Raw genomic sequence first — 72,089 nt, 5'->3', positions numbered from 1 at the left:
AAGTTTTCACCATTAAAAAAGAGGCAACAAACTGTTATAAATGTCTTGTGAGGTTACATTACTATCTCTAGTACATGACAACAAAGGTTAAACAGAATCTTCCACAAACACAACATCTTGTGAAACATGGATACGTTTCGTTTGCGGATGGTATAACCTTTAACCCTTGCTTTTAGTACTGTAACTAACAAAAATGCATTTAACAACCTTATCATCCAATTTTTTGCGTTGTGTTTGTGGCACCAAAGTATAAGCCAAACAACCAAAAATGCGGATGTGATCAATAGATGGCTTCTTATCATGCCATACTTCATAAGGAGTCATAAACTGCAAAGCACTTGTAGAACAATTGTAAAGTATATTAATAGCAGACATGATAGCCTCGAGCCAAAACAAATGTGGCAAAGCTTGACTCTTGACTATACATCGTGCCATCTCCGTAAGTGACTTTTTTCCTTTTAGCAATACCGCTTTTTTGAGGTATATACGACATTGTACATGGGTGTTTTATCCCACGACTAGCCATAAATGCATTAAACTCATGAGACATATACTCCCCCCCTTGATCTGAATGGAGAATGCCCATAGTACATTTAGAGACATTTTTAGCCATAGCCAAAAATTGCTTGAAGCACATAAACACTTTGAAATTAGCTTTAAGTGGGTACACCGAGCATGCCTGGAGTAATCACATCAATAAAAGTCACAAAATATAGGTAATTGCCTAAGGACGGAGTTTGCTTAGGCCCACAAACATCACTATGCACAAGTTGCAATCTGCATGTAGCCCTAATTGAACCATCCTTTGGAAACTTTGAACACTGCATCTTACCCAAAATACAACCTTCATAAACATGCTTCTCATGCATGCCAAAGTTTTTCATCTGAAATAGCCTTTAAATTTACAACTGCATTTGTAAAACTCTGCCCACACTCATATACAAAGTGATCTTATACAGCCCATGGCACAAAATTCAAGATACAACAATTTCATCACCAAAACTAAGATAATGAACTGTACATCTTTTATCCACAAATACAAGGCCAAGTCTACCAAGTGTAGATACAAACAAAAGGTTATTTTTTATCCCAAGGAAATAAAGTGCATCACCAAGTGTGAAAGGATTGCCATTTGCAACAACAGCACAATCTTTCCAACTCTTTGGATCGGATAAGAGGCATTCTTGGCACAAGTGACTGTATTCCATAAGAAACAAACTCAAGAGAGGTGAACAAGTCATGATGTGAGGTAACGTGCTCTTTAGCACCACTATCAAAGCACCACACATGTGAATCTCTAGCAACTGACATACATGCATCATGAAAAAAGGATCATAAGTGCACTTTGCACTGAATGCCCACTCTACATCTACATCTACATCTACATCATCATCACAATCTCCTTTCACAAAAGATTCTACAATAGCTACACTTGTAGTGGAGCTAGCCTCTTTCTTCTTGGCCACTTTTGCATTCAATTTAGAAAAATGCGTAATCAAGTGATCATTAGCTTTGCAATAATGGCAATGCATCTCCTTTTTGTCCTTTTCATTAAAATTCTCAGAGTATGTGTTGCTAGCAAAAGTATTAGGAACATGTGATTTGCCACTCATTGAAGAACCATGAGAAGTGGATACATTATTGTTACCACCTTTTCTTTAAGAAATTATAAAACCATGTTTAGTTGCATGTCCTTTAACCCTTCTTTCTTGAAAGTGACGCATGCAACAGAAATGTGCATAATACATCAAACTTGACAATCAAGGTTTCCCTGGGTCATAAGTCTCAAAGTAATAGCAAAAGTCTGATAAGAATTTGGCAATGCATCAAGAATAGTCGCCACAAGTGAACTGTCAGAAATGACTTCGCTTGCAGAAATGAGTTGCTCGTTATATCCTTGACACTAGCAAGAAAAGTGTTCATGTCATCTTCCTCATGCATAATCTTTGACTCCAGCTCTTTATGTAGCAATGCAATTTTAGCCTCACTGCAACTTGCATAAAGACCATCCATAATATCTCAGTCCTGTTAGCTGATTATAACATTTATTAGAAATAGGGTTGCAGGGAAACACACATAGCTTGGAGAAGATGAAGAAGCTCAAGGCACACAATAGAGAGTATATTGCTCAGGGCACAATGAAAGATGGGTCAGCCCTAAAATGATGGGCGTATATACAGTGCACAAGGGAAAAAACCTTCTAGTGAAGGAAAAATACCCCGGCGGTTCTAAATGTGTTCACACACATCACTATCACAAATATATGGTAACAAGAAACATCATTTTGTGGAGGGTTATATGGACACTACAAGAGGTTGTGTGCTCTTGTGACGCTGTTAGCGACGGAAATACACTGGGTTTTTATAACCCCCGGCGTCGCTAAAACCGTCGCTAATAGCGTCGCTACGAGAGCGTCGCTATTTGCGTCGCTATATAAAGACGCTCATAGCGACGGTCGTAGTGACGGTTATAGCGACGTTTACACAGAAGTCTATAGCGACGCTCATAGCGACGCTACAGAGCCATAAATAGCGATGGTTATAGCGACGCCCGAGAGAAATTTTTTTTGGTGACAGGGCATTGAATGCCCTACCACCCATCAACCATATTGTACTTGATTCACTTTTAAAAAAAAGTGCAAGGGTAGATAATAGACCCAAAATAGTCACCCACAAGACGCATTGTTTGCAAAATTGACAAGCGTAAAATTGACAATTGTACACATCATAGGCAAAATGAATTGATTGGAAAATGTAATAATGACAATTGTACAACATCATAGGCATAAAGAATTGATTGGCAAAATGAACTGCGGTGACAAATGTAATAATATACATGGTTCAAAAAGACGTATAAAATCCGTCTCATGATACATAAGCTATGAGAAACCCTAAACTAATGCTATCTAGCTACGGCTAAACTGACGTCGTCTAGTCAGACGTCTCATCGCGTCCAAGCGGCGTATCTGTCGGATTCTGCAAAAAAAGACAATAAGACAGCTTTCAGTAAGTATAAACATATAACGACATTTATAAAACAATACAAAAAATAGAAAAGAGTAAACCCTAATACTAACCATGCCGCCGCGAGAACTGAGAATGTCCATCAGGGCGTTTAAGCCCTTCCTGCCTGCGTACTCGCGCTCGTACGGTGTGGGATCACGTCCTGTCATCGACCACTATCAAAACATACAAAGAATTCATTATGTTAGAATTAAAAAACTCATAAACCCTAAACTATCGAACATAAAGAGCAATGCGAAAACACTTACAAAATCGGCCTCAAATGATGCCCATCCACCGCTCCCCAAGTGGTGCGAGCTCCCTGCCTCTACTCGTGCTTTGGCTGCATCCTTTTGTTGCTTCCACTTGTTGGGATTCTCGCGCGCTGCTTTCTTCGCATTCTTCCAATCTTCTTTGGCCAGCAATCTGGCCTGTTCCACCCATGCTTGATTGCTTTTTGCACTTCGGAACGCTTGTGTTTGCAGTATTCGCGCATTCGAATCTTCATCAGGTCTTCATTGAAGCGTTGATCCCGTGTTGGAACGGGAAACTCATCATGAAGTATGCTGACGACTCTGTTTTTTAAATCACTTGGTACTTCACTCCATTTGTTTAGTATGTAGTGTCTAAATAGCTGAGAGCAAAGACCACGCATGCGCAAGATCACCTTCTTGCCGTCATCATCCATGATGATGCCGCCGCTGAAGTCGACGGAGTAAGGCAAGCCCTCTGGCCGGTGGCGCGTGAACCTGGGTGGCTTTAAGAGATCTCTCTCTCATCCTCGCATAACTCAGCATAACTTCCTATATCTATATAGATCTCTCCGTTTAAACACGTATCCTCTGTTTCATTTTGTAGCTCCTCTGCATGCACCCCATATAGAGTAGTAGCATCTTGATGCTCGTCTGGCACCACCGCAGCGGCTTCTGATTGAGCATCTTCTCTGATCTCCTCCATTGATGCCATTGTGATTGGCACATGGTAGCCTTCATACATCCTTGCACTATGAGGGGCTACCTCTATGACGTACCACCAGTTTGATGTAGACTTTGTAGGATGAAATATTACCTGCCAGAGCCACATAACTTACATGAGAGCTTGCAAGCACATAACTTGTAAAAGGGGGATGTTAACTATTTACATACTTACTTGTTCACAATGCTCTGGTAGTATGAAAGTGTCTCTTAGGTCAGTCCATTTCTTAGTAGAATCCACCTCAAGAAAACCAGACTCTCCTCTACGCATAGTAGCGTTGCGACCCTCCATGATTATCTTGAACCATTGCACGTCGAACAAGTCGACAAAAAATCCTCTGTAATCGATCCTCAAAATCTCTTGCAGCGTGCCGAAGTAAGTGAGTTCCGCCACCACAGGATCTGCATCAGAGGAACGTCGTCGACTAGACTGTTCAAATTTTGCCATGATTCCACAATCTTGAGTAAAACGCTTTTTGCTGATTCGTTCCACCCTAAAATGTCGACCTTTACACCATGCTGCTGTGTATGACTTATACTACAACGAACAAAGATTATGAGTGGCCGTTCAAACGTTTAGAAATAAAGTCACTAGCATGTCGTACATTGCAAACTTACCTTGGTCGCGCAACCCTGAGAGTACTCCCACTCTTCCTCAGTCACTTCGTCACCGCATTGTTGTGCGCTTTTCAATTGGTTGTGCAACCATCTTAAGCTCATGAAGGTTGGTAGGCTCTCCAGAACCGTCGGATAGTGCATCGGTGGTCGTCTTCCCCGTCTCCACTCGATTTGTGCCCTTTGTCGCTCTTGCTTTGCATCCTCATATTGTGAAATCCACTTTTGCATCACTGGATTGTGAAGCATGCAAAATCGGTTGATTTTAGCCTCTAGATCTTCCGTCATCTTCTTCTCAACACCGAGATTGCACATGACAATCCCAGATATGCGCTCATCATCTATGGTTCGCCATAGCGTGTCCCGGGCTTTATCAAATCCGTCTAGCCACTCTCCAATGTACACTAGGGACTCTGATACCAACCAACCTTCTGCCATGCTATCCTCCGGACATGCCTTTTGACGCACATATCCCTTAAGCGTTTTCATGAAACGTTCTAAGAAGAACATCCATCTGGAATGAATTGTGCCAGCTATTTCCACCTCATCAACTATGTGAACAAGAAGATGCACCTGAATGGTTAGCATGGTAGTAGGAAAATGTTTCTCAAACATGCACACAAGCTCCGCAGCATTTAGTTTGGCGAATGGTATGGAGTCTACGTTGATCGCCTTTTGTGAGATCCATTGCACCAGCTTTGCAAGTTTGTAGATTGTGTTATGGATGTCGAGAGACAAACATCCCTCAATGGCAACCGGTAAAATAAACTGTAAAGTATGTGCAGCAATGATATTAAAGTCCACATTTTATGCAATGATATTAAAGTCCACTATGAACGTACCTGACACATTTTATGCCAATCGTGTGACTTCAAACCGGTAAGCTTTCCTTCTTTAGTAAAACACGTTCGGAGCGAGTGCATTACGCCAGTGGGGGTCCGCAAAGATCGAATGGTCTCTTTTACTTTGCGTTCTTGGGCTCCTGTGAAAATCCATGGTGCTTTAGGGAGTTTTATCGATCCATCAGACGCTGTTTGCGGCCAATATTGCTCCATACGATCCACATTTCTAAGGTCAACTCTGGCTCCCAAAGTATCTTTCTTGCCGGTCAGATGGTCCCATAGTAGATTACCCACATTCTTGAATATGTGCATTGGATCGAGCAAGTGATTGATCATGAGTCGGGGCCAGTATGGTAACTCGTACCATAGAGATAGTCTCTTCATCCCTGGAGGCAATCCGTCATCACACATCTCCTTCTGCTCTAACCATGCTTGTGCAGACATCCTTGGTGGCTCTCTTCCCAAAAAGCCATCGCGTAACACATGATTCTCTGGAAGATATGCTTGATGACCTTCGTAGATTTGCTTCTTCAGTGAGGGCGCCCTACGTGCATTCAGTCTAGGTCCACATGTGACACATGCTCTGTATCCGCTTGTTTGAAGCCCTGCATGTATACACATGATAATAGATCAACTATGGGAAAAACCAAGATTTACAGTGTCTGAGTGAGGAGTGTCAATAGATCACCTGAGCATTCTGTTAGCCCGGGATAGTCATGCATGGTCCACATTAGAATGCCTCTGATCAAAGCATTCCGTCGTCCTGTGTGTCGGCTCATATCCACCACCTCTATGCCAATCCACAATTGTTGTAGCTCTTCCAATAGTGGACGAAGATACACATCCATATTCCCCACTTTATATCGCCCTGGCACAATCAAGCTTAGCCATAGGTGCCCCTTCTTCGTAGTCAACCACGGGGGAATGTTGTAGTTGACGATGACAACGGGCCATACACTATAAGATGTTGATCTTTGACCAAATGGATTTACGCCATCCATAGCCAGGCCTAAGCGCAAATTTCGAGCTTCCCTGCCAAAATCCAACCATGTTCCATCTATATGTTTCCAGGCTGCGCAATCTGCAGGAATTCGTAGCACACCATCCGAAGATTTATTCTCCTCATGCCATGATGCCAGGGCGGCCATGGACTTACAATCGAAGAAATGCTTGATGCGAGGAAGCAGAGGAAAATGTCGCAAAACCTTTTGTGGAATTTTTGTCCCGTGGAGATCTACTCGATATCTTTCAGAATCACATTTCGGACACTTCTCCATGTCTATGTATTCCCCTCTGAAAAGAATGCAGTCATTAGGACAAGCGTGGATAGAATTGTAATCCATCCCCAAGTTTCGCAAAATCTTTCTTGCTTCATCTCGGGAATCTGGCATCACATTGTCAGCTGGTAGTATGTGCTCTTTAAGCAATCTACACAACATAAAAATACGATACAGTCGTGTAAAAATCTATCAGATCATTATACATTTAGAGTTTTATTAAAGTAAACTAATTGTAATAGATCACCTGAAAAGCGCTGTGACGCTAGTGTCACTCCATCCAAACTTTGCCTGCATGTCGAGAAGAACCAGGAGTGCTTTCAATCTAGACATACGTGCTCCATTATACAATGGCGTATCGGCTTCACTTTTCATATCATCATAGATAAGCCTTTCTGAATCCATGATCGTCTCGATCATTTCATCAATCTCGGGCTCAAACATTGCCTCGTTGGGAATGTGCTCTGCATGATCATCCCCCGAGCTGTCAGAGGCTACATCTTGTGGCCTCACATATGCTGCTTGACCAAAGCGCCTGCGAACACGTCTATTGGGTTGCAAGATTGCTGCTTGTTGGCCAGCGTCAGAGTCCGACGAGTTATAATTGGCAACAACTCGATCTATAATAGATGGATTGAACTCGCCAAATTCGCGAACGTGCTGCAAAGAAACACGTCTTGTCCGTCGCACAGCATGCTTGCATTGATTACAAGGACATAAGACCCTCGTTGAAAGATAGGTGTTTCGGTTGGACGGTCCCACATCCTCGTCACTACTCATAATGAGGATAAAAATCTTATAACCTGGACAACAAATTTAATATTCTATTGGCATTCTTCGTCTTATCTCTCTCTCTCTCTCTCTCTCTCTCTCTCTCTCTCTCTCTCTCTTTACCTCACATTCTCTAGTCATGTCCAATCCCCGCACACCTCGGTCTAGAGGTGCACGGAGATCAGAACCACCGGGTTATAATCTCGTCTTTATTGGTCAATACCTATATTTGTGGGTACAAGAAATCTACAGACCCACGTCTACATGATACTGCATGTAGTGGACAAAACCCCTTTGCCTCTTCTCTAGCTGTAGCACTTCACAGCATCTTAACATCTTTTCACAGTAGATCTTTTCATTGTTCGTCTAACTCTAAACCCTAAACCGTAAGTAATTCTTGCGTGGACTCGATCTAACGGAAATAAGCGTAAATCTACCTAAAAATAAACCTAAATCTAATTTAACGTAAGTCTACATCTAACCTAATCTTTAACGTCTTTTGGGATAGTTTCCTACGACGTTAAAACTCCCTTCTTCTTGTGTGTGTGTGTGTGTGTGTGTGTGTGTGTGTGTGTGTGTAAACCTAAATAAACCTAAGTCTAATCTAATATAACATAAATCTAAATCTAACGTAAATTATGTTATATTAAAAACAAAGAACTAAACTAACAGGGATTATAAGAACCTTAAAACTGATTTAACACATAATTTTTCACATAACTCGGCAAGAGTTGGCATTCTCATCACTAAAGATGTGAGAGTTAAATTCCGGCGGTGACGCTGCCTCATCTCCATCTACATCTGACGACAGCAATTGGCCCTTTAGACCGTTCTTGCTCTTGTTACTAACTTTGAAGTTGCTGTTGAATGACTAGAGGTTGTCTAGATGGTCATTGTGTCGGGGATGTAGTGACTCTTGCCGCTCTGAAGATCCACCTTCTTCCCTATCTTCTAAAGACATTTCACCAGTACTTTTGGATCAATGGAGCCCACCATGAGTGAAGGCAGCAATACCCTATATTCCATTGAGGGCTTTCTTCACCCGCTTCATGCAGGCATCGCAGTCTATGGAGACCTAAATCTAATCTAATATAACGTAAATCTAAATCTAGCGTAAATAAACGTAAATCTAATTAAAAATAAACCTAAATCTAATCTAATTTAACTTAAATAAACCTAAATCTAATTTAACGTAAGTCTACATCTAACCTAATCTTTAACGTCTTTTAGGATAGTTTCCTACGACGTTATAACTCTCTTCTTCTTGTGTGTGTGCGCGTGTGTGGATGTGTGTGCCAATTAAAAGAGATAAATGGTATAACCTTTCTATCACCCATGCCAAGTATGATAGATTGGTTATGCCATTTCCCTCTTGAATAATAGGTCTTGAGTTCAACTCCTCGTCGGCTAGATCTTTAGGTCTTTTAATTTTAATTAGTTTCCTATGACGTTAAATTAGTTTCTCTCTCTTTCTCTCTCAATGTGTGTGCATTTTTTTGGATCGTATGCATGTTTTCTCTCTCTTTTCCTCTCTCAATGTGTGCGTTTTTTGTTTATGCATGTTCTCTCTCTCTTTTCCTCTCTCAATGCGTGCGTTTTTTGTTTATGCATGCTCTCTCTCTCTCTTTTCCTCTCTCAATGTGTGTGTGCATTCTTTGTTTATGTATGTGTGTGTGCGTTTTTGTTTATGTTTGTACTCTCTCTCTCTCTCTCTCTCTCACACACACACACACACACACACACAAAAAAACACTATGTGTGTGTGTATGTGTGTGTGTGAGAGAGAGAGAGGGAGAGAAAAAGAGGGGAAGGGAACATGAGAGTGAGGAGAGGGAAGGAGCATACCTGGCTCTCCTTCCTCTCCTCGTGTGTGTGTGTGTGTGTGTGTGTGTGTGGAGAAGAAAAAGAGAGAGAGAGAGAGGGAGAGCGTTACCTGCTCCTTGCTTGAGGGCGCCGAAAAACTCAGATCTGAGATCTGAGTTTTTGGGCGCGCTCTATTATTTTTTTAGCCCAGTCGGCGTCGCTATGTAAATTTGCGACGCTCATAGCGACGCCGGGATTTTTTTTTTTTAGCGTCGCTAATATGAATAGCCTCTTGTAGTGGGAGCAGTCAACTCTCTTTTGATGCCTTTGAAATCACAAACATATTTGAAGGCTTTACTAACATACTCACCACCATTGTCTGACCTTAAGCACTTGACTTTCTTGCCATATTGATTCTCCACAAATGCCACAAGATTTTGAAATTTGAAAGGAATTCATCCTTCTTTCCGAGAGGATATACCTACACTTTCCTCATCTATGAATTTAACAAAGTATAATCAACCCCCCATGGATATGTTAGGCATAGGCCCACACACATCACTACTAATAGATCACCTCTTTTGAGTGCTACCTTTTTTGTGTGGTGACTGTGTTTTTGTACCATAAAGTACCATAAAGACAATGCTCACAAACTAAGAAGGCTAAGAAATTAAATCCAAGAACATAACCAGTGAGAAAAGATTTTCATTCCCTTTTGAGACATACATCATAACCAATGATGTCACAGAAAAACACTTTGTTACTCGCTACACTAATTACATGGTTTTTAAAATTGGATACATATAGCATATAAAAATTTCTAGACTTTACACAATGTGCTACCACGAAAGAACCTTTGGTGATCTTCCACAAACTATCACCAAATGTGTAGTAAAATCTTGCATCATTTAATTGTCTTGTACTAATCAAGCTTTTGTTGGTGACTTCGGCACATGTCTCACATTCTTTAGCATGAATGAAGAGCCATTCTGAAACTTTAGCTGCACATCACCGATGCTAACTATGTCGCAAGGAAAATCATTGCCAAGACAAAAACAACCTTTACGGGCTACATCATATGTACTAAACCACTCCCTGTGAGGATTCACATGAAAAGATGCCCCTGAGTTAAGAACCTAATCCTATAAATTATGATCATCAATGGAAACCAAAAATGTGAAATCCATGACAGATGTGAGATAAATATCTCCATCAAAATCTTCAATAGAAACATTGTTCATCTCTTCAATCTTCACACTGCCCTCTTTAGTCTTGCCTTCTTCTTGCTTCTTGTCTTTACCTTTCTCCAATTTCCACTTTAAACAGTCTTTCTTCATGTAGCCATTTTTGTGACAATAACAACACTCACTTTCTTTTTGTCCATTTGTTTTAGAAACGGATGCTAGTAATCATGCTCTTGGAGCCTCTTTAGTAAGAAAATTGCCCTCAACATTAGCACATGTTGAACCATCAGTAGATGTTGAGTTACTTATGACTGTATGAAAAGTATCCCAACTCAAAATCTTCAAAATAGACTCCCTATATAGAAAGCTAACTGAAAATTATGTTGAACTCATTGAGATGGTTTCGCATGTATGTGCCCTCATCCATCTTCAAATCAACCAACTTTTTTAGCCGATAAACCTGTGACACTGCACTTTGCTTCTCATACAAGTCACATAACTTTTTCCACACCTCATAATTGTCTTTTCCTTGTTTACATTGAAGTACACATTCTTTGACAAAGTCAGCATAATGATGGACCTGCCAAGCTCATCCACCTCTTGCCAGTCATACTCATCCACATCCTCAAGCTTTATCCCCTTCATGTTTATCGGTTGGATCTACCTCTTCTGCACTAAAACATTGTAAATCTGTTCCTCCTAAAATGCAAAGTTAGTACCATCTAACTTCTCATTGTTGAACAATGAGTTCTCTAATGATGAAGCCATCACTCAACAATGAACAAAAGTGGTAGATCTACTAGGAGTCACCCTAGATGTTGAAGCCCACTCTACCACCACTTGTTAAAAACACAACTATAGGAATGCACGCAAAGATGAAGGAGAAGCTCAAGAGCACACAACATAGGAAATAGTATCATTGAGTGTGCCAATACAAAGATAAGGCTTGCCCTAAAGTGATGGGCATATATACAAGTCATGGGAAAAAAACCTCCTAAAGAGAGCAAAAAGTGCCGCAATGGTCATAAGTGTGTTGTCACAGGTCACTACCATAATATGGTAACACATTGCATGCCTCTTGACTTTTGATTTTTCCATGGATTTAATGGTCTTGCTATTAATATGGTAGTGATCTGTGTTTCGACACATCACTACAATAATATGGTAACACCTGGCATGCTTTTTGAATTCTGATTTCTCCATGCGTTTAATGGTCTTCTTATGAACTACTTGTAATCATTGCTTCTTGCTTGCATGTGCTTTTCAAGGCTTGTCCTCTCATGTTTGATTTGGTATCAAGGGTCTAAAATGAGCTATAGAGATAGATTGATAATGTTGGAGCAGCTTAAACTTATTACTTGACAACATCCACTGACTCGTGATAAATCATTGTTTTGATATCAACACCATGCATCATGGATTGTAGTTGTTTATCTCTCTCTCTCTATCTCTCTCTCTCTCTCATACACACATACACACATCCAAACAATCCTTCTCCTATAGTTCAATGATAATGGCATAAATCTTTAGCACTCTGTGGATATAAGCTCACAAGCAACGCTGCACTGTGATGTATCCATTCCAGTGTAATCGTGCACGGCACGTATACCAATGACATGGTTGAGGCTATCATGGACGCCAAGGGCTTATTATTCTATTTTTTGCTTTGTATGCATGGTATACTAGTACGATAGCCGTACAATAGCCATCATTGCATACGCTTCCACTATAACATTAAATACTTTGTCAAGAACAAGGTACGTCGCTAATATCTTAAAACGTTTTTTCTGTTATTCACAAGCAAAGTGTCGTATTTACAGTTACCCTAATACAGTCATGATCACATACAAGGGCAGTGGGACAAAATGTGACTTATGGTACCTCTCCCTACGAGGGCGTGTTACAAGTACATAGTTGTACGCTTATAGGATAAGCTCAGCCTCTCTCTACGAGGGCGTGTGGTTGTATGCTTCTAGGCTAAGCTCAGACATAAACATGGTCTGCATGGTATCATATGCAAGGGGCATAAATACCATTCGAAAGGTTTTCCTCAGCCCATCATTCTCTCTCTCTCTGTCTCTCTCTCTCTCTCTCTCTCTCTCTCTCTCTCTCTCTCTCTCTCCCCCCCCCCCCCCCCCCCCCAACTTCTATATGAGAAAAGTGAAACTAGGCATAATTTTCTTGAAATCTTTCTATGTCAATACGGTAACAGGAAGGGCTAAGAGCCATCTATTTGTAATCCATAAGTGATTGCTTACAAGATCGAACAATTCTATCCAGTTGAGTACCCATCGATTTTAATGGACAAGCAAGCATCTTCCCATTCCTAATTTTTTGGGCGTTATTTTAGCACTACATATGGTACATGTGGTGATCAGGTTGAGTTTTTGAACGTCTTAAACTCGTAAGGGCTTATCTCTACTACCGTGTATAGGTGAAGCCATCGTTTCTGACAACATGGTTGTTCACAAACAAAGCCAGCATTTTCACCAGCATGGCTGTTCACAAACAACCCAAGATTATGGATTTCTGGTTATAGAGAAGATCTAGATGTGAATACGATTCAAACTTGAGTGGATCTCATCTTTATTCTATAGCACTAAGAGTGCCTATATGAGTACAGTTTTGGGGTAAGAGCCAGCTCATGATTACTAAATCACTTTGTAAGGGTTGATGGTCAATTCTTGGAACCTTCACACTTGCATTTTCAAGGAAAGAAGTCCACAGACTGCCACGGGGTAGTGGAAAAATTTCCACTTCCAAAGGAATGTCAAGCCACGGGCAAGTCCAAGAGGGTTCACGGCAATAGACCAAGGGTTGGCTGTTAGTTGAGCAGTTTTCCTGCAGAATTTAACCAATGGGTTTGACAATGTTGATTTTAACCAAGGGGTCTGGATTGCAAAGGCAACACCCAAGGTTACATGTGCAATACTACTTGCATTTCACTACTTTTCAATTAATGTTCCTAGGCCTGAAAGGCGGGAAATTTGGGCAGGTGATTTTTCATTACGGATTAGTGAACACTATGTTCAACCTTCAGGTACGCATCTGATTTGGTTTTGTTTCTTTTTTTTTGCTTTTTCCACATAGGTGGCACAAACTATGTTATCCTCCATTTTTGTACTTAAGGGGAATGACAAGGTCATGTAAGAGCCAAGAGATTTGGATCGTAGTGTCCTACATAAGTTTCTGCATTATGCAGTTCTAGACCCACAATGAGCTTCATGTTAGACATGATGACCTTGAGAATTCCCTACATTGAGGATTGAGAGGACATTGTTAAAGCATAACATTTTGTGGAAGGATCAAAACACAAAGGGATTACTAAAAACAATTGACAATGTGTAAAGATTACTTTTTGTTCAGAATGTGTAACTTTCTTGTAACCTTAAAAGAACTAAGTTGAAAGGCGTGTACACAAACTGAGAATCCATTCGTCGCTAGAGGGAATGCCACTCCCCTTTAGAGTTTTGTCCAAGTTGAGTCGAAGATGCAACCGAGCACCATAGGCAAGCAAAAAACAAGCCTTTGTAGGAGGAAAATTTCCCTCTCGATTGTTGTGATAATAGAGCTTGCGCAAAAAATTACCCTCTCGACAAGAAAACTAGGCATGTGCAAGAAAATTGTGTGGCTGGAAAACAAAGAGATTTCCCACTATTGATATTATTAAACGTTTCTTGTGGGGGTTTCGAACAAGGAAAGTGATTGCGTAGGAAAAGCGATGTGCAAGGAAAACGAGGCACCGAGTTTCTTCAAGTTGAAGGTGACAAGGTTATGGAACTAGGATCGAGGGGCCCTTTGCTCGCTTTTGTTTTCCAGCCACACAATTTTTTTGAGTAGGCCTTATTTTCTTGCCAAGGAAATCTTTTGTGCAAGCTTTGTTATCAGTAGTCGAGAGGGAAATTTTCCTCCTGCAAAGGCCTTACTTTCTTGTCGAGAGGGCAATTTTCCTCCTACAAAGGCTTATTTTTGGTTTTTGTAGGGTGTTGTATTGCATCTCCGAATTAGCTTGGCCGAAACCCCAAAGGCGAGTGAGAGTTTTTCTAGTGGGGAATGGATTCTCAGTCATGTACATGCCTCTTAGATTAGTTATTGTAAGATTACAAGCAAGTTACACCTTTTGAAAAAGTAATCATGACACACCGTCAATTTTTTTAGTAATCCCTTTGTGTTTCGATCCTTCCGACACTTGGTGTGCTTTATTAATGTCCTCTCAATCCTCAATGTAGGGAATTCTCAAGGTTGACTCTTCTTTCAAATATAAACAAAGCTCTCCATCATCATCACATCCAACATGAACATGAAGCTCATCCTTCATTTTGTACTAATTCTTCAAATCTAATATACCTAGAGAGTCGTAGGGATTCAAGAACTCTAATGTTGTGAGCAAGTCACTTTGGAGCACTCTTATCATGAAGTCATATACTTCAAGCATACTTTCTTCTTAAACGAAAAATAAATGTTGGAATATAGAGATATGGAATAAGAAATACCTTTGCCACATTATCATCAAGAGGCCATCCTTCACTAAATACATCATCTTCTTCATAGAAAGTTTCATAATTCTCGTCAATACTTTGACTAGGTCTCACATCACTAAACTCCTCGTCAAAGCACTCTTCAAACATGTTAACACCTTCCACATCTTCTTGTGTCCAATCCATCATATGGTGGTGCATATACTTAAGAAGATATTAATGTGTGTGTGTGTGTGTGTGTGTGTGTGAGAGAGAGAGAGAGAGAGCGAGAGAGATATCATCCACAGAGGTCAGATATGACCTATGGGACCAAAAAAAATTATACACTGATTCCTTTTGAGTGAAGGCATGTGATACATATTAGTTAAGGTCTAAGGGACCATTGATATGGTAAACTAAGGAGGGTCAAGTGATGGAGTGTCAGTTTGGGAGTCCAAAACTCTTGGATGACCGCTTTACTACCTCGATAGACCGCCCATTTACCTTGTTTACAAGCTTCAACTTGCTTGCTTTGAGTTTGAGGTGGTTGGTTGTCAGTTCCTTTGCTATCCAAAACCTGGTTCCCTTGAGGAGACGAGGGTGGCATAATAGCTTCATCCGCTCCTTCTTTGCCTTGAAGGTGATGACACAGTGCTCAAGTGGCACACATCTATTTGTGTCATTGATCCAAGAGACTATGTTGGGCTCAATCATGATTGGCTAGAGGATTCGTTGAGCTTGGCGATCGCATCTTATAGTGTGTCCTCATTGGTGCACCAAGGTGATGGAAGTCCCCCAATTCTCACCTTGAGGCTTAGAGATTCTTGTAGTTGGCATTCTTGAAGGGGCCACTTGTATTTTGGTGTCGATCTTCTTTTGATGCCATGTGCTACCTTGTGGAATTTCTTTTGAACACTCGTGATAGATTTGATAAGGGAGGCTTCAACCTCCCATGCTTTTTCAACAGGGTCTGACTCTCTCTATAATTGCGAGCTCTCGAACTTTTGTAGCCGTTGCTTGAGGGATGTGTTTTCCTCTATGAGGATTTGGATTTGAGCCTTGAGAGTGGAGATTCTTGCTTCTTGGCGGGCAGAGGGGTCCTTTCTGGGGGAGGCGACCATAGCAAGGAAGCTTTGTGGGCGAGGTGCCGGTGTGCTCAAGGTGGACATGCAAACCTACGGTTGAGGCTTGTCGTGTTGAGACCTTGGGCATTGGTAGGCCAATTTTGCCTTAAATGGTGTCCTTTGCAGGGCATCCAAATGTTCTGACTATGGGACCTTTAAACTCTTTTGCTTTTTGTCTCCAGGGGTAATGGGTTTGCAACTCCTTGCATTCAGCACTGGTCGAGACTCGACAATTCTGTCTCCATGTGGCAACATGTCTACAACTCTGTCTCCACGTGGCAAAAGGTTTGTAGCTCGTCCTTAGCAGTTCACCAACCGCTAGCGTCTCTTGGCTTTGTTATCAGGAGATAGGGGTAGTGCTCTTGTTATGAGAACAAAGTTGTGGTTTTAACCCCCCAGCCAGGCGCTGTCCTACAGCCTGGTGGGGAGCACACACAGTTGTTTGGAGAAGGCTAGGGCAAATGGAGAGAGAGAGAGAGAGAGAGAGATTGTTTGGATGGGTGTATGCGTGCTTGTGTGTGTGTGTGTGTGAGAGAGAGAGAGAGAGAGAGAGAGAGAGAGGGAGGGAGGGATAAAGAGAAAGCATGATTTTTTTTTCTGCGGCAAAATTACTTTCAGTGCGATGAGATTACTTTTCTGTTTCCTTAATAATACTATTCAATATATTCTTACCCCATTGATTAATTTCTTGAGGAGATACCCCTCAATATCTTAAGCTTGAACATTAGTTTGCTAACTGTAGTCAGCACGCATGCTGGATCATCTTAGCATGTCACCCCCAATCCACCTCGGGGCTCCCTCAAGATGTCCAACACAATCTCGCTTGCGTTGTCGATTTCAAGCAAAAGCAAAAGGGGCTGGAGTGCATGCGCGTGCCAATTCCATGCATACCTCTTTTTCGTCGGACAACACTGCTGAGGTGATCGCTCTATTGTTCGCCATGAAACTTGTCAACACGAGGCTTTCAACACACAAAAGATTGTGCTGAAAATTGTAGTGTACATGACTTTAGCAAAACCAGGTTTTTCCATAAAATTTCTAGCAAAGAACACGATGTTCATTTCCAAATGCAAAGATGATTTGTTTTTGTTTCAAAGATTTTGGTCTATGGCTATAGTATAAGTTTTTGACAATGACCATCATGCTCAAACCCAGCTCTGTACATTAATTTAGTGTAGTAGTACAAAAAGAAATCTAGGTCGCATTATCAAAACCAGATTTACATTGTTGTTAATCTATGCTAGATATTTGCCGCGCTCAAAAAAATTGAGAATCTACATACTATTGCATTTAACTTGTTTAGTTGAGTCTTCAAGGTGGTCACTTCGTAGCGAGAAAATTTGTTCTTCTAATCTCATGAGCTGGACATCGCAACTTTGACGCCGTAATTGTTGACATCATGTTTTAGAGCATCCATCGCTTAAACAAGCTGTGATCGAAGAGAAGACTGGCTGTTGGCTTCATCTCCAATGAATTCCTTCAAAATACCAACCAAAATGTGTTCTGTCCTATCAATTCACACGTCTTTGATTTGCATAAACGACTCATCTGGCTGTGTCTCATCCAATGCAAGCAATTGATTCTCATCCTCTTCCTCCATTGTTACACTGCAAAGATGAAGATGAACCATTAGTTTAAAAAGCAAACAAGAACAAGAAGATGCACAACCGCTGTTGGTCTACTAAGCAATTGTCGTGACACCGATCATGTACTTGCAAGATGTAGTCGTACCCTATGTCTGCATCTCTCACTTCAAGATTGATATCATCATCATCAACATGTGTGGCTACTGGGCTACGAAACACATTAGGCGTGACCAACACTTTCAAAAAGGAGTTGCTACTTGGGGACATTTGACATCTTACCTTTGCCTGTGTTGCCAAAACGACAAAAATCAATATGATCGTGAATGGGAGCTACCATACATCTCGTTGTTAACAAAGATACGAACAATATCTTGGTAGCTCGTACTTGTTGGATATATCATGCATCTCCAAAGGGTCTTGATTTTGCGTAACTACATGCCTCTCCCTTGGTGTGGAGTTATCCACGAGGAAGACAAATAGTATTTTCCAGTCTTTAACATTCTATGCAAGGTTGATAGGAAATCATTGCCTATTGGGTGTTGCAAGTTAAATTTCCAAAACATTAACGCTATGTCAAAAATGTTCATTGGTGTCAAGCAAACCTTGTTCTTGAGTTCGTCGGCACCGTACAAGCTACATAGCTCTATGCCTTTGTTGACATCAACAACACTAATATTGTGCATTACTTTCTGAAAGTGTGGTTTGCCATTTTCCTTTAGACAGTAGCCTACCATGCCTTCAAACGTGTGCATCTTGCATTGTTTTAGTCCCCGACACAACAACATGCCACCTAGAGGTGTTGATTCATCCCATCCCAAATACGCTTGAGCCTCCTCTCTCAACTGCACACAAGCCAGCTAGCGTTTCTCTTTCAAGAAGGATTGCATGCATGCTAATAACCCTATGTCTATGTCACCACCCCCGATGAATATGGTCACACTCACTTTCATCACTCTCTTTGCTGGTTTCGACACATTTCCCTTGCCCCAATTTCGCTTTGGCTAAGGCTTCAGATTTTAATCGAACCATGGTTTGTATCTACAAACAGGCAAGAGCCCTGTAGCAAATTGTACATGCAATCTTGATTGCACAACAAAAGACCAGGATCTTTGGCTCATAGGACAACAAACTCCACGCCTTGGCAAACGGAACGATGAAAATGAATTTGTCCCACAAGCTTCCAACTTTCAACAGTCAAACAAACAAGCGATCAACTCAGCAGCTTCCGAATGAAATTCAACCAACGATATGCAGCCAGAAAAGTAGAAACATGCATACCATCACACAAGCAGGGAGTGGACTTACACGTTGTTGTCTTTCGCATTCCGCCTAACAATTGCGCACTCACCATCATGACGACGGGTCTACTTAAATAAAAACCATAATTTCTTGGCAGCACTACAAATGTCGTTTTCGACCCCGTGTGCTCATGCCACCTCCTTGCAATGCGTTGTGCCACGCTATTATCTGTCCTGCCACACTATGTGCTGGCTGTTTTGGTTTATTTTCTCAACTTCCCCCATCTCGTAAGATTCTTGATAATGAGACCAACTTGCAAATTTGAGACACATACTCAGTTCTTTGAAGCAGCATTTGAGCAAGTGTGTAATGGCTAGCATATTTTAGTGACCATACCTTATTAGCATCTAATTTTAAGTATTACATGAATGTACAAAGACCAATCCGTAGCCCTCTGTCGTCCGAAATCTAAACTAACATAATATGGCGGAAGGGGGAGCCCTTTACACGTGTCAAAATCTGCGACATGAAGGCTAAACTCCAAAACTTAGAGAAGCATCCGTGCACGCGATAAAGAGGGAAAGAGAAAGAGAAAGAGAAAGAGAGAGAGAGAGAGCAAACCGAAGGCGACCGGTCGTACTAGTAACTATTGTGTCGAGAGTACTACTTGTGTCGAATTTAATTTTTTTGTGAGGTGAAAACATAATCAATTCTCATTCAATCTCATTCGATCTCGCTTTTTAAGTTTAAATAAAAACGAGAGACAGCTAGGTAGCTCAAACTTTACTCTATGTTAACCACTAGCTGTGAGACGCGATGCGCGGGGGGCCTCAACGAAGGTGCTGGCCCCTGATCTACGTCGGTTTTCTCTGCATCACCCTCACTGTATACGCCATCTTCAACGCCATATACTCTTCTCTTCTCTCTGCTAACGAGGAGGGCTCTATAGCTGTCTCACCACACGTCTTGTTCTCTAGGCAGCGCCATTGCCGGGCAGGCCCGCTGCTTCCAGCAGGAGAGAAGTATATGCTCTTTGCCCCACATAGTGGCTTCAGCAATCAAGTTGGGGAGCTCAAGAATGCTTTGCTCGTTGCTGCTGCTCTCAACAGGACCCTTGTTGTACCCCCGATCTTCGATCATCATGCTGTGGCTCTTGGTAGCTGCCCCAAGTTCCGTGTCCATGAACCCCACGAAATGCGAGCTTCCGCATGGGCACATATTTCTGAGCTCATTCGCGAAGGCAGGTAGACCTTCACACTCTTGCCTCTCACTGAGTCTTTCTCTTGGGTGCTTGTTGTTTATGTAGTAGAACGTGTTAGCAAGGTCTCTAGCTGAATGTAAGACCATGCTACAATGGAATTTTGCAAGTGAAAGGGGAAGATATATAGGTGCTATGGTCGAATGCCTATGGCAAGCATTGATTCTCAACAAGCAGCTAGGCTTATTGTCAGGGCCATTCGACAAAGCTGCTTATTTTGTGAACAATGTAGGATACCAATGTTGAGCACAAGATTACTTAGTATAATTGCTGCTTGAATGCTTGAAGGGTGGGTATTGAATATCCTCTCTAAAATCAGTTGTGATTTCCAAGTTTTTCCTCTCTACCAATGGGATCGTAACCTTATGGTTAAGGTGGATGTGTGGGTACATAAAGATTAAAGTTTGATACCCAGCAAAAGAAATGTTTTCCTTTCATGTTTCGAAAAAGTTTGTTCATTACTGTTGTGATATTTTATGTGAGGAAAGTATTTCAATTGGCAATGTTTGTGGCTCATTAAATCTTGTCTACAAACACCATTTATTCAGTTTGGATGCATTTTAGGCAATGCCTATGATTTGTCACCTCCATGTATGGTTCCATGTTACATAAGGTGCACAAGTGGGCACCTGTAGGCTGCAATTGCTATGATGTACCTGCCTTATTTGATGAGCTTTTCAAAATAGGTCTGTATCATTCTTGAGAATCTTTAAAGAAAGCCAACTTATGTGGGTGCTGGTTGCAAGTTGTGGGAATTTATTTGTGTGTCAAGCAAGCCAGTTATAGTTTTGATGGTTAAGATCTTGCTTAAATAGCCTGTAAGAATTGAAACCAATCTTCAAGTTGTTTTTATGTCACAAAGACGTTGTTAGAATCTAGCATGTCATGTAGTAATTGCTACCCTTTACCCAAATTTTTCAGGGTATATGCATTAGGAAAGTGTTTCAGTCTCTCCACCTTTCTCAATAAAGTGTTTTGTGCTCTCCAAATTTCAGACTCTAATTGATTTTAAGAAGTTGAGAGTCCGGATTAACCTCTCAATCATAGACTCTGGGCTCTAGAACTTCTATTTTTCGCACTAATCAGCGCTTCTGCTGTTTCTTTTCTACCTGCTTTTGTTGGTGACAACTTTTGTTTCGTTGGCCTGGCTGGCCAGTTTTGGGCTTATGTTTGTGATTTTTCTGGTTGCTATTCTTGATGAAGGCATGGGTTCTACTAGGGCAGGACTTATGAGGTGATCTATTATTGGTATCACGGTAGTAAATACATACGTTTGAGGGTACTGATTGTAGGGGGTTCTGGGTCACTAAATATGTCTTGATGTCATGTGCATGTGGCTCTATGTGCTACGTGGACATGCTACTATTACGTGTTCAGAACCAAGGTTTGTCTGTAGAGTCTAAGGGATTAAGGATCGGCAACTTTGTGAGCTTGTTCGCACGTAGGACTTGCATGTCCAAACAAGTGCACTAGATAGGTTTTTCCATTTCGGAACCCTCTTGTATAAATTTGTCTGTACACATGTTCAACGGGTGTTCTTACACTTTGGTGGGCATTAAGGTCCAAAAACCATAATAAAAGCAATCCCATCTCTCTCTCTCTCTCTCTCTCTCTCTCTCTCTTCCCCAGATTGGAGCAAGTTTGCTAGCGTTTTTGCTCACCCTATCTCCCTCCTTTCTTCCGAGTTTTTGCAACTCATCTCGTGTAGCCATCAACCCCTTCAGTTTGCAGCCATCAGCCCCTCCAGTTCAGCACATCTCTTGGCCAGCGAAGGTGCTCCATCTGCTCCCCATCTTTTTCCATCTCCTTATTTCCATATCTATTGTGCTCTTGTGGAGTGGGTGGTGCAATGTGCAATCACCACAAGAGAAGTCTCACTAGAAGAAAGAAACATAGACTTGAACAATCAACTTCTTCGAGAGATCTTGTTAATCGAAAAATATCTCTTTAAGATGACCATTCTTTCGACAAAATGTGCATTGACGAGGTTCTTTGGAATCTTTCGTGGGTATGGCTTTTAATAGCACGCAATAATTACTAGTTGAGGGTGGAGACCGAATTGAGTAAAGTTGTACTAGAAATGCCACAGTCCTTGCTGTGCACAAGAAAAATGTTGATACAAGCACATGCTAGGCGGTCCCTTTCAAGAGGAGAGGATGAATCTGATGTTGAAATTAAAAAATGCTTGGGCTACAATGAAAAATGATGAAGCAAAGATTAGATTTGGTTTGAATTTCCATGAGAGGAGGGATCGATCTAATGGCCGGCCTTTCGAGACAAATTGTCTTCAAATGCTTTAAAAATTGTAGCTGCATAGGGTTGTGAAAAAAAATGGAGATTTTGACGTGATTTCTCATTACAAAACTCTACATGCAAAAAACAAGGTTTTTCACAACAAAATCCTTGGAAACTGAGGGATGTTGCAAAAACCGTAGCAAATTGAAACAAGTTACCGTGATAAAATCTCTCGTAAAAGCCTCTTGAAGCGTGTCGTAAGGTCTCGTTAACCTGCTAGCTCGGATATTATGTAGGAATGAAGCAAGGAGAGCAGATGGAGGAGACAGACATTGAAAGACACGAACAATAACTCAACATGAAACTGGCAAGCCACTTGCCCAAGCGATAAAACATTGCAGATTATCTATCCTTGGCATAGGATGGCACAATAATCCCTCTGCCCACATGTAAGGTGCAGCGGAATGAATGTTTGAACTTTGATCAAGATGAGTGCTCCGAACTGTGCTCAAGGTTCCTTTACTTATGGAAGGGAGAGCCTTCCGTTCTTTAGTGAGAGAGTGCAAATGACACAAACAAAGTGGATGAACACTGTGAATGGAAGTGCATGGGATTGAGAGATAGAGAAGAGAATACGACACCAGAGACGTTGTAAAACCCTCCTCCGAAGGCCCCACTCTCTATGGCAAGAGCGGTCTACTTATGATTGCACAAATCTCTACAATGCTTGGACTTGCCGACGATGACGACGACGACGACGACGAGACGGCTGAAAACTGAAACTGCTAAGGGCTGAAATCTGCAAATCTTTATCTGCTGAATTCTGACAAAAGTGCCAGATCACTTCGTATTCCAGACTGACTTGACTGAACTGAACCCTTGTGCTGTAGCTTGTCCACGGACACATTGGGTTGGATGTGTCACGTGACATCCCCTCATTTTCAAAGTGAGGTACTGGTACCGAACTGTATGGCGTCGAGGGAGATCGCCAATAGCATCGGGAATCTTGGAAGGGACTCTTCACTGGCCCACTTTGATGTGTGGGTCGTGCTGTACTTGAACTTCATAAAGGTCTGCAATGCTTGCTTCTTTGGGCCGCGCCGAAAGCGACACAAAGTCTTCTGTGGCTCCTCCGATGCTTCATCTTTGTCCATAGTGATGCGTCTACCATCTTGAAGAATCTCTGAGACTGAAAATTTTTGAAACCACTTCCAACACAAAAACATGAACATACCTATTCCATGTAAAGTGACTGGAAAAAATCTCGTCTTTCTAAAAGACTGTGCATGCAATGTAGATGAACATAGAGACGGAATGCCAAACCGTTCATCAAACACATGCAAATACACGCAAACAATGAGGTTGAATCTTGTCGTGCTGATCTAAATCAATCAACTGTGGCAAAACACAATGGAAATGCCCATGCTTGGTGCTCATACTTTCTTGTGCTCTTTCTACAACTGTGTCGTGCCAAGGAAGAGACATGAAATGTGACGTCCTTGAATGCATACTTTTCAGCTTTTCATGAGAAATCCGCATACATCTGTGCTTATTCATGAGTGAATCGTGCTAAACGTACAATATGTCATGCCTAGGAAAAGGTATCACATAAAGATGTTGACTAAAATACAGGAAACGATCACGAATGAAACACTCGAACAATGCGTCCTGACTAATCACTCGAACACATAATACTTCCTGAGAGGGTTCTTTGGACCTAGGCTCAAGAGCCAAGATCAGTTCTTCGTGTTTGATCGAATCTTCCTGTGGGGGTTCTGTGGACCGTGACTCGAGGACCAAGATCGGTGCTTCGTGATTGATCGAATCTGCAATGAGGTTAGCTTCACTAGAGAAAGTATCAACTAACATATCATCCTTGTGAACAATCACATCATCTTCCTGCAAATCATCATGCTTGTTAGAAATCACATCTTGATCATCATGCTTGTTTTTATCATCCAAAGCATCATGCTTATTATCATCATTCGAATCATCATTATAATGCAAATCATGTAATTCCTGTGTGTCTTGCTTTGGAGAAGAAGAGACTGAGAGAGTCTCCTTTTCCCGAATCTCTTCAATCTTCGCCTGCACATTAGAAATGAGAGAGGAAGAATGAACAATGTCCTTGCGATCCAATTCTGTTTTTCTTTCTGTGTACTTGCGATCAAATTCTTTGGCCTCCAAGCGTAATTGCTTGCGCTCACGCTCCATGGCTGCCATTTTTGCTTCGTGCCACGTTGTCATCATGTCCATCATCGTCTTGCACCAAGCCTCCATAGGATCTGATGCAATCCTTGGCGTAGATGGGGAAGGGGAGGGTTAGAAAAACCTCCTGGTGGGGAAAACTCTTCTTCGCCACTGTCAGGCTCACCATCTTCATGCAAAGTATCCATTCCGCTTCGGGTGATGACCATCCACTGAAGTCTTGGGTTCTTAAGTTCACGAGGTTCTTGCGGGTCTTGGGTGCTTGAAGGTCTTGAGGTTCTTCTTGAGCTTGTAATCTGTGTTAGAGAAGGATCTTCTCTCCACCCGAGTTCTGCTCTTTTCCACGGGCGCACCCCCTGGCGGCCTTGCGCTCACACCAAGGTTGCTTTTTCCCACCCCACGTCGATTGGCCGGCCGCTAAGTGCACGGTCCGCTCTCAATGAGTGAAAAGAGGCACAAGGGGCTGGACAAGGCCTTCTTTCTTGGGTTTCCTGTCACTCTTCAACAACACGATTAGGAATCGACACGCCTAAGAGGACTTGGGTTACGTGCGACCGCAACAAGCAAAAAGAATTCTGTGATTCTTGTGGTTCTTTCCTTGAGTGATGCAGAACACTACCAAAGCTCTGATACCAATGTAAGGTGCAACGGAATGAATGTTTGAACTTTGCTCAAAATGAGTGCTCCGAACTGTGCTCAAGATTCCTTTTACTTACGGAAGGGAGAGCCTTCCGTTCCTTTAGTGAGAGAGTGCAAATGACACAAACAAAGTGGATGAACATTGTGAATGGAAGTGCATGGGACTGAGAGATAGAGAAGAGAATACGACACCAAAGACGTTGTAAAACCCTCCTTCGAAGGCTCCACTCTCTATGGCGAGAGCGGTCTACTTATGATTGCACAAATTTCTACAATGCTTGGACTTGCCGACGATGTCAACGACGAGGACGACGATGAGACGGCTGAAAACTGAAACTTCCAAGGGCTGAAATCTGCAAATCTTTATCTGCTGAATTCTGACTCTATGTCGATGGCGACAATGCGACGACGACGCGCTGAAAACGCAGATGCTGAAATCTGCGTTTTCTGGGCTGAATCTGTAAAGCTTGCCGAATTTGACTGTGCGGTGAGGATTTGCTGCGGGAAGGTGAGATGTGAGAGGTTCGGGACTTGATCTGCGACTGCTAAAGGCTGAAAACTGAAAACACTGGTGGTTCTTGATGTTCCGTCGCGGTGAATTTGCAAAACGCCGGGGCTGATTTGCAAACCAGAAACACTAGGGCTGATTTGAAGTCTTCTTGCAAAAACGCTAGGGCTTTTGCTGGTTCTGCTGCTGCCGGATGTCTTGCAAATGCAAATCGCTAGGCTGATCTGTGGTTCTACTATCGCCAGGAATCTACAAGTGCAAAAACGCTGGCTGATCTGGGTTCTTGATGCAAAACGCTAGCCTCGCTGCTATGTAGTAAAAACGCTAGGCCTTGCTGGGGTTCCTGCTGAGAAGTTGCCTGTTGAACCGAAGCTCCTGCTGCCTCTTTTGTCAGAAAGTGGTAGCGCTAGGTTTTTATTTATACAAACTTAGCAAATTTGCCCTACCTACTTTCCAACAAAAGTCAGGTCCAACACTAGGGCTGATTTGAAGTCTTCTTGCAAAAACGCTAGGGCTTTTGCTGGTTCTGTTGTTGCCGGATGTCTTGCAAATGCAAAACGCTAGGCTGATCTGTGGTTCTACTATCGCCGGGAATCTGCAAGCGCAAAAACGCTGGCTGATCTGGGTTCTTGATGCAAAACGCTAGCCTCGCTACTGTGTAGCAAAAACGCTAGGCCTTGCTGGGGGTTCCTGCTGAGAAGTTGCCTGTTGAACCGAAGCTCTTGCTGCCTCTTCTGTCAGAAAGTGGTAGCGCTAGGTTTTTATTTATACAAACTTAGCAAATTTGCCCTACCTACTTTCCAACAAAAGTCACTTAAAAATAATAAGTGAAAAATGTCAAAAATAGGAAAAATAGGCTTATGTACTGTAAAAATGCTACTGATGGGATCTGACTGGAATCTGACTGGAATCTGATGGCCATGCTGTGTGCAACCAGAGGATATGCATCTAATCTAAGTGTCTGGACATGCACGGTCTGCTAACAGACTCACAGAAATGCAAGATCACTTCCTATTCTAGACTGACTTGAGTGAACTCAATCCTTGTCGTGCTGTAGCTTGTCCACGGACACATAGGGTTGGATGTGTCACGTGACACCACAATGGCCTGCTGCAAAGAATCCGCAATAGTTCTACATACCCCACCCTGGATGCCTCTAGGTCCAAATGCAACAGACCACCACGTCTCATAGCGACCACACAAAATTTGACCACACCGTCTAATGCGGCTCTCACAAAGATGCTCCTGTAGCATAAGAATGTCAATCTCACCACCCACAAGGCATCTTTGAAGCTCTTGACGCAACTGACCCCTCTGACGCTAAAAGTGGGGCCCTTCGAATAGCTGCACATTTCATGCGATGATCCTCATGGAGTCAATGGGAGAAAACATATGCTGCAACAGCAGCCAACCTCGCTATCTTTGAGGCCGGTTTGGATGGGGAGTAATCCGCATCCAAACGACCTCTAGACAAGCGCGAAAGAAGTGACTGTCCCGCCCAGGCCCAAGCCGAGCATGCAGCCCGAAGGGCTACATCCTCTGTCCAAGAATCCTCATGTACAAATACATAGCAAGGAGGGCTCTGAGGGTAGCAAACAAATGCACCACAATGTGCCTGCAACCCGCTGCATCCGGAGGCATCATGCTGAACTTGGCAAGTGTTTGCACCAGATTTGTCACCCCTAAGTCTCCTGTGTGGTGTGAGAACTCAATAGCCTGAATTTGGAGCCAGTCAAGAACTATGTGATGGGTCCACTCTGTGAGATCCCTACCGCACAACGGAAAGGAGAAACCCACCGCTGTGTGCAAAGCCTCAATGCCTCTAGTTGCAAGCAAGAGGATGTAGACTCGAAAGCAAGCCTCCTCTAGGTCAAGAGAAGTTACCCAAAAACCGTGTGAAACTGTAGTCGAAGAAGTCCCAGTGTCTGCGAATGTCAAAGCTAGTCAAACCTCTAGGGACTGCTGCAAAAGGAGAAATCTGCACCAAAAAACGGGGCCTCAAGTAGTGGGGCTGTCCCTCTCGAGACACGGCTCGTAGCGAAAGCACGACCAAGAGATCGCCTTGCGGCAAACATGTATCCAGTTTCCTGCGTCCGACGAGGAGTGGTGGAGGGGTCGGGAGATGAGGCTGTGGGCCCCACCAAGGAGAGAGGAGGGACGAGAGGCGAAGGTGGAGGTGGCGGGGGAGGCAGAGCGGTAGCGTCTGAGGGAGGAGGGGGTGGAGGTGGAGGAACTGAAGTGAACGGGGTCTCCTCAGGCGGGTCCTGTTGAAGGGGGTCAAAACGGTTCCCTGTCGGAACCCAGTGCTGTTGAGCTGCAGAAGGTCGGCCACCAAGGGGAGCAGTGGGGCAAGCCTCCCCCTGTTGACGGCGGCCAGGTACCTGCTGCCAACCATCAGCTGTCTGATCGCTAGTCTCAGTCGAGGTACCAGCCTGTGCGTCTTGTGTGTCTAGTTGCTGGGCTTGCTCAACCTTGGGAGGTTGCGCATGCGCTATGGGTCGAGGTCTCCTGCGAGGACAAGCCTTTGCCAAATGGCCCATCTCTCTGCATATGAAACACTGATTCGGGAGGCCCGAATACTCCACGCTGTGATGGAACCAACCCCCACTCACCCGAGGTAGTAGGATGACATTCGGGAGAGTGTGGGTGTCTCGAACCAGAACACGTTCTGAGGGGATGCCGGCCACCTTGGCAACTACAGAGGCTGCCATGCGAGGTGTCTCCAGGACAGTCCCAATCTCTAAGCCTATCCTAGATAAGAGTGGTAGGTACTCCCTCCTCAAACCAAGAAAGCAGACGGAGATTGGAAGGTCTGCCTCCTCTACCAGAACATCTGTAGTTGGATCAAAACCATGCCTCCACTGTCGAAAGTGGGCTCGAACTGCACGGATGGCCAAGGGGCTCATCGCGATGAGCCTTGGACGCCATCTCGGAAGTCTGGAACTCTATCTGATAGTAGCCGAGACAGAGGAACTGAACATCCAAGATCTTGCCCACCTCTGCGAGAAGGCGGGCCTGGAGAAGATCATGCACCTCTCCTGTACTTGGTTTGGTGCCGAGAATCTTGTAGATGACGGAAGTCGCGTGAAGGTGTTCCACCTTTGCTGCGAGGCTCGCTTTCTCTGTTGGTGAAAGAACAAGTCAGATGGTGGGCTCTGCAGGGTCGGGCGACGGGGCTTCTTGAGAGTCCCTTTGAGGTGGAGCATGAGCCTCCATCAATGTGCTGCCATGGAGAAGGGGCGAAGTGACGTCGGCGAACGAAGGCCGCCTGCTGGACCGAGCACGTCGAAGGTGTTGGCGAGACCAGTCATGCAGGACCGGGAGGGGGGGAGTGGCCGTTGTAACAAACTTGGATACTCCAAGTCAAGATTCTACCGCGACAGCAGAGATTCACTTAAAGAACAGTCACAATTTCACAATTGAGTGGACACGGCCCGACGTAGTTCCGTGCGTAGAGATATTGGCCCCAAAGACTGGCGCCCCTTTCGGTATTTCTTTTTGTACTAATCTGTATTTAAAGTACAAGAGAGTGGGTAGGTGCTCACTCTCAGACTCTGCATTCAGATGCTCTGAGAAGTGAGGCCCTGCCCACTTATTTATTGATACAAGGAATGCCCAAAAGAGAGCCCCAAAAGCAGTAGTTCAAAAGCTTCTCTAAATAAAGCAATAATCCCCAAAAGCTGCTAATTCAGCCAGCGTAGATTCAGCCAGCAAAAAGCAAGAAATTCCGTACGCAGTGCCACGTCAGCAGTTTCGCGTTTTGTGCCGCAAAATCCGAAAATCCGTACGGCAGTTCGTACAACCTTCCACGTCAGCCTGTTGGCGCTTTTTATGGAAACTGCCACATCAGCAGTGTGCTTGTCCCGGGTCTACTGCCATGTCACCCATTTGTGACATACCTGTAAGAAATAAAGGCTAAGTGCCTTATGGCTGGCCGGACGAGTGTGAACACCCTCTAGGTCACTTACTCACTTATTCCTTTAATGAATAAGAAAGAAAAAGCCCAATACACAATCGAGGGCTGAACTAACGATCTCTCTCTCTCTCTCTCTCTCTCTCTCTCTCTCTATGCTCTTCTTCCTGCGCTCCTTCCTCCTCTCTCTCTCTCTTGCTTCCACGCCCCCTCTTGCAACACCTTGAGCACCTGCTCCTTCCCCAACAATTGGTATCAGAGCCCGGGCTGCAACCTTCTTTCGTGACACGTGAGCTGAAAACTCTTTTCACTGCTGCGTTTCAGCTTCCCCATCGTTTGCGCTCAAGTTCTGTCGCGGAGGACTCATCTTGTCGCGAAGAACAGTGCCCATTCGTCAAAGTTGACAATTAGGGTTTCAGATTCAGCGCACAACAGAGGGGTTTTACTGAATTTAAGGTGTTTTGACCTCCCAAAGTCAAAATATTAGCTTCATTGGTGAAACAGGTTGCTTACAGGTCAGATTCGCAGGTGTTTTAGGCGGACAGGTCGGAAATTTCAGCAAAACAGTGATTTACAGGTCTGAATTTAGGTCAATTTCAGCGAAGTTCAGGGCTGATTTGATGTATCTCACCTTGTGGACACATTTTGCAAGGTTTTCGCAATGAATGTACGCCAATTTGGGCGAACTCTGAGGGGTTTTGAAGTTCTGAATTTTCAGGACAGCAGGGTTTATTAGCTGATTTTGCACTCATCTCAGCGTGTTTAGCCTTGAGAAACAAGTGCGTTTGCATTTGTCTTTGTTGTAATGGCTTCCGGCAGTGAAAGTGGCAATTTGCTGCACATCAAGAAGCTTTTTGCTGCACATCAAGAAGCTTGAGGGTACGCATAACTATGCCATTTGGAAGAAGCAATGCTACAATGTGATGTTGCAAAAGAAACAGGCGAAGCCCATCAAGACAGAGGGTCAGAAGCTTGCAAACATGATAGGTGAGGAATGGGAAGAGGTGGACGAGTTGGCTCGCTCCACCATTATGCTTTCTGTGTCTGACAGTTTACTTTTCAATGTAGAGAATGAGGACATTGCATGGGGCATGTGGAAGAGATTAGAGGATCTCTATGCACAGCAGAGTGCAGCTAGTAAAGTTTACTGGCTTAAGAAGCTTATGGATCTTCGCATGAAGGAGGGCACGCAAATGTCGGTACACCTCAATGAGTTCAACTCAATTTCAGCCAGTTGACGAACTTGAAATTTGAGATTGATGAGGAGTTCAAAGCTACTTTTCTGCTATGCACACTGCCTGAAAGCTGGGATACTTTCCGGACAGCTTTGAGCAGTACCAATACTACGTTGTCTTACACGGATGTAGAGAGTTCTCTTCTTATGGAAGAGATGAACAGGAAGAACAATGCTTCGGTGACTGCTTCTAATGCATTACATATGAGGGGCAGATCCCAGCAACGGGAGAAGAATGATGGGAAAGGCAAAGGGCGTAGCAAGTCCCATAATAAAAAGGATGTGGAGTGCCATCATTGTGGCAAAAAGGGCCAAACGGGAATGCTATGCGTGGAAGAAATTGAAGAACAAAGAGGCAGATGCTGATGCTGATGCAAAAGACACTGGGAAAGCCAAAAAGAGCTCAGTTGTGATTGAAGAGGCGAATGTTGCCTCTAGTTATGAGAGTGAGAGTAGCAATGATGTGCTTAATGCATCTTCCTTGTATGCAAAAACTCTTGTCTTGGGCTCTGATGAGCATATGCACATGTGGATACTTGACTCAAGTGCTTCTTTTCATGTAACTCCACACAGAGAATGATTCTCTGATTACAGGGGTGGCAATCATGGTAAAGTGCATTTGGGTGATGACTTTGCATGCGATATAGCAGGCATTGGCAGTGTGCATTTGTCTTTTGCAGATGGTATGCCTTTTGTGTTGCAAAATGTGTGACATGTGCCACAGTTAAAAAAGAGTCTCATTAGCACTTGTGCATTGGATGATGTTGGCTATCACACCACCTTTGGTGATAGCAAATGGAAAATATGCAAGGGTGCCAGGATTGTTGCTAAAGGTTCCAAGAGTGACACTTTGTATCCTTTGTATGTTTCTAGTGCTTGTGACCATGTTGTCGCCGTAACCGAGTAGCCGAGTGTTTCTTTGTGGCATGGCCGATTGGGACACATGAGTAAAAAGGGAATGGAAACTCTTTCTCTGTGTGGGTATTTGCCGTGTTTGAAGTTTGCTGATTTTTCACATTGTAAATATTGTATTTTTGGCAGGCACACTCAAACACCGCATAATAGGGTTCTTTCTTCCAAGTCTTTACAATTAGACTTAGTACATTTTGATGTATGTGAGATGCCACAATTATCGTTAGGCGGAAAGAAATATTTTGTTTCTTTCATTGATGATGCGACCCGCAAGGTGTGTGTATCCAATTCGCTTAAGGAGTGATGTATTGGATACATTTAAGAAGTTTCTTGCATATGTTGAGAACCAAACTGGCAAGAAACTCAGGTCTTTGTGCTCGGATGATGGGGGAGAATATGCGTCAAAAGCCTTCCAGGACTTTTGTGACGTTAAGGGCATTAAAAGAGAGCTCACGGCTCCTTTTAACCCTTCCCAAAATGGAGTTGCAGAAAGACTGAATAGGACTATTCAAGAGAAAGTCCGTTGTATGCTGTCACATGCTGCGTTACCCCATAGTTTTTGGGCAGAGGCTGTTAGTACAACCGTTCACTTGATTAACAGGTCACTGAGTAAGACTTTGGGTGGGAGAGTGCCTGAGGAGGTGTGGTCCGGCAAGCCACCCTCATATCGACATTCGAGAGTGTTTGGTTGCGAGGCTTATGTTCACATCCGGAGTGAACTATGCACCAAGCTTGACCCCAAGTCTTGTAAATGTATTTTTCTAGGATACGGTGAGGATGGTGAAATGGGGTATAGGTTATGGGATCCTGCAATGAGAAAGGTTATACGCAGCAATGATGTCATCTGCAATGAGAAATGCATGCATAAACAGCCCATTAGGACCGAAGAAGTTAGGAGGGTTGTTTTTCGGGAAGATGTACCTTATGGACAGCCAAGAATGCCCAATGTACAGCAGCGTTTTGAAGCTGAAAATGGTGCTGAAAATCAGCAAGAAAGTGTTGAAAATCAGCCCAATGAAGTTGCCATTGATGCACCACAAGTTGAGGAGCAAGAGGATGCACAAAATCAGCGGTTCAATGCAATGCAACCAGCTGAACAGCCCGCTGATTTTGAGGATATGCAGGCTGAAAATCGACCTGCCATGGATCATTGGGTGCGTAGATCTACTCGGGAGACTAGGCCTCCTGATAGATATGTTCCTTCCATGGACTATGTAATACTTACTGACTGTGGGGAGCCGTCTTGTTATAAAGAGGCTATTGGTAGAACGGACAGTAAGAAATGGTACAAAGCAATGCTCTCTGAGATGGATTTCTTAGAGAAAAACCATACATGGGACTTGGTAGATTTGCCAAAAGGGGCAAAAGCATTGCCATATAAGTGGGTCTACAAAAAGAAAGTCACTGCAAATGCTTCTTCAAAATACAAGGCACGTTTGGTTGCAAAAGGGTATAAGCAGAAGCATGGTGTTGATTTTGATGAGATTTTCTCTCCTGTAGTAAAGCTTACTATGTTGCGGATCGTTTTAGCCTTGGCTGCTGCTCTGGATATGGAATTAAGGCAAATGGATGTAAAAACAGCTTTTTTACATGGGATTTTGCGTGAGATCATATATATGATGCAACCTGAAGGTTTTGTGGTCAAGGGCAAGGAGAAGAAAGTATGTAGACTCAATAAAAGCTTGTATGGATTGAAACAATCTCCGCGTGCATGGTATCACAAGTTTGATACTTTTATGAGATCTCAAGGATACAAAAGAAGTAATGCAGATCATTGTTTATATACAAAAAAGGCAAGTGATGGAAGCCTCTTATTGCTTACCTTGTATGTAGATTATGTGCTTTTCTTGCGGGTAAAAACGTCAAAGAGCTTGATGCATTACAAAACAACTTATGAGAGCATTTTGACATGAAGGATCTTGGTGATGCAAGTCATATTTTGGGCATGCGTATTTTTCAGATAAGGTGTCACGTGACACATCCAACCCTATGTGTCCGTGGACAAGCTACAACATGATCGGGGTTCAGTTCAGTCAAGTCAATCTAGAATAGGAAGTGATCTGGCACTTTTGTGAGTCTGTTTGCAGACCGTGCATGTCCAGACACTTAGATTAAATGCATATCCTTGGTTGCACACAACATGACCATCAGATTCCAATCAGATCCCATTAGTAGCTCTTTTACAGTGCATAGATCTATTTTCCCTAATTTTGACATTTTTCAATTATTATTTTTAAGTGACTTTTGTTGGAAAGTAGGTAGAGCAATCTTGCTAAGTTTGTATAAATAAAAACCTAGCGCTAGCACTTTCTGGCAGAAGAGGCAGCAGAGCACCTTGCTCAACAGGCAACTTCTCAGCAAGACCAACCCCCGCGACAACTCTGGCGTTTTCTCTCAACAGAAGGCCTAGCGTTTTTGCACCAAATCAGCCAGCGTTTTTGCACTTGCAGATTCCCGGCGAGAGTAGACAGCAGATCAACCCTAGCGTTAGCAGATTCCCACAACAACACAACAGATTTCCTAGCGTTAGCAGATTTCTCCGCAAGGTCAGTTTTCAGTCCTAGCGATTTTGGTTTGCAGATCAACCTCAGCGTTTTTGCAGATCTTTGCGACAGATTCCGCCCTAGAACCAGCGTTTTCAGTTTTCAGCAGTCAGACATTGCAGAAGAAGTCCCACACCTCGCAGATCTCACCTTCCCGCAGCAGATCCTCGTCGCACGGTCAGATCCAGCGTAGTTTGCAGTTTCAACCCGGAAAACCCAGATTTCAGCATTTGCGTTTTCAGCGCGTCGTCGTCGCATCATCGCCATCGACATAGAGTCAGAATTCAGCAAATAAAGATTTGCAGATTTCAGCCCTTAGCATTCTCAGATTTCAGCCGTCTCGTCGTCGTCGACCTCGTCGGCAAGTCCAAGCATTGTAGAGATTTGTGCAATCATAAGTAGACCACTCTCGCCATAGAGAGTGGGCCTTCGGAGGAGGGTTTGACAACATTCTGGTGTCGTATTCTCTTCTCTCTCTATCTCTCAGTCTCAGACCTTCACGCACAGTGTCTATTCATTTTGTTTGTGATCACTTGCACTCTCTCATTAAAGCACGGAAGGCTCTCCCTTCCCTAAGAACAAGGAACCTTGAGCACAATTCGGAGCACTCATCTTGAGCAAAGTTCAACATTCATTTTGCTGCACCTTACATTGGTATCAGAGCTTTGGCAGTGTTCTATATCACTCAAGGAAAGAACCACAAGATTCACAAGATTTTTTTTGCTTGTTGCGGTCGCACGTAACCCAAGATTCCTTGGGCGTGTCTATTCCTAATCGTGTTTTTGAAGAGTGACAGGAAACCCAAGAAAGAAGGGCTTGTCCAGCCTCCCCTTGTTCCTCTTTTCACTCATTGAGAGCGGACCATGCACTTAGTGGTCGGCCAATCGACGTGAGGTGGGAAAAAGCAACCTTGGTGTGAGCACAAGGCCGCCAAGGGGTGCGCTTGCGGAAAAGAGCAGAACTCGGATGAAGAGAAGATCCTTCTTGAACACAGATTGTAAGCTAAAGAAGAACCCAAGAACTTCAAGAACTTAAGAACTTCAAGACCCTCAAGACCCCAAGACCCACAAGAACCTAAGTTCCTCGTGAACTTAAGAACCCAAGGTCACAGTGAATGGTCATCACTCGAAGCGGAATGAATACTTCGCTTGGAGGTGATGAGCATGAGAGGCGATGAAGAATTTTCCCCACCAGGAGGTTTTTCCGACCCTCCCCTTTCCCCATCTATGCAACGAGTTGTACCAAATCCTATGGAGGCGATGGTCAAGTCAATGTTGGAGATGATGGCACAACAACAAGAAACGACTCGCGTTGCGATGGCACAACTTGAAAGAAAAGCAGAACAACAAGAAGCGACTCGCATTGCTTTGGAACGCGAGTGCGATGCACGAAAGGAAAGAAAAGCACAAAGGAAGGAGGAAGCCGAAGCAAGACGAGCGGCCTTGGAGGCCGATTGTGAGGTTCAAAGAGACCTCCGCACTCAAGAATTGGTTCGACAAGTCGCATCACCAAAAATTCATATAAACCGAAGCTTGTCTGAAAAGCTGTCTTGTAGACTTCTCTTGGCACGATTCGGATTTGATGATATCCGCTCTTCAAATCAATCTTGCTGAAACAAGAGGATCCCTATAGTCGGTCAAGAATATATCATCGATCCTTGGAATCGAAAATCTGTTCTTGATGGTGATTTTGTTGAGAGCTCTATAATCAATGCACATTCTCCAAGATCCGTCTTTCTTTAAAACCAACAACACCGGAGAGCAATAAGGTGAAGTACTCGGTTGGATAAGACCCTTTTCCAAGAGGTCTTTCACTTGGTTCATAATCTCTTCATTCTGGGCTCGGCTCACACGGTAAGGTGGCCGGTTCGGTGGTGTGCTTCTAGGTATCAGATCAATAGTATGATCCTCATGTAAGGTGCAACGGAAGTGAATGTTGAACTTTGCTCAAGATGAGTGCTCCGAACTGTGCTCAAGGGTTCCTTTTACTTACGGAAGGGAGAGCCTTCCGTTCCTTTAGTGAGAGCGTGCAATGGACACAAACAAAGTGGATAAACATTGTGAATGAAGGTGCATGAGACTGAGAGATAGAGAGAGAAGAATACGACACCAAAATGTTGTCAAACCCTCTTCCGAAGGCCCCACTCTCTATGGCGAGAGCGGTCTACTATTGATTGCACAAATCTCTACAATGCTTGGACTTGCCCACGATGACGACGTTATATTTCCTAGAGCTTTGTTCCACTGGTTTGTCATCTATGGCCCAGAGTTCCATATTTTTTGCCAGTTAGGCTTCTATGTTTTTGGTTGTGGGTTTTTAGGGGAGGTCGGGTAACTGTGCGAGTTCCCTATATAGGGAATGGGAGGGTGCCCACCCTTGTACTATCAGTTTTGAGTATCAACAGTGTGAGCCAACATTTTGGGTCAGTCTCTCTCCAGTGTTTCTCTCTAGCAGCATTTTCTCTCTCTATATGAACAACTCATCCTGAAAACGTGAAGTAAGCCACTGAGCCTGTCACGGCATGATGACTCCTCTATCCACAATGGCATACTACTAGAAATCCACAATAGATATGCATACGCCTCCTTGGGATCCCGTAGTGCCAAAACCAGCTGACCGCAAAGTCTCATATTGTCTACCTAGAAAATACATCACTACACCAGATATCAGTAAAACTATGCACATCCTCCCTGTAGGCCAGTGTGTAGCTCTTGTATCAAACGACCTCGATAGCGTATCAAACGAGGTCCCCCAAGTCCTTGTACATCTTATGAGACAATCCTTAGGGCGAACCTGAGAAGACTGAGGCTGCTGCAACAGTGAAGGGCACAGTGGCTTGGATGGGAGTAATCTGTGTCGAGTAACTATGAGACTGTGATAATCCAGTGAGAGACAAGCTTCCTAAACGTAGCCCATGTGCCTTCGCCTATTGCGAAGAATCCTCGTATATAGCTTAACAGTTTGGCCTTTTAGGCGCGATGGTTCTTTAAGGATCCTTTATTTCAGTATAAAGCTTTGACCATGGAAATTTCAGTAGACCGCTCTATGAGTGATTGGGTGTATTTATGGAGAGTCCCTTTATTTACTGTAGTCCTGAAAAAGCCGCATTGAGAGGTAGTAAGGCTTAAGCTGTTAATATTAAGGAGATAATATGAGCATAGATGGTTCTGACACATTGTACAAAGCATTCTGGTGGGTCTGTCTATTTTAGGCCATCTAGTGTTGAGGCTACGTAGGGATAAGTTTATAAGTTTTCCAGATAAATATTTGGGCTTAGGTCTGCTCAAGGAAATGGGATGGGCGTATCGTTAAGCCAATTTGAAATATACTAATAGGTTTGCTTGTGGACACCGTGCCACCATGTTTTTACTCCATCGCTATCTCCTTACAACGAGAGTTGACGAGGACAACAGCCCCAACCAGTCTGTTGGCGATGGCTATGGTCTCTCGAATTGTTCGTGTCACAGATGGTTGATTAGTATTTGCATGAGGTTCATGGATAGAAGACAAAGTCTCCCTGCAGAGCATCATCTATCATCATATTCCAAGTGGCCTTCTTGACCCATCCTGCCCTCATAGCATGCCACAAGATACACAACCACATAAAACGTAGAGCCATTATGCAGATTTAGGTGGCATTATCTCTGGATCAAATTATTGCACCAGCAGAGGACTTCAGTTTTCTAGACCCTTATATTGAAGTCATGCTCCAATCACGGGGTTCTGTGCTAGGCTTATTTGGTCTTGTGTGCCTATGACCTTTTTGCCTCCAGACCCACCTTGTGCATGACATGGAGCACTGTCTCTTTAACTGAAGCCTTGATAAATGGTCCTTTCCTTTGTTAATGTGTGGTGTGTGCTAAATCTACAAGATTGATGATAAATGTGGCTAGAGCACTCCTTTCATGAGATGATGGTTATTTTTATCTCAGGTATCTCGCCATTTCCGATGTTCTTGATCTCTCTTCAGTGGTACCGCTGGTCAAGCTTGTCGATCTCCGCATCTTCTTGTTGCTTTGGTGTGGAGTGAATGTGTCATCTGCCTGCTCGGGTTCTTTATGCAGAAGCTTGGCAGCTGACACTTCAACCTGGGGGGGCTCATTGGAAAGTTGTGGTGCATTGATATCAAGGCCGGGGGCAAGCCATGAAAGCTGTGTGTACGGAGTGGATGAAGATTGTAGAACAACTATCTGGGTACATAAGAAAGAGATTCTAGATTCAGATTTAAAAGAGGAAGCTGCAAGCATCTTGAAACCAGAGGTCAGCAACAAACTGAAGGGGAAGTATGGCCGAAGAAAATTCAAAGAAATAGTGGAGACTCTTGGCAATGTGTCACAAGCTAGCAAATATCAAGTGCTGTCCTTTGGGAGTTTGTTCTCTTCAGAGTATAAGGGCAGTCAGCTACATGTTGATATTGAATCAAGCAAAGACCCAATTATTAGGAGCCTGGTTGAAGCGATGAAGTACATTCCTTTTACGCCCGCAATCGTCAATGCCGGAAAGCTGTACGCCAGGAATATAGTTAGGAAACCTTTCTTCTGTGCCCAATTGAGACTTCTTGATGGGCAATTTAAAAACCGCTGGGAAAAGACTTTTACTAGCTTGAAATCACAGTTGAAATTGGCATGGGGACAGCAAGGTGAGTTGCGGGTCTTGAACGTTTTTGTCATGACTGATTTGCCACGGTCGAATTGGTCGAAGACTTATCTTGGTGAGCTAGATGCAGACAAGTCGTATAAATTGCATACTCTTGATGCCAGTAATCCTCTGATTCAGGAGACTGCAAGTAAGCTTGCTGAAGAGGACTATGGCTTGCTCTCAGGTTATCTTCCTCCTCACAAGGCTACCCAGACTGAGCTTCAATACCCGAAACGTTTGTGGATCCACCCAGATATTCTTCTTTTTGTTGAGGAGGTGATATGTAGTTGTGCAAGCTTAGGTTTTGTTGGTACATCAGGCTCCACACTAAGTGCAAACATCTTACAGCTTAGATTGGGAAATACTTGTAAATCTAATGTTCAATAGAATCCTTAAGCAGTATCCCTCCAAGGAAGAAAATGGTTGTTTTTTGCAATGAAATGCGTGTGTGTGTGTGTGTGTGTGAGAGAGAGAGAGAGAGAGAGAGAGAGAGAGAGAGAGAGAGAGAGAGAGAGAGAGAGAGAGATGCCTTTAGTCAGGTATTCATCCATAGGGGTCCTTCACAAGGTCCCCTGTTTGCGGGTGGTTTGGCATGGGTCCTACAAAGGCCAAACCCTGTTGATAAGCTAAAGCTAATGAATGGTCATAAGGGCATAGTTTTGGACTACTTACTACAAAGATTTTAAGGAAATAGAAACACTTTTTGGCAGCTATGAGACGCAAGAAATTGAGAACCAAGGACTACTCTGGGTCTTTTTTGTTTTGTTATGGGATGATCGTTACTGTATATTGATCTTGTGCCCTTGAGAAGTTTATTTAATAACAAGATTTGCGCGCGTGTGTGTGTGTGTGCGCGAGAGAGAGAGAGAGAGAGAGAGAGAGAGAGAGAGAGAGAGAGAGAGAGAGAGGGTTGTAGTGTCATAGAAACAGTTCCAAGAGATCTCAAATAATATGAATCTATCCACATGCACACACACACACACACACACCGGGGGGGGGGGGGGGGGGGGGGGGGGGGAGAGTATCGTCCTTGGGAGGTCCACAAATGACCCATGGTAGCAAAACATGTGTACAAAAGAAATTGAATAACTAAGGGGTGGTGTTCGGCAGTGTTGTAGAAGGCTTGGGAGAGTGAATCTTGTATGATTGCCTTTTCTCCATAGTAGACCGCTCGCTTGCCTTTGGCTTGCGTCACGTGTACTTTCTTGAGCTCTCCACCTTTGTGTTTGAGTTGTAGCAGAGTGAGTTCCTTTGTGATCCAAAACTTGGTGTCTTTGCGAAAATGTGTTTGTTGGAATAACCTAAGTTGACCTTCCCTATTCTTGAATTCAAGAATGGCATGCCAGCTTGGAAGATATGGAAAGAAATAGCACACTGAGAGTTCATCTCATCCTAGAGCTAGCCTCCCATCACCTCTATTCGAAAATAGCACCATTAGAAAATATTTATTGACAACCCTAAGCCGGAACCCTTGCAATGCCCTTGAGTGTTGCTTGATACCATACATATTCTTAGTTGTCGCGCATACCTCATGTAGGTGACTCATGTAGGTGACATGAATATCTCTCTTAAGCGTCTTTCACTTGATATCACGAGTATCCTTTTGTGTTTGTTTGAGGGTAAACACTAACGTGTGTATTGAGCATACCTCCTTTTGCTTGGTGCACTCACATATGAATTCATTATTGGGATTGTCCCAAGACTCTAATGCTCTTGAATATTGGGTGGAAAGTTGTAGGCCCTCTTGGGAATGTTTTACGGTCTATTTGTGCAACTGGCCGTGCGTGTGGAATCCTTGGCTATCCTCCTTCTCAATCCCTGCAATATCATCCAGTTCAAGTGTGGTTAGAGAAAGATCTAAGAGTTCTACTAAATGTAGAGGGAGCAATTTTCTTTAAAAGATGATCTTATATGTAATTCCCATTTGTGCAAGTTATTGTTGGACCTATAGGAAGAAACACACTACGTGTGAAGATGCCAATAAATGCTTTGTAGTTGTCTTTTTCCTAACAAACTAATTATCTAAATTAAATCCACTATCAAATTATGTCTCCAATGTGGTATAATAGCCATAATTGTTTTTCTAAGTTGGCATAGTTTGATATGCATCAGCACAATTTGTATTGTGTCTTGAAACATCATGAAGTAAAAACAAGGTATATGTTACAAGTACAGAAAATCACTTACATGAACAACATCTAGATAGATAGTTGATGCGAACACTCTTGATGACATATGAACAATACGTGTCTTTGGGAAACACAAAAACAATAGACAAGTAATACACATGAAAAACATTTAGCACATCTAGTTTTGTACATGATATAGTGAGTAGGACTTTTCTTAGTGAGATAGTAAAGCTCCACGATCTTCACCAAGAACCAACCATGTTAACCTCCTTGCAAAATATTCTTAAGGATAAGCTCCATAGAGACCCTAGTAAATGTTCTTTAGAGAATTATAAGTGTAGTTCTTGGGGATCGACATGTGCAATTTGTCTTGCTTTGTAGTTGTATCTTTGCTACATTCAAACAATAGCCACCACCACATAGAAAGTTGCAAGTATCCATTCAAACCAATGCCTCAAAAAGTGCAAAAAAAAGACTAATTGCAAGCAAAAGTTACATTGAGCATCAATTGTGGCATTTTAGCTTGAGTATGGAACCTAAAATTTGTTTGTCATCCAACAATTGGAAGTATAGGCTAGTGGTGAGCCTTTATAACTTCGTTATTCTATAAAATTCTACCCAAGACTCAAAAGAAACCGCATATGCTTGAAAAGTTGATATCGGCTTCAAAGGAATTGTAATGAAGCCCAAAGGAAGCATTTATTCTTGTAGAAAACAAGGAATAAAAACCATTTTAGAACAACCCACAATTCCATTGCTACCACCAAGCCCCCAAAAGTCAATGACATACCACAATTGAAGCCTTGAAATACAAGATTGTTGACAAACCACCAATAGAAAAAGGAGAACACATCAATGAAGAAAAATTTGCTCAACCGTGTAACCAATAATTCTACACAAACTTAACTTTATTTTCCAAACAACGCTCATTTGGTAGGCTAGCGCTTCGTGTATGAGTCTAATCAATTTTGAAATCACTATGAAGAACAAATAAAAAGAGGATCGGAAGTTGTTAGTGTGATCCTCAACTAAGCACATCATTTCAATTTTTAGAAACACCTAGATTAAGTGTATTCCACCTCAAAAGTTTGAATTTAAGAGGTGAGAAACAAAAAGTGAAGAAATTAGTGTAAAAAGATTTCTGATATACTAAATTCACCTCCAACTTTTCCATATCAAAGTTTCAAGCAAAAAGAAGAGTCTTTTTGGGCATATTGTTAGGCACTATGATAATATGCCAAATAAAGTACTCTTAGACTATCACCTTCCTTCATCTATAATGCAAAAACTGAACAACAAAAGCACCTTTTGGCACAACTTGCAAGTTGACATGTTGAAATTTTGGGTTGATCATGATAAGAATCAAGAATCAAGCATGGAGTCTCCTATATGTGCCTCTTGTAAAGTTTATAATCACTCATTTGAATCCCTAACAAAGTTAGTAGTTCTTCCTTGTATGTCTCTAGACACTTTCTTTTTGCGGGGGGTGTCATATGCAACACAATATGTTTTTCATGGATTGTTCTCATTTGAGTCTCCACTAAGAATAAGGTGCTGTCTAGGGGAAATAAAGTATAACTAGAAACAATCATGCATACACATGTCAATCTCCCACAATGTCCTGTAATTCATAATTCCACTCATGTTATTTTCTATACATGCATACAACTTACTAGAATTTGATCTATTTGATATTACAAACATCTCAACCTGGCTCTTATGTTTGAACAAAGGAACACAAAATTAGGAAAGTAGGCAATGAGGCTTGCTTTAATGAAATCATAGGCTCTTGTTCTAATGTGCATTTCCCCTAGAAAACTAGCGTACCTTCCTTATGCAAAGCCATAATGGATCAAACCCTTCGTTCAAAGATCATCATGCACTATACATTTTTTCTCTCTATCGATACAATTAGTCTTTGATTTGTCTCGAGAGAAGAGGCAAGCTAAGGACACAGTGGTCTTAGAACATGTGGCAGCAATGAGATAGAACATTTGTAAATTAGAGATTGGATGAGGATGGAGGACAAGAAATAATCTTGAAATCACTGACGGCAGGTCTGATCGATAAACAATGATGCTTTTACTATTGTTGATGGTATTCTGCTGGTTAAGGGCCTTGCTTTTGTAATAACTTTCCGAAGGAATGTAGAAAGGCTACTTTCTTACCCTCTTGCTGTTGCATCTCCCTAAGGTTATCTCAAGTTTGGAGCTTTGGTACATGCAACCACAAGATTTGGTTAAGCATACATACAAGTGGCCACACCTCCCCACACTCGCCAAATTCCGCTCTCCATTGCCTGGGTTTGATAGTATAATTGGATGCTCGAAGAGATATCCATTTCTTCCTCCCAATTAGAGGTGCAGATTTTATTACCTAGACCACACCAACAAAGATCCAACAAAGACAAACAATAGACAAGAAGATGCCTAATAGTCAAGATGGAACTGTTTGATAATCAAGTGTACATGGGATCATCCCTTATCTTGTCGTGGCTACGGTAGCTAAGCCAACAAAAAGACCACTGTCCATTCCACGGTTTAAAGAAAACCCAAATTTCTGTATGCTAGCCTACATAGACAGTGCAAAAATGTAAACATACTCAAATAGTACACACGCATAAGACAACATGACACCTTCCTTTATATTCTCAGCAAAGTATGTGACTTGCTGAGATATATACAGCTTCAAAAAGTTTCGGCACTCATCAATAAGAGAAAAAAACCCAGAAGGACAATACCTGGTCATATACATGGAAGAGTAGTGATTTTGATTAGCACCAACACCTTCCAAACTGTACAGTACTTACATTGTTCTGATGCGGGGTTTGTCCTAATCCAAATGCAACACACTTTTTTGTAGGAATCACGCGAAACAGCAACAGAAATGGAAATGGCAACAATATTGGGAAAGGCAAAACGGACCAAAAGTGGAGTTCCAGAAAACTCTGCTCCACCAATCTGTTGATACTACATAAACCCACAGCATTTCACAGCTTTGAACAATCCCGGGCCAAGTTAGGAAGGGGCAACGGAAGCCTTCAGAAGGGTCACAGTATATTCTAATGTTGCATTTGGTGGGATAACAGCCCCATCTCCCAAATCCACTCCCGCGGCACCAAACCCCATGTCAGCTGGGACCACCACCTGCCTCTTGCCACCCACATGCATCGACCGCATTACCTCCTCAAGCCCAGCACACATGCCCCCTGCGTAAGGTCGCCTGCCAAATACTAGAGCGATGGGTCGCTTCCTGGACCCGGACTCTGTATCCACAAATGTTTGTCCGTCTACTACCTGCCCTACCAAATCAATGAGGACCAAGTCCCCATCCAGAGGAGCTGCCCCGCCTCCAACCCTCAAATCCTTATACCTGATATTGCTTCCCAGCACAACCTCTTTTGCATCTTCTACATCCCTGCAATTCAGCAAGTCAAAATACTTCAACAATAAAATGGAAACTCCGTCTGTTCTTCAGAAAGGGGAAAGCTTCCACTTAAGGAGTCCAACCCAGCTGCAAAGAGATATGATCTCTCTCTCTCTCTCTCTCTCTCTCTCTCTCTCTCTCACACACACACACACACACACACACACACACACACACACACACACACACACACACACACACACACACACACACACACACAATGGCATACCTTGTATCCTGTTCCTCCAAGTAAACTTCCCTGCGCGTCTTAATTTGTTCCGAAATGACCCCGAAGGCAAGAAAACCCACCCATGCAAGGCCTGCACCTAGCCCAAACCGACGAGTGAGAGACGAGGCGATCCAATCGGTGGTATCCGCAGAAGAGGAGGAGGATTTGCGGGGAGCTGGCGGAGCAGGGGAAGGGGGGGCAGGGCTACTCTGTTCCTCAGTTTTGAGAGAGGACGACTTTGAATCCTCTTGTGCAGGCGCGCAGCAACGTGCAACTAAAGGTCGGTGTGCACCAGCCGAATGCATGTGCCTGCCATACTCGCTACCTCCTCTGCCTGAAGCAAAACCCTTCCGCGCTGGAAAATGAACGCCCGCCTGCAGAGCATTCATCGCTACTTCACTAGGCCTACGCCTTATCCACTGTCGCCACTCGGTTTCGAACTCTTGACTTCTACAATGCACCACCAAGATCTTGTGATAAAACTAGTCTTGCTTGGTGGGCCTTGCTATAAAACATCTATAGAATATAATAGGACATTTAGCATCTAGCATTGAGCGGAACAAGAGAATGACTAATTTGGCAAGGGTATCAATGCGTGAAAGGGATATACATTTGAAAAATGCTATAATGTTTATGGTAGCGAGTGGAATGAGCTTGTGATATGGCATGTGTTACAAAGCTCCCGTGCGTGACTACAAACTGGGGATAGTTGGACAAGATCACCAAGCAAGAGGACAAATTTGTTGTTGAAGGGATTTGCAAATGTACTCCTTGTTACGTTGACATTTTGTCTTACGATAAGGTCAAAAGTCGTTTGAGTTAACATGGATAGCCAGTCTATAATTATAATATCCTCCTCTTTTATGTCCAAATATTGCTCATCGATCACATGAATAGCGAGGGGATACTGTTGATTCGTGGTTGGTATCTTGAACTAGTAATGGACTGTAGATGCAATGCAATGTTACTAAGTCTTGTTGCTGTCGCTCCGATGGCAAAGCGCCCAACAATAATACATACGTGGGGGAAGTAGGAGTGTCTATTTCATTTGTCTGCCAAACTCATTTATTGCTATATATGTGAGGTACATCGCCAGAGGGTCATATTTCTAGATTGTGAGCAAAGATGTCACATTGCATGCTCCAATATTTATACAATGCAATGATTTCAAACCATGACCTATTATATGGACGATAAGCTAGTTTAAAAGTGGTTGTAGTTTGCTCCCTAGCTTATTGGCGCTTGGACTATAATCTTCTACGTCTTGAGAACTTCATACTAATATCTAGTACGAAAGAAACAAGGACATATATAGTATGGCATCAATTATTTAGACACCTAGTATGATATCAACTATTTAGAGCTAAAGTAAAGATGCACAAGGTGAACTCACTATATTGCGATACACCACATGCATTCACTACTTATGTATTCACTATTGTAATACATCACATGCATTGGCTAGAAACCGTATGCAAAGAGTTGCGTGTGTAACTAACATGTGCAGATGTTGATCGACATCGAGTGTATCGTTCTAAAACCGAGATCTAAATAAACCAAAGCAAAGAAAGTAGTACGAAAATTCTAAAACAAGCAAATAAATAAAGCATGAATGAACTGCAACAATAAATGAGGTTCTTTACTGACCTGCAATGTTGTACTGATGCTTTTTGATTGTCCAATCTACAGACTGATATTTGAGTCAAGCTACAAAAAAGCAATGTGAATAGTTAAACATATCATCTTGCAATGAAACGTCAGAGATGAAAGTGCAAAGTATACAGTGCATGTCATACAGAGGTGCCATACAAATGTATGGTGGAGAGCTGGCACTGTGGTCTCTCCAAAAATTTATAAGAAATGGAAGCCGTGCCTTGCCTCGTAGCATTTATGTGTTGCGCCAAGCAAACGAATGCGCATGAAAAATTGGATGCAGATAACGGACCTTGCAGTGTTGTCGAGCTGCTGGAGTCCATTTCGATCGCGTTTTGGCCCTTGTTTTGGCATTAAAGTGCATTCGCATGCCGAACCGCTAAGGTGTGGGATTCTGCAGAGATCTATTTTTTGGTGTTGCAAAAAGTTTTGTTTTGGCTGGAGTATTCATAGATATTGCATATATATTGTTTAACATTGTGAAACTGGTATATGTACTCATATTGTAGTTACAAGTGGTATCCGACTGTTTTTAGCATGCTGCTCAGAAACTTCGTAAAGTGTTGAAAACATGTTGTTCGATAATGATGGACTTAACCAGATTGTTAGTGAGGGACTGTACAAGAACAACTTCCATGCTTGGAAGTTCAAATGATCAATTTTCTTATGGGATAAAGGTTATTTGGAATACATTGATAGAGAGCAAGAGATAACACCACCGTTACCAAAGGAAGGTGCAACTACTGCACATATGAATGTGTTTAAAGGTTGAAACTAGGGAGCTCAGAAGATCATGTATTGGATTTCTATGAGTGTATAGGACACTACGATTGGGCTCAAACATAATTCTCATACCCCTAAGGGGGCATCACACACATTGCTATCATTTGATGTGATCGATACAAAAGCAAGGAAGCTGCAATTGAAAACTAAGCTTAATAGAGTGCAGAAGAAAAACTTGTTTGTCAATGACTATTTGTTGAAGATAAAGAGCATGTGTGAGTCCCTTGTATCAATTGGTGTTATGATTGATGATGATGATAGGGTGGAAGTATGACTGCGAGGTTTAGGTCTAGAATACAAACAATTTAAAACGGGGATTTATTTTCAAGAGAAAATTCCCACGTTTACAGATTTGGTGTCCTTATAAATTGTGAAAGAGAAGGAGCTTGAGGAAGACTCATCTAACGCAAGGAAAATTTGATTTGGTCTCCTTATGAATTGTGGAAGATAAGGAGCTTGAGAAAGACTCATCAACGCAAGGCAAAATTGATTATGAACAGGTCCTCTTTAAAAACAGGTAAAGAGGAAGAGGACACAATACTCACATGGAGTAGCAAGAAGCAACCTACAATTGTTCTAGTGAGAATAGAGACAGAGTACATGGGTGTTGTAGTGGTGGCATGTGAGGTAGCATGGTTGGGATTACTACTTCAAGACTTTGGAGTACATGTACATAGGCCGATTGTCATCTACTGTGATAACCTTAGCAGCATAAGGTTGGCTCATAACCCACTATTTCATGTGAGGATGAAGCACATTGAGTTGGATACCACTTTATAAGAGAGAGGGTCTTAGAAGAAAATATCAATCTTGAATACGTGACAATGGATGAACAGGTTGCATATATCTTCACAAAGGCCCTTGGACCGGCAAAGCTGTGGAGGTTTCAAGTGGTACTTGGCATAGAAGAGATGACATTGAGCTTGAGGGGGAGTGTTGAAATGTCAAGCTCAACATATACTACTCCTAGGTGAGTACCATTAACAGTCATCGTCATCCGCGCGCCTTGGTGGATACGCATATCTTAGTCAGTGATACTACAACTAGACTACGCCGACTTGGTCTACTTATCGTGTAATTTCACACTTATCCATCGAGCTCACTCACCAACAGTTCACACTAGACCATTTTACTAGTTTCCCTTTATGCTTTATTTTCCTTTTATGCTTTGTAGACATCTTAGCTTGAGTTAGTGAAGAAGAATAAGAAGGTTTCGTCTCCATCTGTCTGTGTGCGTGTGCATGCACTTGCAAGAGCTCAAGATCTCTCCTTCTCTATCTCTATAACATTTGGGTCTGTCGCACAATCGCTCCTCCTCTTGGGTGTGTGTGTGTGTGTGTGTGTGTGTGGATCTGCATACTCCCATCCGTTGAAAGCAGGGTTTGGTGGTATAAAATTGGTTGTCCTTGACAATACCTTTGACAAATCTTTGCAATGTAATTTATTGAGGTTCCAAAAGAAATCACTTACCATATTATATATCATTGGATACATCGTTAAAAGAAGAACATAAAAATACCAAGTCCAAAAAGTTTTGACACAAATTGAAAAAAATTACCGGTCTCTTTTTTCATTAGTACCAATAAGGTGGATTTTTTTTCCCTTTTTTTGTACCACCAAACCTTGCTTTTAGCCCATCACTAGTAGTTCTTCCTTGTCTCGCGAGGAGAGATCGAGGGAGAGAGAGAGAGAGAGAGAGAGAGAGAGAGAGAGAGAGAGAGAGAGAGAGAGAGAGAGAGAGAGAGAGAGAGAGAGAGAGAGAGAGAGAAGGAGAGGGAGTAGGAGAGTAACGGGTAGAGGATAGGGAGGATGAAAAAGGATAGGTGGAGTTGGTGGAGGAGGAGAGGGTGTTGGAGGTGGTGGAGGAGGAAGGGTGGCGGAGGAGGAGAAGAGCAAGAGAGGAGTGGGTGGCTTTGGTGGCCAAAGAGGGCAACAATAATGGTGCACCAATGGCCCCTAGAACAAATCTCACTTCCAAGCTCACTCCAACAAGATCGCTTCATATCTTACCATCAACAAACAATGGATCAACAATTTCAAATTCAGGAATCCAAAGAAAAAGCAAGGATTAGGATTCTCAAAAGGAAGGCTCGGACCTAAGAAGAACACACGACAAGGGATACCACCGCAACCTATTCAGGTGATTCAATCCTCAATAGAATGGCTAGGTGGTGCCAATGTATGTGTTAACCTTAAATTTTTTGATACGACCTTCGAACGTGCTTTAATTAAATAGGGGCAAGAGCACACATTATGACTTCCTTGTCTTTACTAATAATGGGCCAGATAAGGCTAAGAATCTATTATTAGAATATTATTGTGATTTACAGTTTAAGAGAGTAATTTTGGCTAATTTTTGGGTTATTATTTTCATTTCTTTCAAAGTAATAATAATCAATTACCAAAACCTAGTAATTTTCTCCAAAAACATCAAAATCAAAATCTGAGAGCAAACACCAAATCTACAAAGTACACACTTCAAGCGTATCCAATATGGCAAAAATTAGAGGACGTCAAAATTTAGGCCCAATCAAATCTGGCATGAATGGTCAAAATGATAGTACATAGTCATCGGTTTTCCAGCTCGCAAATCGTTTGAGCTGCAGGTAATGTAAAGACGCAAATAAGGCCAAATGTGTAGAAAGAACGAGATGACTTTTAGGTAAAGGGTAATGATATTTAAGAAAAGAGGGGCTAATTCTAGGCTCATTTGCAAGTTAGAGAGAGAGAGAGAGAGAGAGAGAGAGAGAGAGAGAGAGAGAGAGAGAGAGAGAGAGAGAGAGAGAGAGAGAGAGAGCACTTTTGTGCATAGAGAAACTTGCTTTTCTCCTTCTTGCTATGGACCACCCATGCCACCATTACCCATGAGATTGGATAGGTATGCTCCTAATATAATGATTAATGCTTGCAATTGATTGGAACACATGCACATGTAGAGGGACCAAGATCCATCATGGCACAAATCACATCAACTACAAAGGGGAATTCATGCATCGAATGGATATTACCTAATGGGTGGGAAGAGAAAGTGTCACCTTTTCCACCACAATACAAAGTAACCGGAACCATTGCACTTGAATCATGCTTCAAAACAAGTGTTAAACTTGAGAGTGATCACCTTTAACCCTACCCCAACATTTAGGACCATATTGTTCAAAGGAGGCTTACACAGATCCCAACATATGCAGACTTTATTTGACTCGTTTCGAGCATTCTTCTTGAAGCACAAACAATGGTTGCCCTTAGTACTTGTTGTATTTTTGAGATTGTCCCATGGCCATAGTGACAAGTTCACACACTCCACCCATTGTCATAATAATCAATATCTAATCCTCCTAAATGATTTTTTCATGTTAAACTGATCATTTAATATGGGGAAGTGTCCCTGGGGGGTTCACTCTATATACAAAACAGGACGCCACTTGCGACGAGCGGATAACTTTGATAAAACCCCTATATACGACTCATATTAGGGAATATGACCCCCTTTTCTACGCTTATACGACAATAAATGTAGAAAACTATCATACCCCTATCTTACATATAAAATTTAGGTCGCACATGATCTAACTGAGTAAACCTAATCAAAGAGCACGCAACATAGTGATTGGACACGTACTAAGGAACCATTTCTATTGATAACTATATGTACCCTCAATGTGTTTTAATTTGACTTTCAAACTATGTGCCCCTTCCTGCACTCTAGCTACTCGTCCAATTTTGACCCATCTAAATTACTCAAAACACATGGTTATAAAGTTGTGTTAGGTTCTCCATGTGAATTTGCATCTATACAAACTCTTTATAGCTTTCATCCCTCAACAAATGAACTATAATCAGAAAACAAGAAACTAATACAAAGCAGTGTTAGTTCTAATTACATGTATCTTTGCAGCTATTGACTAACAAGTTCGAGGCAAAACTCTTTTGGGAATCATTTTGAAACACAAAAACTTTCTCTCATTTTCTCCTTTTCTCACCCCCCCACCCACCCAATAAATATGATACCCCCTCCCTTATTTTTAAGCTTGGGAGATAAATTATTGGGGACCTACCCCTTACTTATACGCTTATATAACTTGTAAAAGAACCCCCCTCCCCTGCACTTACGTGGTGCGGTACGTTTTCCATGGTGAATCCCCCGGGGGAAGTGCCAAGGGAGAAAAAACTAGAATATTCGTTAAGCTAGCAGACCGCGGCCACAATAGGGATCCAAAGGAGGAAAATAGGGATCCAAAGGGAGGGCCATATGCAAAAGAGCTATGTGAAACAATGGGCTCAAAAGACCCTAAGGTTCGGCCCATTAAGACTTCCAAAATGCTAAGGTTCCAAAATTCAAAGGTTGTGTCCAAAGGTCAAACATTAGGGAAATTGGATGCTTTGAGTGTGTCCCAAAAAGTCATTGTCAAGCCCTACATAGGAGGGGGCAAGCCCAAGAAGTAGGGGATGAGAGAGAAACATCCACACACACTCACAAGCTTCATTTGTACACAAGAGGAAAGAGGGACACATGTCAGCTCCCTAGGCCAGATGCCCACAAGGTGTACTCAAATCCTATTGGATGGCCATGGAGGTGGACCAATGAGAATTAGGCTAGAGTAAATCTAGTTTAATTAAGTTAAAAACACTTAATAAAAGAACCAATAAGAATTAATCTCTCTAGAAGACAATTGGACAGTCTCCCAAGGGGACCAATGAGCATTCAGCAACCCAATGGCTTGCCTGGTTCCTATTGGCCAGGAGGCAAAGGGATCCAATGAGAGTTTAGTTGCATTTATTAATTACCTAAAGCAATCACAAAAGGGGAAAGGGGGACACACGTCAAAAGGCTATCACTTATGCTGGTTAATTTCCATTGGCTGAGACTAGGGAGGTCCAATAGGACTGTAGCATGAGTAATTAGCAAGGGAGGTCGACCAAGAGAGAGAGGGGGTTGATTTTTGCAAGGCATTATCACACACACACTCACACAATCTCATGTGTGAAGCAAAGAAGACTCTCTCTCATTCTCAAGATTTAATGGAAAGCTTATCACCTACTCCAAGCTTGTGAGAAGGAAGGCCTACACCAACAACTCTTGGCTTTGTGATGCCAATCCAACCAAGAGCCAAGCTTCAATGCATGCTCATCTCCTCTACCATGCTAATTACTAAGCTAAGCTATGCTAATATGAGTGATTATGTGAGGAGATGTACATCTTTCTCGTAAGAATACTCCTTCTTCCTCTCAATCTACTCCCATACCCCGTAGCTCTCACCATCTTCAAAGGTGTGTGAGGTCTTGGGTCTGAGACCGTGAGGGAATTGATGTTGTGTTTGATAAGTGTTTTGCGTAGTGCATGAAGTTTCCATCTTCATTGTGCTAGCTAGTATTGAAGGAACACAAGAAATTTTATTGTAAAACGTCTCTCTTGATGGGAGAAACCATAATACAAAGCCTTTTGGAGGGGGGACCGACTCCATGCAAATTCGGTCCTCAACTGTTGTCGATTGCTTAATTCTCTCTTTTGAAGTAATGCTCATGCTATCTAATAGGTGTTATGCTTTTTGTTGCTCTCTCCACCCAAGCACTCTTGGTAATCTCATTAGGAATTTATTCTAATGAAATGCTCACTATGTTCATGCTATTTTCCGCTACACACAAGTTACTAGGCCATTAAATGTTACATTGGTATCAGAGCACAAGGTTTATCTTTTCTTGCTCAAGAAGGGAGGTCCTCAAGCTAGCTATAAATGGTTGGTACTATTAATTGCATGTGAGTAAGTAGATTAGGAACTTTTCAGCCTTGCAGTGCGCTTGCCTATGTGCAGTTAATAGGGCATCACCGTCGAGAGCTATGGTCTTAATAGTGGAGTCCTACGGGGCTTGCCTACGACTTAACCACTATTGAGCTATTAGAAGCTTGACAGGAGCCGGTGCTGTTTTGGTGTTGAACGGCCCTCTCTTCTATTCCTTGCAATTGATGGTATTCGAGCCACGGGTACATTAGCTTGAGTGGCTTTTTCTAAAGGGGTAAAAAGGAGTAGCAACTAGGGCTTGAAGTGCCAAAGTACACCTAAAAGGTTTACACCTAAAAGTTGTTAGAATGGATGACAATAGTAAAGAGAGTGAAATTAATGTTGATAACTTTGATTTTGCTAATGAACAAGCTACTAAAGATGCCCCGAAGCTTGTTAACTATCTTGTTTCTAGGCTCCAAAGTGAAGTGCAATGACAGTTTCGTGCTCATGGGATTCTCCAAGCTCCCCACCATGACGAGAGAACACCTAGGAAGCCTCCTTGCAAGACTTCCAAAAGAGGTCTCTCTCCGATTCGGGAAGAAGAAGAGGATCCCTATGAAGGGCTCATAAATTTGCTCCTTGATGACGCATCTCCTTCTCAAAGGAGAATTCAAGAGCCTCCACCGAAGGAACAAGAAAGAAGTGAGTCTCCCGCCACCTCGGTGGAGATGGCTCCACGAAGATGGTGGGCTAAACACTCTCCATCACCTCCAAAACGGAGAAGACCATCGCATACTTCTCCACACCATACTTCAAAGAGGGATGACAAAAAGCAAGAGAAGAAAAAGGCGAGAAAGAGGACACCCTCTTCTCCATCTTCTTCATCCTCTTCCTCTTATGAAAGTGATGGTGAAGACAAAGAACATCAAGGAAATAAAAAGGCGAGAAAGAGGTCACCCTCTTCTCCATCTTCCTCAAATTCTTCATCTTCTGAAGAAAGTGATGGTGCAACCTTTGAACCATCAAAAAGAAGAGGCCATAGGAAATCCTATGCCGCGTGGAAGAGGTCGTCCAAGCTCAAGAAATTCAAAGAGGGAGGAAAGAGTATCTCTTTCCTAACCTATGATGACACTTTTGGTGCTACGGACAAAGTCTTGGCCTTTATCCAACAATTTGATGTGGCGTTCGGAGATGAAGGCTTCACGGAGTCCTCTAAGCTATGCCATGTAGCTATGCACTTTCAAAAGTCTGCTAGACAATGGTGGTCTCGCCTACAGGCCAACTGTGAAGCTCCACGAATAAGAGCTTCCATTATGAAGCAGTTTTTGGCCACCGATGCCAAAGACAAAGTGCTCACCGAATGGCGAAGCTTAAAGCTCTCTCCTTACAAATCCATTCACAAATATGTAGACAAGTTTTTGGACCTAAAACTCAAAGCCACTGTCTTCAAAAAGTTGGATTTGGAGAGCAAAAGCAGCAATTTTGTGCGGGCTTAACCGAAGAAATGGCGGAGTATGTCAACTCCCAAAGGCCACGCACCATATCGGCGGTTATACACCATACTATGGTGGCCTCTCGAATCAATTTCCAAACATGAGCTAAGAGGAATTCTAAGCCCCCTGGAAACAAGGGTTCCAATGAGCTTAAGGGGAAGGACAATGTCCAAAAGTCTCCTAAGGGCAACTCCAACAATGCTAAGGAGAAGAGAGTTTACAAAGGCAAAAATAAACTCACTCCCGAAGAGCTTGAGTGTTATCGCAAGGATAACCGGTGTTTCAAGTGCGGTGAACAAGGGCATGCATACCGTGCTTGTCCCCAAAAGAACAACCGCCATGATCCTCCTAGAGCTACCTTGGTCGAAATCCAAGAGGAGGAAACTCACCACAAAGGATCTCCTCTATGCCATGCTTGGGGAAAGGTAAGAGAACATGATGCTTTTATTCTCTTTGACCCCGGTTCTACTCACAATTTTATATCTATAGAGTTGGCCACCAAGCTAGGCATATAAACCTACGAGATGGGAGATGTCCTACCCGCAGACGGTGCTTTCAAGGGGCAAGAAGCTTCAGTCACTCCCTTAATCGGGAAATTGAGGCTCCATGTCCAAAGCTATGTGGACAAAGAGGATTTCTTTATCTCTCCTCTCAAGCATGAGGATGTAATCCTAGGGGCACCATGGTTTGATCGCATGGCTGCCAATGTTAAATTCCTTGAAAGGAGAATCTCCTTTAAGTTCAAGGAAAAAGATATGTATATAGATACTAAGGATATGGGTAACACTATACCCATTGTACATACACAAGCTTTCAACAAGTCAATAAAGAGCTCTATTTCCGTGTACATGATTTTTGTTAAAGATTCTCAAAATGAATCTAATGTTTTAGCAAAAGAAAATATACACAATCAAAAGGAATTAGATTTATCCAATTTTCTCAAGGGGTTTCAAGATGTCTTTATTGACGACATCCCTTGTGAGCTACCTCCTAAACGAGGCAATGATGACCATGCAATTGAACTTCTTCCAAGAAGTTCACCACCTAACAAACCTCTTTATAGAGTTTCTCAAGCTCAACAAGAGGAGATTATGCGGCAAGTGCATGAGTGAGTTGAGAAGGGCATGGTTAGGCCTAGCTCATCTCCATTTTGTTCTCCTGTACTAGTGCAAAAGAAAGATGGCACATATCGTATGTGTGTCGATTATAGAGCGCTAAATAGGATCACTATCAAAATAAGGTGTTCCGTTCCATGGGTAGAAGACCTATTTGATAAGCTACAAGGCTCCACCTACTTCAGTGGGATTGACCTAAAAAGTGGCTATCATCAAATAAGGATAGTTGATCAAGACATTGTAAAGACCGCATTTTGCACTATGTTTGGTCTTTATGAATACATTGTCATGCGTTTTGGCTTGACCAATGCACCAGCCACATTCAACCGCTTGATGGAGAAGCTATTCAGGCCTCACTGAACCTTTACTGGAGTGTTCTTTGATGACATCATCATCTACTCTAATTCATTAGACCAACACAAGCAACACCTCTAGGTAATATTTCAAGTTCTAAGAGAGAATAAACTTTATGTTAATCGAAAGAAAAGTGATTTTTTCTTACAAGAGATTCAGTATTTAGGTCACATTATCTCTCAAGATGGCATCCAAATGGATCCATCAAAGTTAGAGGTAATAAAAGGATGGCCGAAACCAAGGAATCTTCATGAGTTAAGAAGCTTTATAGGTATGTGCGCATACTGTAGATGCTTCATAGAAAAGTTCTCACTAATAGTAGGACCATTACATGACCTAACAAACATTAGGTCATGTACCTAACAAAGAAAAACGTTAGGTACACATGGTCTGCCAAGGAGAACAATGCTTTCGAAAAGCTTATCTCTCAACATGTGCTTACACTACCGGATCTCTCAAAGCCATTTGAGGTCCAATGTGACGCTTGTGGTGATTGTCTTGGAGCTATTTTGCTTCAAGAAGGGAATGCTATAGGCTATGAAAGTCGAAGGTTCGATCCTGTTGAGCAAGCTCTAGGCATATATGAAAAGGAACTCCTTGCAGTTCTACATGCCTTAGTCTCATGGAAGCACTATTTATTGGGGACTCCTTTCATTTTGCGAACGGATCACCAAAGTCTTAAGTACTTCATGATGTAGACCAAGCTCTCCGACAAACAAATGAGGTGGGCAAATTTTCTTTCGCAATTTCATTTTCATATTGCTCACATTGCTGGTAAGCATAATCAAGTAGCCAATGCACTCAAGACGGCCGAGAGTGAATGCGGTTTCCATAGCAACTCACAATGATCTATCTTCTATGATAGATGAGTATGCTATTGATCCCGATTTTAGAGATGTGATTTCAGACCTTGCACTAGGGAAGAAAGAGGAACCATTTACTTTACAAGATGGTTATCTTCTCTATGGCAATAGACTATGCGTTACTAGCTCACTACGTGAGAAAGTAATGTATGAATCTCATGCTCCTCCTTATGCAGGACATAGAGGGATTCAATCTACCCTAAAGGGCATTGAAACATATTTCTATTGGCCTACCATGAAAGCAAACATACAAGAGTATGTTTATAAATGTGTGGTATGCCAAAAGAGAAAGTTTGATAGAGGGAAGCAACTTGGATTGCTTCAACCTTTGCCAATCCCTAATTCACCATGGGAGCGCATATCCATGGATTTTATCTTTGGATTGCCTAAGTCTATCCATGGGAATACGAGAATATGGATGATAGTAGACAGGTTCAGTAAACAAGCTCATTTTATACCTGTCAAAAACACTATCAAAGCCCATCAAATGGCAACCCTCTTCATTTCACAAATCTTCAAGTACCATGGGTTACCAATGTCCATAGTGTTGGATAGAGATCCTAGAATGACCAGTAATTTCTAGAAGGGTCTCTTTGAGAATTTAGGAACAAGGCTAAACTTATCTTAGGCGTATCACCCGCAAACGGATGGCCAAAGTGAAATAGCTAACCTAACAATTCTCGATCTACTAAAAGCCTATGTAACGGAAGTAGATCAAAGATCCCAATGGGAGAAGTACTTACCCTTAGTGGAGTATGCCTACAATAACATTGTACATACTTCCACGGGAAAAGCACCTTTTGAGGTAATTGTGGGAAGATCAAAAAGTCCCTTGCTACTTGAGGTACACGGGAAGATCTTTGCTGCAGATGAGTATAGCCGATACCTACAAGAATCTTTCCAAGTGATTAAGGATGCTATCTCTATCTCACAGCAAAGGCAAAAGCTGCTGCTGACAAGCACAGAAGAGCCCAAGCCTTTAAAGAAAATGATTGGGTCTTATTAAAATTTCCCAAGGCTCGATTAAGGCACACGACAGGCAAGAATCCTACGGGACACTTAAAGTACTATGGTAAGTTAGCAAAAAGGTACTATGGTCCCTTCCAAATTCTTAGGCCAATCAATGAGATGGCCTATCAACTCAAGTTTCCCAACCATTGGCTCATACACAATGCTTTCCATGTGAGCCTACTAAAGCCTTACAAAGGAGAGCCACCTCAAGAACCAACTATTGAAGACCCACCGGAGATCGAGGACCAAGAAGAGGTGCCGCAGGCCGAGTCCATTCTTCGACATGAAGACAAGGTACTAAGAGGTGGTAAGACTATCTGACGATATCTTATTAAGTTTAAGAATTATCCTTTTGAAGATGCTAGATGGATGCAAGGCATACAATTAAAGGATAACCTAAACCTTGTCGATGCTTACAATGCTTCCCTAGAGTAAGCAAATGTACAAATGTTTAAAATGAACAAAGCTTTTGTCTTATAAGAATCTCTTTTTCTTTATTGTGCACAAAAATGAAGTAGTATGCATGCTTAGATCAAGTTTGCGGAGACGACGTCTCCCGAACACCAAGTAGAGCTTGTCACTCTACTATGGAAGATGATAGGACTAATGTGCAAACATGCTTGCGGCAACCTCAGTCTCTCAAGCGTCAAATGGAATTGTCATCCATTGTGGAATGATGTCATAGGGTAACAATATAGGGATCCTCTACCCGCTAGGAAAAGGACTAATGAATATGCTTTATCTTCTCTACCCGATAGTCGAGGATGACTATGATTTCAAGAGAGAGGTAATGTCATAATAATCAATATCTAATCCTCCTAAATGATTTTCTCATGTTAAAATGATCATTTAATGTGGGGAAGTTCCAGGGGAGAAAAAGCTAGAATATTGGTTAAGCTAGTTGACTGCGGCCACATTAGGGATCCAAAGGAGGGAAAATAGGGATCCAAAGGGGGGGCCATCTGCAAAAGAGCTATGTGCAACAATGGGCTCAAAAGACCCTAAGGTTCATCCCATTAAGACTTCCAAAATGCTAAGGTTCCAAAATTCAAAGGTTGTGTCCAAAGGTGAAACATTAGGGGAATTAGATGCTTTGAGTGTGTCCCAAATAGTCTTTGTCAAGCCCTACATAGGAGGGGGCGAGCCCAAGAAGTAGGGGATGAGAGAGAAACACCCACACACACTCACAAGCTTCATTTGTACACAAGGGGAAAGAGGGACACATGTCAGCTCCCTAGGCCAGATGCCCACAAGGTGTACTCAAATCCTATTGGATGGCCATGGAGGTGGACCAATGAGAATTAGGCTAGAGTAAATCTAGTTTAATTAAGTTAAAAACACTTAATAAAAGAACCAATAAGAATTAAGCTCTCTAGAAGACAATTGGACAGTCTCCCAAGGGGACCAATGAGCATTCAACAGCCCAATGGCTTGCCTGATTCCTATTGGCCAGGAGACAAGGGGTCCAATGAGAGTTAAGTTGCATTTATTAATTACCTAAAGCTCTCACAAAAGGGGAAAGGGGGACATATGTCAAAAGGCTATCACTTATGCTGGTTAATTTCCATTGGTTGAGGTTGGGGAGGTCCAATAGGGCTGTAGCATGAGTAATTAGAAAGGGAGGTCGACCAAGAGAGAGAGGGGGTTGATTTTTGCAAGGCATTATCACACACACACACACACACTCACACAATCTCATGTGTGAAGCAAAGAAGACTCTCTCTACTTATCAAGCTTTAATGGAAAGCTTATCACCTACTCCAAGCTTGTGAGAAGGAAGGCCTACACCAACAACTCTCGGCTTTGTGATGCAAATCCAACCAAGAGCCAAGCTTCAATGCATGCTCATTTCCTCTACCATGCTAATTACTAAGCTAAGCTATGCTAATATGAGTGATTATGTGAGGAGATGTACATCTTTCTCGTAAGAATACTCCTTCTTCCTCTCAATCTACTCCCCTACCCCGCTAGCTCTCACCATCTTCGAAGGTGTGTGAGGTCTTGGGTCTGAGACCGTGAGGGAATTGATGTTGTGTTTGATAAGTGTTTTGCGTAGTGCATGAAATTTCCATCTTCATTGCACTAGCTAGTATTTAAGGAACACAAGAAATTGTATTGTAAAATGTCTCTTTTGATGGGAGAAACCATAATACAAAGCCTTTTGGAGGGGGGACCGGCTCCATGCAATCCGGTCCTCACTATTGTCAATTGCTTAATTTTTCTCTCTTTTGAAGTATTGTTCATGCTATCTAATAGGTGTTATGTTTTTTGTTGCTCTCTCCCCTCAAGGACTCTTGTTAATCTCATTAGGAATCTATTCTAATGAAATGCTCACTATGTTCATGCTATTTTTCGCTACACACAAGTTACTAGGCCATTAAATGTTACACCCATACTAGGCACAATTTCAAAAAAGATTAGGGGATCTGAGTGAGGGAACTCAAGGAAGCATGCACACATGAGAGAAATTGAGGTAGAGTGGGTTTTTGGACATCACATTTGCTACCGTAGCAAGCTGGCCGAAATGAACTATGAAATATCATTGCGCTAAATACTAAATAAACTCCACCACTCCACTATGATTCAAAATGTCAACAAGTCATGAAAACCAGTTAATACGCTCAACGTAGAAGGCACCCTACCCATAAAGCCAAAAACTAGCAAGGAGTTGGCCAATGCCGCTAACTATCTTTCGACCAACATCAAGGGATCAGGACTGTACACACAATTTTAACTTCTACCATTTGAGGTAAGTTTTTCTTGAGGACTTGAAAAGCTCTATCACTGATTGGTAGGTCTAGGATAGCCTTTTGCATTTGTAGTTTTCCCAAAATCTCTCTTGTTGCCCATAGACCCTCCATTTGATAGCTCGATTTGAATTGAAGATAGTTGGGCTTCTAGAAGGGCTTTATGCTCCTAAAACTCCAAGAATCTTGATGCTTGCACATCACCTTCCTTGTTGTTGACCACACTAGGATTTTTGCCCTTGACGCCCTGAACTATCTCAGCAAACAATGTTTGTTACTCGGCACCGACAATGACCCTAGCCCATCCCAATTAGCAAGTCTGGTGGGGTTGTATCCCTTCTCTGCGAATCTTTGACATCATTGCCCTTGATCCTCGTGACTAATTTTGTGAGGGACAACTTGGCTGGTGTGTCCATTCTCTTGTATGTGATTCAAGACACAAAAAGGCTAATGCAAAAGGAAATCTAAGGCACATGAACACGTACTTAGCCCGTTACATACCTCTCCCCCTTTTTTCCTCCCCTTTCTTCCACGTGTCTTTTTCACTCGTTTCTTTCTTCTCTCTCATACATTCTCTCTCTTAACCTCCCTCCCTCCCTTGCATAATCCTCTCTCTCTCTCTCTCTCTCTCTCTCTCTCTCTCTCTCTCTCTCTCTCTCTCTCCCCCCCCCCCCCCATTTGGTGTCTCCACCCTATGGATTTTTTCTCTTTATCTCTCTGTATCTGTACCTCTTCTATAATCTAAACATGTCCACACTCCCTCTCTTTCCTCCCATCATATCCAAAGTCTTAGCTAAGATGGACTTTTGCCCTAAGTTGAGCACATGTATCTTTATGCCATTAGGTAGCTTCTTTTGAATTGTTATTAATGGAAAACTTTCCAACCCTATTCACATCATTAAATGCGTTAGGTAGGGGTGCCCATTGAGCCCCTCGTGTTTGCTGTCACTACCCATCCATTGTTCACATATCTAAAAAACTTGGCTAATGAGCATCATCTGCAAAAGTTGCAGGTGGGCTCTAAGAAAATGCTAAGCCAAGGTTTTTCTATGCCCGTTGAGCCCCTCGTATTTGCTGTCACTACCATCCATTGTTCACAAATCTAAAAAACTTGGCTAATGAGCATCATCTGCAAAAGTTGCAGGTGGGCTCTAAGAAAATGATAAGCCAAGGTTTTTCTTTTGACACCTTTATGTATTTCAAGTGATCTATATGAGGAGTATAAATCTCACATCGATCTTGTAGCATGCTTCTTTGCACATGGGACAAGAGGTAGCCTGTGCATGTCCATTGCAATATAGTATGAAATTGTTGATGTATGCATGTTTGTGCTAATACTCCATGACAAATGCAGTGACATACGACCTCGCCCATCGACAATCTGAAGGCATGTGGCAATCTTTAGAAGAATATTTCCCAGCAAACTATAACAAAAGAGATAATTAATACAAATGCAAGGGAGGCCCAAGAAGAGACTATACTTCATAGAAAATAATAAATAGAACTTACCCGATGAGTGCATCTACACTTGCATTTCTCCAACCAAATTTTTCTTGCAAGTTGAGAACTTCCAACGATGCTCGGAGTATCGAGTATTGTGCACCATGTTTAGGCACTTGATAGCAACCTATCCTCCATTACTTGTGGCCGTTGAGAAAATGGTCTACAATCCTCCTCGCACATGTTGGCTTCATGTACCAACAACTTATCAACCATGTCGAACATGTACTCATCCTTAAACTCAAAGTCTCCCTAAGATGTGTGTGGAGGAGTTGTCAAAGTAGAGCTAGTGCCCCAATCACCACGTGCCATGCCTTCGCTCAATAGCTCTTGCCGTTGTCTTTTGTCCTTGTGTGTTACAGCCCCAACGCCAAATGTAGACCAATGGGGAGCATCCTCAAGCGAGGGGGATGACGCTTCCATCTACTCGAGCACTTTTTTGAGGGATCCAAAGCTCCTTGTTCTTCACATGCTCCAAGGCAATATGCCTCAAGCAAGGGATTCCCCTTTTGGACTTGGTGCAAGGACAAGGGAGTTTGTGCTTGAGCCATCACTCACGTTTGAGACCATTCAGAGAATCAAGATCATCCCAATTGTATTGCACACGTGTGAAAGAGAGGTTAATTCAAGAAACTTTGAAAATCATATGTGCCCTTAAAAAATAATAATTAGTAGACTAGGTGTAAGTTAAATTTCCAGTAGATAGTGAAAGAAAAGAAGAGACTAAAGAAATAATTAAAAAAGTGCTATGAGTAATAAAACAAAGAAAAATTTAAAATAGTACTAAAGCTAGTGAAATTTAGAGAGAGGATTGCAAAGGGGATAGCTGCAACATTGAAGCCTAGGGAAAGTAGTGAGAGAAAGAGGTAAATATTGATAGGGAGAAAGGATGTAGAGAGAGAGAGAGAGAGAGAGAGAGAGAGAGAGAGAGAGAGAGAGAGAGAGAGGGAAAGAGAGATAGATAGATAGAGAGGGAGAGAGAGAGAGAGAGAGAGGAGAGAGAGAGAGGGAAAGAGAGTGAGAGATAGATAGAGAGAGAGAGATAGAGAGGGAAAGAGAGAGTTTGAGAGATGGAGAGATAGATAGATAGAGGGAGTGAGAGAGAGAGATGGAGAGGGAAAGAGAGAGATAGAGAGGTGAAGAGATAGATAGAGAGGAAAGAGAGAGTTAGATAGAGGGAGTGAGAGAGAGATGGAGAGGGAAAGAGAGAGAGATACAAAGAGAGGGAAAACAAGAGATAGAAAGAGAGAAAAGAGAGAGACAGAAAGAGAGGAAAGAGAAATAGAGATAGAGAGGGTGTGGAGATACAAAAAGAGAGTAGATATAGAGAGGGATAGATAAATAGATTGAATTTTTGTCCACGGAGGTCAGGTATGACCCATGGGACCAGAAACAAACATTACAACGGTTTTGTCTAAGCAAAAGATGACGATACATATTAGTTAGGACTGAGGGTCCATTGGGAGGGTAAAAAGAAAGGGAAATGGGGAAAACAAAAACCTAGGGAGGGTCAGCTATGGAGAGAGCTATTTTGGGGTCTCAAAACTCTTGGATGATGGCTTTACCACCTCAGTAGACAGCCCATTTACCCTTGTTTGCGGGGTTCATATACCCTCACTTGCTTTGGTTTGTGGTCGATTCTTTGGTGATCCAAACGTGGTTCCCTTGAGGAGATGGGATTGGCATAGTAGCATTTTCCGTTCTTCTTTGTCCTTGAAGGTGAGAATACAATGCTTGGGTGGCACATGCATGTGTGTGTCATTGATCCAGGAAACGGTTTCAGGCTCGATGCTGACAGGTTGAAGAATGTCATTGAATTTGGTGATTTCCTCTTCAAGAGTGTCCTCGCTTGTGCACCATGGTGGATGAAGTCCTCCAATCTTGACCTGAAGGCCAAGGGATTCTTGTATTTTTCATTATTGTAAAATTTCTTGTATATTGGTGTCGATCTTCTTATGTGTCGCTTCATGGGCTTTCTTCATTGCTTTGATGGTTTTGGTAAGGGACGCTTCAACACCTTGGGCTTTTCCGAGTAGGGCTTGGTTCTCTATATTCGTCTCCTCTTTAACTAAAGCAAGCGTGAGTCGCTCATTCTCTCCAATAAGTTCTTGAATCTGGGCTTCAAGAGCACTAATCCTTGGTTCTTGGCGACCTGTGGGATCCTTTCTTGGTGCAACAGCCACTGCGAGGAAGCTCTTGTGTGGGATTGGGGTGCCAAAGGAAGACATTTTTCTTCCTTTATTACCTTTTCAAACTAAACAGAGTCTGAATGGGCTTGTTGTTGATTTCCCAAACCTTCAAAGTGATTGGAGTTAAACTTATTGTATGGGGCTCGGATCTGGAAGGTTATGGTGAATGGCTTACAGAAGCACAAGACCTAGATGGGTTCCACAACCAGTCGGGCAGTAGCGTGAAAAGGCGGAGTTGACTGCGTAGTCACAGTCGAGCAGGGCATAAGCATGAGCAAGAGGAGGGCAAAGTTGACGAGCTAGTACATCTGCAGTCGATGGGTTGGCGAGAGCAGAAGCGTGAGTAAGAAAGGGGCCAAGTTGTCAAGCAAAAGCATGAGTAGAGGGGCTCATTTTCAACTTGGGCAGAGGGGCAGGGTTGTATGCTAACTCCCCCCACAGGGCTACCCTTGCACAGGGAGAGATAGGTAGTAAAAATCTTAGGTTAGCGCTACTGTATTGTGTGTGTGTGTGTGTGTGTGTGTGTGTGTGTGAGAGAGAGAGAGAGAGAGAGAGAGAGAGAGAGAGAGAGAGAGAGAGAGAGAGAGAGAGAGAGAGAGAGAGAGAGAGAGAGAGAGAGAGAGAGAGAGAGAGATTTTATTATCATTCTCGGAGATCAAATTTGACCTATGGTACCAAATTTACATGTGATGTAGTATGTGTATGGCTAATGAGTGGCTCTTGATGCTCCAAAATTGTGGTGATGAGAGTCGCAATGGAGAGCCCACACTGTGGCTAGGAGAGGAAATTGTGAGGTCTAAGTCATGGCTGAAAATGTGAGAGAAGTAAGTTCAAATGTGACCAAAAGCTGAGCACTCTAGTAGTGTGTGGTACTTAGACTCTCGAACTTGCAGTGAGCATAGTGTACACAATCGATTTGACTCTTCTCCATTGCCCCAATGCCCTTCTTGCATCGAAGGGAATGGGAGCTAAGCCGAATGGCTACAATAGTGTGTATCGCCAACAAGGGGATAGGCTCAAGCATATAAGTGTGAGTACGGTTTTCTCTTTCAGCGAAGAACATGGTTTTGTACTTGGGGGCAATATGGGTGGTGTAATGTATGAAACGTGACCCATCGGATTTCTCCAAAGCCGTAATACATTGGCGTTGTAGAAAGTCTTCATTCACTTGGGACTCAATTGAATCATCATGTAGCAAGTGCAATGCATCCCATCTCCCAAACCACTTCTGTATGTCTTGCATCCATCTTGTGCTCAAGATCTTGCTTTTATGCATCTTTTGAGCTTTTTTTCTTGCTTCCCATGCAATTGTAGGAAGTCAATGTAAGGGCCTTTGACGCATCTTTATCATGTACTACACAACCCTTTCCATGCCCATAACCTCAATTGGAAGAGATCCGACTCAAGAACTAGAAGCATATATGGTGTTTGTATCTTAACTTAAAGAAAATTTGTAAGAAAACTCTTTTGGACATTCTCAATCTCTTTCCAAGTAGACTTTGAGATGCTCTTGCCCCACACTTCAACTCCATAAAGAAGAACCGGTGTCACCAATGCATCAAAAAGGTACTTCTTGAGAACCCAACACTTGATGTTTCCCGCATTACACATGTTCTCAAATGCATAATATGCTCTTTTCCCGCTTCCAAATGATGCGTAGCATAGTCATGCCACTTATGATTGGATGGAACCTCAAGGCCAAGGTACTTAAAGCTCTCAACAACTTCAAGTGTCTCATTGTTTTAAACAATGCAAGGCTTCTCCTTATGGTTGGTTTTCACAAGCATAACCTTTGATTTGGATTCATTCACAATCAGCTCACTCTACAAGAAAAAGTTCTTCTAAATTGTGTGCTAGAAGCACTACATCATCCGCATATAACAAAAGCATGATTACCGCATTGCAAATAGAGACCTCTTCAATGCCTTCTTCTTGCATAAAGTCAAGTACCATTTGTTCCAATTGATCAATGCATAGACCAAAGAGAGTTGGTGACAACGGACATCCTTGTTTAACCCCAATAGTGCTTACAATTTTTTTTTGAAATTCCTCTTCACATGTGCAATTGACACATCACCTTCTCATAGATTCGAGAAACCGCAAGCATAAACTCACTTGGCACTTGGAGTTCTTCCATCCTTCTCTACAAATTGTTGCATGGAACCATATCAAAGGTTTTCTTAAAGTCCACAAAACAACAATATAATCGCTTGCCTTTCAATCGACTTTCCTCCATGAGAACATAGAGAGTGACAAGATAATCAATGGTGCTATGACATCAACAAAAATCCGCTTCTCCTTTTGCATGCTTGTCATTTTCTTTAGCCCAATCACTCAATTTCATCTCCATTATGCACCCAAACAACTTTGTCATAAGAGACCCAATCATTATAGTCCGGTAGATGTTGAAATTATTTACATCCCCTCCTTTATACAAAGGCTTAACCCGATTAGTACTCCAATATTAAGGCATACCATGTTTAAGTACAAGGTTGAACATATCACACATCGACTCATGGGTAAAATCTCCCATCCGGCTTGATACCTTGAAGATCTCCCGCTTTGCAAGTGCCCAACTTTTCAAGCCCACCGTATACAATAGTAAAAAAAGAGGGCATACATGGGAGTGAACCATAAAATGGCATTTTTTCAGCATTTGGTTGCTCATAGAATTGCCTACAATGTGTGCACATATCCACAAGACTCAAGTTACCAAAATTCTCAACCCGCTTGCTCCTCAAGTTTTTCTAAAATCTTCCACGTGCACGTGCCTTTTCTTGAACTTGAGAAATTTGTTGCTTTACTTCCCATCTTCTTCTCTTCTTTTAAATCAACGCCTTGTATGTATGAAAATGACTTTGATAGTTGTATTTGCCATAGCTTTATCAAGGACTTTCAAGCATCTTGACATTCTTTATCAAACCACCTTTTGCGTGATCTATCGTTGTTGATACCATGGAGATGCTTTATGGAAAATCATTCTTCGACATAAGAGCAAATAGCTTTCTTGAAAGCTTCCCATTTAGTTTTCAATAGTGCGTCATATTGAAGCTTTGTCATCCATAACGTTTTCTCAACCATTTCAATGTACATTAGTGCCCGTTTGAAATCCATACATAGTGATAACTTCTCATCCCTTTGGCTCAGATTATCATGCTTAGTTGCTTCTCCACATGCAAGGTCAATACATAAGTTTCAATGGTTTGATTCCAGGGTCCATTGGCCAAACATAAAACTCTTTATGCGATACATGATGGCTTCAAAGAGTAGCATATAGTCAATCACACTATCCCATTATGTTTTCTACATGTAAATCCGTTGGTTCCACTCCACAAAGATACACCATTGGCAATGAGCATACCTGTGCTATTATACATGTGTAAAAGTAACTTTCCATAGTGATTTGGCTCTTTCTCATCCATTGAAGTACGATCATACAAGTGAACTTCCTCCAACTCCCTTGAAATGTATGGCATATCAAATTGTTGAGTATCATGTTACAATGTTTTTGTGCGAGTATTCATATCCCCAAATACAATAACATCACCTTCGCCTTTGAAAAAAGCAATGTCCTCTTCTAAATTAAAAAATGGTTGATCTCTATCTATGTAAGCATAAAAGCAGGAATCCTGATGAGGAATGTAGCAACTGGCTACAGAAATGGGTGCTCTTTTTGGTGTCATAATTTTCAGCCATACATAACGTTTGTACTTGTCATCTCTCACAATTGATACAAAATCTTCCAATCCTTTCTTAGCCATACATGCTACCCCTCCCTGCCCTCTTTGTTGCTTGATATTCTTTGACCACATCAATGAATGTACATTGTAATCCTCCAAGCCATTAATCCTTTGTGTATCATGCTCCCAAGTTTCAACAAGATGTACAACATCAGCTTTGCTTGTTAGTTCATCAATGCCAACCCCCACATTCCATGGGTATCCATTGCAATTCCAAAAGCATATTTTCAATTGTAACTCAGCCTCATAGGTCGCGCATCCCTATCTGCTCGAGGGACTTGCCTCCTCCTTGGGCACAGTTTCTTCGTGAGAGATCTCCTTGTTTTTCTTATTCTTTTGCTTGTATGCCTTGCGACACATATTTTGTTGCTTAATAGTGCGATCTTCACATACAAAACATTATGTATCCCTCAAATAGATCCAGCAATTATCAAGGATAATCTTTCGTTTGGTCTCATCTAGCATGGTGCATACAATTGGCCGTTGATCTCCCGAGCGAGGAGCTCCTTGCTTACCTACTCTATGTGCTCCATAGACCATAACTCCGGACATGCCAAACTGAATTTTGAAGAAATCTTTGGTACCAATGGAAAGAGAAGGAGGCGTCTCTAACTTCTCTTCGGGAATTCCACGAATAACAATGTTCTTGGAACGTCGCTCCCGTTCCTTCAACTCCTTCACATCCACATTCTCAACATTCTTTGTTTGAGCCATAGCTTGTATGAGTGATGAATTAGGAACCACATTGTTACCACATACATCATCCCAAGACTTGTTTGTGCATACATTTTTCATGTCGCATACATCCTGGCTCATGGTGTCAAATTTCTCCTCCTTCAATACATGGTCATGCTCTACTTTGCTCATGCACTCCTTCAAAGCATTCAAGTCCACAAGAGAGCGTTTACTTTCCTTGACTTCCTCTTCAAGTTGCATCAAAGATGTTGTTTGCATCTCAAGTGTCCTCTTAAGATTCTCATTCTCAACCACAGGTACCCTTAGCGTGCCATTCTCCAATGCAAGTGCCCATAAATCTTTGCCTTGTTTGTTTACAGTCTCTTACAACGATACCAAGTATGCCATGATCATGGTTTTTGATATCATTGGTTGAGTGGTTGTATTGCTATCTCCACACTTAGGAGATTTGGGATCATTTTCCACAATGGTTGTGGAGCTTGTTGAAGAAGAAGAACCCTTGCGAGTGCCAAAAGAAATTGTATGTAAATTAAGAGATGAAAATCAATGTTCCTGAACTTGTTCACTTCAGAAATTCTACTATAGAAATGCCTTCCACAAGTCTTTTTTTTTTTTTTTGTCTTTACACCAATGTGTAGAGGGCGTTGTGCTCTTCAATTGAAGCTATAGATCACCCAAAGAGGAGTCTAGATGAAGAACTTATGATCAAAAGAGTGAACTGCTGTCTACTACGTCAAAGAACAGTTGCACTAGAGAGAGAGAGAGAGAGAGAGAGAGAGAGAGAGAGAGAGAGAGAGAGAGAGAGAGAGAGAGAGAGAGAGAGGGGAGGGGAGAGAGAGATAGACGAGAGACACATGGAAAGAGAGAGAGAGAGAGAGAGAGAGAGAGAGAGAGAGAGAGAGAGAGAGAGAGAGAGAGACACACACACACACACACACACACACAAGAGAGAGAGAGAGAGAGAGAGAGAGAGAGAGAGAGAGAGAGAGAGAGAGAGAGAGACACACACACACACACACACACACACACACACACACACACACACACAGAGAGAGAGAGAGAGAGAGAGAGAGATAGAGAGAGATGGAAAGAGAGAGGGATCGAGACAAAGATGGAGAGAGAGGGAGAGAGATGGAAAGAGAGGAATAAAAAGAGAGGAAAAAATTAATAGTAGGTAGATAGAGCGAGAGAAAAATAGAGAGGAGACATGTATGCATTGATGGCCGATTTTTGAAGATCAAAGAAAAAAAAAGAAAAGGAAAAAAACTTAATTTTCCTCTGTTGGGGCCTTGGCAACACTGTTGGAAGGCTCGGCAACGCCTGGTAAACCTCACAACACCTCTATGGGCATGGCACCCCCCCCCCCCCCCGATTGGCAGGCCTTATCACCCTTAGGCCCCCGCTTGTCTATACCCCAGCCTAGCCCCGCCTTTGGTTTCAGATACCCCTTCTCTCTCTCCCTGTAGTTATTTCCCCAGTGGGCATTGAATGAAATATCCCCCCCCCCCCCCCCCCCCCCCCTCTCTCTCTCTCATTTTCCCTACATACCTCTCTCTAATATCCTCTCTCTCACCTCACCCTCCATTCCCCCCCCCCTACTGGCCACCCTCGGCCAAGCGCAAGCCTCGAGCACTCTCCCCCCCCCCTCTCTCGCTTTCCCTCTGTGTCGAGCCGCATGTGAACTCCCGCTCTCCCGTATTCTTAACCATACCCCCGCCATCCTCTCATTCCCCCTCCCTTGGCCTGCTTATATTCTCCCCCCGACTCTCTTCCCCACCCGCTCGCCTCACCCTCCCCCTCGCCTCATCACCCCCCCCCCCCCCCCCCCCCCCCGCTATCCCCACCCTCTTTCTCCCCCCACACCATTGACTTCTCCCCCTCCTCTCATCCTTGAGACACCATGCAAGACAGAGAATAGGACAACCCCCCATGACACACTATCTTCCCCCCATGGTGGACACCCACCATAGAGCCCCCTCTCTCTTCTATCCACCACCTCATCCCCTTCTCTCTCTCTCTCTCTCTCTCTCTCTCTCCTCTCTCTCTCTCTCTCTCTCTCTCTCTCTCTCTCTCTCTCGTTCTTCTCAGCCCGAAGGCGTAGCGCAAGGAGCCGGAGCCCACTCTCCTTCCACACCACACACTCACTCACCCTCACCCTCTCACACCCTCATCCTCTCCCTCTCTCACCACCCCCATGTTGGGGTATAGGCGTCTGTGCCTTGCCCGGCCGCCCAGAGTTTGGGTGCCCACTGACTTGTATACTTTATACATAGCATAAGTGTATAGGGGGCTGCTCACTCTTTGAGTCTCCCCACCCACATCGTATGTGTGTCTCCTTCTCTCTCTCTCACTCTCCGTCTGTGGTGCTCCCCGATCCCCTTCAATTGGTATCAGAGCGACAGGTGTGAGAGCGTAGATGGACGGCTTCGCGATGAACTCGTCAACTATGGCGGAGAGGTCACATATCTGAGCAAAGAAATAGAGGAGGTTTGTGGACAGCCATACAGAGGCTTGTAGGAGAGCTCTCAGGAGCTTTCTAGTGCTCACAGATCAGAGTTCCTCTACAGATCAGCCCACAGTGTACATCATTTTCCCTCTTCGGGCAAGCTTTGCAACGGCTACATCGGCGACAGGTTGGAGCTTGGAGCTTCCATAGACATGGAAGCATTGTGAGATTGATGCATTCAGCTCACGCATCGAGGTGGGAAGTGAGTTTGAGCCTTTCTATGAGCTCAAAGAAGCACAGAAGAAAGTCGTTCAGTTTTTGGCAGTTTGACAGCAGTCTACTGTTTTGCTCATAACTTGAGCTACAGAGCTCCGATTCCAAAACTTTTTGGTTCAAAACGGAGCTGGCTTTGAGATCTACGACTTTGTAGAAGGAATCGTTTTCTGATTCGGAGTGCAGGTGGGTCTGAAATTAAAAACGCAGAGACTGTTTTTCATGATAGTTTTGGGCTCTGTTGTTTTCTTTGCTGCAGACAGCTTACCCGTGTACACTGCAGGTAGCAGGCACATATGAGGTGTTACAAGATCGGGTTTGACTCCCAAGTACAGGTTGAGTCTAGTACTCCCACAGGTGTTGCCAGTTGCAGTTGAGTGGTTCTTCTGCAGTGTTGTGGCTTGCATACATGGTGTTTGAGCGGGTAATGCTCTATGTATGCTTATGTGGTGAGCAGTAGATCTTGTGAGCAAGTGCAGAGGTTGGTTATGGATGACATGTATGGTCACCTGTGGTACTCTTTGTGAGCATTTGTTGGACACAGGTTTGCAGAGCTTATGCATGTATATTGAGTGTAGTTTGATGCGCATTGATTGCTCATTGTATTGAGCTTGCAGGACAATGGTTATTTTGTGTTGATAGCCATTGTGCGTCAAAACTCTGGCGAAATTTTCCCAGGAGTTTTATGCGTATCATTTATGCGATCTAAGTAGATATTGCGGGTTGCACTCAGCATTTGCGTACGGTGTTCTCTGCAGGT

The 72,089-nt window shown here is 42.7% G+C and overlaps 2 protein-coding genes across 2 annotated transcripts; one reads left to right on the top strand and one right to left on the bottom strand.

The window, feature by feature from the left end:
* Positions 1 to 19,661: 19,661 nt before the first annotated feature.
* On the top strand, positions 19,662 to 39,382 carry LOC147439276 (O-fucosyltransferase family protein). Its single transcript, XM_086485142.1, has 2 exons — positions 19,662 to 20,118; positions 38,257 to 39,382. The coding sequence occupies exons 1-2, from the start codon at positions 19,691 to 19,693 to the stop codon at positions 39,347 to 39,349; spliced, it is 1,521 nt and encodes a 506-aa protein (XP_086341268.1). The 5' UTR covers positions 19,662 to 19,690; the 3' UTR covers positions 39,350 to 39,382.
* Positions 39,383 to 44,012: 4,630 nt separating this feature from the next.
* On the bottom strand, positions 44,013 to 45,191 carry LOC147439275 (peptidyl-prolyl cis-trans isomerase FKBP17-2, chloroplastic-like). The gene is made up of 2 exons (XM_086485141.1): positions 44,747 to 45,191; positions 44,013 to 44,508 (listed from the first exon to the last, which is right to left on the bottom strand). Exons 1-2 carry the CDS (start codon positions 45,133 to 45,135, stop codon positions 44,109 to 44,111), a joined length of 789 nt encoding a protein of 262 aa, XP_086341267.1. The 5' UTR covers positions 45,136 to 45,191; the 3' UTR covers positions 44,013 to 44,108.
* Positions 45,192 to 72,089: the final 26,898 nt, after the last annotated feature.

Source organism: Adiantum capillus-veneris, chromosome 16, assembly GCF_014529385.1.
Source record: "Adiantum capillus-veneris isolate H3 chromosome 16, ASM1452938v2, whole genome shotgun sequence".
NCBI classification, from domain to species: domain Eukaryota; kingdom Viridiplantae; phylum Streptophyta; class Polypodiopsida; order Polypodiales; family Pteridaceae; genus Adiantum; species Adiantum capillus-veneris.
Note: the sequence above shows the minus strand (reverse complement) of the source record. Positions and strands in the feature narration are given on the sequence as shown.

What these genes read in the sequence shown, in the direction of transcription:
- LOC147439276 (XM_086485142.1), top strand. Translation starts at nt 19,691, where the DNA reads ATGCGCGGGGGGCCTCAACGAAGGTGCTGGCCCCTGATCTACGTCGGT. An exon ending in GAGCTCATTCGCGAAGGCAG is followed by an intron (nt 20,119 to 38,256) that starts GTAGACCTTCAC and finishes TTTTTATCTCAG; the next exon opens with GTATCTCGCCATTTCCGATG.
- LOC147439275 (XM_086485141.1), bottom strand. Translation starts at nt 45,135, where the DNA reads ATGAATGCTCTGCAGGCGGGCGTTCATTTTCCAGCGCGGAAGGGTTTT. An exon ending in TTGGAGGAACAGGATACAAG is followed by an intron (nt 44,509 to 44,746) that starts GTATGCCATTGT and finishes GCTGAATTGCAG; the next exon opens with GGATGTAGAAGATGCAAAAG.